We start from the raw sequence: 72,089 nt of genomic DNA, 5'->3' as shown, positions 1-72,089 counted from the left end.
TCCCACATTTGAGCTGCTAAAGGGCAAGTGTCCAAGAGATGATTAATGTCCTCTGAATGTAGATTGCAGTTAGAGCATCTGGATGGCCCGATAAATCCACGCTTTTGCAGGTTATCCCAAGTGAGGATCCTTTGTTTGCTTAGAAGCCAAAGGAAGGTAGAAACCTTAGGCCAAATGTTTGGTTGCCAGACTTGGTCCCAAAGTGGGTCTTTTATAATCTGCAGAGGTTGATAAAGGATTTGATAAGCCTCCTTGGTAGTGAACAGGCCCTTGGTAGTGTATCCCCATCTCAAATGATCTTTCTGATCTGATAGTTTGATTTTCCTGAGTTTGAGCTCGTTGTCAATCTCATCATAGGTTTCCTCCTGCCAGTTGGCTTGCCATGTATTCGCCGATCTCCAAAGCTGAAATCCGTGGGAAGAATGTTGTTGCCAGAATTGATGTACATAGATTTGCTCATTTTGCTGCATGGTTATTTGCCACTTGGGTTTGTGAAAAAGAGAGGCAAGTTTGGGAAGTTGTTGCCAGGAATCTTCCCAGAATCTTGCAGTGTTGCCTGAGTGGATTTCCCAAAAGCTGTGCACTTGAATGAAGGCGCTATGAATTTTGGCAGCGTTCCAGATTAGTGAGCCAGGAGTGGTAGATGAGAATCGGATTAGCTCCTCCACAGGACTGCCTGGAGCGTATTTGGCTTGCCATAGACGACCCCAGGGAGTAAGCAGTTTGGAGAGCCAATTCCACCATATACGCGCCCCCATGATGTTGTTGCTGTGGAGGGGGTCCCTTAGGCCTAATCCCCCAGCTGATTTCGGGAGACACACCTCCGACCATTTAACCAGGGCCCATTTTCTGTTGTGGCCTGAGGAGCCCCAAAGAAAATTTCTTTGAAGATTGCGAATGTTCTTGAGAACCCATTTCGGGGCAGCCAAGATTGAGAACAGGTACAGAGGCATGGCTTGGAGGACAGATTTGATGAGGATGATTCTGCTTGCAATGTTGAGAGAGCGGAAGGTCCAGGAGGAAAGCCTGGCTTCTAAGTTGTCAAGGAGGGTCCTCCAAGTGGCATGTTTGATGGCAGAGTCAAACAGGGGAGCCCCCAAGTATTTCGAAGGAAGCTTGGCTATCGAAAAGCCCATAATCCGGGCTATATTCCTTTGGGTGTGAATGGGAGTATGGAAGAAAAAGAGTTGAGATTTGGAGGCATTGATGGATGTGCCAGAGGCATCAGAGAAAAGATTTAGCAGGTGTTTGAAGGCAGAGGCTTCTTGAACTGAAGGATAGCCAAAAAGCATATTATCGTCAACAAACTGTTGGTGAGTAATGGGGGATTGGCCATGCAGTGAAATGCCCTTTAAAGAGTGTGAAGCAGTAGCAGAGTGAAGAAGGCGGCTTAATCCTTCAGCCATGAGAACAAAAATGAATGGGGAAAGAGGATCTCCTTGACAGATACCCCGAGAAGGATGAAAAGGAGGGGATGGGGATCCATTGAGCAGGATGGAGAAGCAGGGGGAAGAAATGAGATTCATGATCCATCGTGTCCAGGTGGCATTGAAGCCGAATGCTAATAAGATGTGTTTAATATAGGTCCAGCTGAGTTTGTCGAAAGCTTTGGAGAGATCTAGTTTGAGAATCATACCTGGTTTCTTCAATATCTTGAGTGAGTGGATCACTTCGTGGGAGAGAATGATACCATCCAGAATCTGGCGCCCTTCTACATATCCTGTCTGCTCTGGCGAGATAAGGAGAGGGAGAAGAGGTTTGAGTCTGTTCGCCACTACTTTAGATATAAGCTTGTAGATGACATTGCATAATGCAATTGGCCTAAATTTATCAGGAGTCTTGGAATCTTCCATTTTAGGAACGAGCGCTATGAAGGTCGTATTTAGGGAAGGTAGAACCTAGTGCATCAATCATGATTCATCCACGAGCTCCCAGACTTCTGTTTTGATATGTTCCCAAAAAGCATGAAAGAAGTTGGTTGTGAATCCGTCAGGACCGGGCACCTTTCCATCCTTGAGCTGGGCCATTGCGTCGTCCACTTCCTGCATGGAGATAGGCTGGAGAAGCCTATTGTTGTGATCCTCATTGATAAATTTAGGAATGTGCTGCACCTCCAGGCGCTCCCCTTGTTGATTGTTGATGAATGCGATGTTATTGTGCATTCTCCTTTGAATGGTTGACCTATGAAAGAATTTAGTATTTTTATCCCCATCCTTGAGTCATCTGATCCTGGATTTTTGTTGCCAGAGAGCCTCTTCTTGCTGCCTGCGCGTTTCAATCTGATTAAGGAGTACCTGCTCTTGTTGTGCGTAATCCTCCGTTCGACCCTCTGATATGATACATTGTTGTAGCGTGTTCATTTTCTACTCCAGTGCTTTCCTTTGGTCGAATATGTTGCCAAACTGAGTGCGATTCCAAGTTTTCAGCACTTGCTTAAGGTATTTTAACTTTTGTTGAAATTGAAACATCTTGGCTCCTACGGGGGGAGTGAAGGATTTCCAAGCAGCTATTACTACATCTTTGAAATTGGGATGAGAGAACCAGAAGGATTCAAATCAGAAAGGTCTATTGCTCTTTGACTCTGGACGCGACCACTGAAGCATTATAGGCCAGTGATCTGAGCCTGCTTGAGGCAAAATGGAAGCATGGAAATCTCCGCCCAGATGAATGGCGTTGTCCAACAGGAGGAAACGATCAAGTCTGGAAGCTATGTGCTGAGAACCTCTTCGTTTGTTGGTCCATGTGAACATACCGTTCGAGGTCTGATGATCCATGAGCTTATTCCTAGATATGAAGTCTTTAAAGCCTATGTTGTCCCCTTCCAGTCTTGCTCAACCTCCAGATTTTTCCTCCAGCGCTGTAATTATGTTGAAGTCACCACCACTTATCCATAGGGGATGGCTTCAGCCAGAGCTGAGAGCTGAGAGAGTGTTCAGCAAATCCAGCTTTTTTTGAAGATCTTGAGGAAAATACACATTAGTGAGAAGTCCATGGATACTGGTACCAATGAGGTGGAAATTGGTTTGAATGAAGAAGTGAGAGGCATGGAAATCTTGAAGGGAGAGAATTTGAGGGTTCCATAAGATTGCCAGCCCTCTAGAAGTGCCTGATGCATCCACAGAGACTGAGCGACAACCTGTCCAAACTTTGTTTAGAATTTTCTCCAATACAGTGCTATTGCTTTTGGTTTCTTGTAGAAAGACTAATGTAGGCCTTTCTTGCTGAATCATGTTTTTTAACATTCTATGTTTTGCAGGGCTATTAAGCCCTCGCACATTCCATGAGATTAGCTTCATGAGGAACCGTGGGGAAGAGCTTTAAAGAACTTGGTCAGCTTGGGGAATTCTCCAGAATCCACCAGCATTTCTCCAATAATGATAGTCCTTTGCAGATCTGTTTTGCGCCCTCGTTTTTTCGTGTCTTTCAAAAAAAATTTACCATCCCAAGGACTGCCTGCCTGAATGCCAAGATATTTGTTTTGTTGTGCTTTGATCAGAACTCCTTCAAGTCTGTCGATCTCCCTTGGGGGAATATCACTGAAATATTTCTGTCGACATGCTGCTTCTAGTTTGAGTAGATCCAGACCTCCTATATCTTCACTTCTGGGCCCTCCTCCATGAGTGATGGTTTGTCCTGTTCCTCCTCATCTGACCTTTGATTAATGTTCTGGGCTAGAGAAGCGTCAATCTCCATGGCGGAAGATGGTATGGTTGTTTCTGAAGCGAGATTTTTGTCAGTAGAGGTTGAGGCGGGAGTGCTGATTGGAGCAGACTTAGAGGGCGGAGCTGAGGGATTGGGGGGAGGCACAGGGGTGGAAGAGGAAGGATCTGAAGGCGGGATGAGAGCATGGTCCTCCATGAAGATTGGAGAGGACAAGATTCCAAAGCTATTCTGAGTTTCCGGTTTCTTGGGATCTGCTGGAGCAACTGGAGGTTTCTTGGTTTGCTTTCTGCGGCTAGGAACTTTCGTGAATCCTTCAACGTCTTTATTTGTTTCTGATGCGGATGCTTTCGACTGAAGATTCAGAGGGCAATCCCTGAAGAGATGGCCATGCTCATGGCACTTTCTGCAGCGAAAAGGAATGTGCTCGTAGTCTAATGTTTGTACCCATTCATAATCATCATGAAATAAACTTACCGAATCTGTGAGTTCTTTGGTTAGATGCATGTGTACACAGATCCTGGCATAGGATGTGTATCTTCGGTATTTGGTTTCCTCAGCGACTTTGATGAAGGCTCCTAGGTTGTTGCCAATGTCCTTTAAAGTCTCCTCATTCCAATATTCCACTGGAAGAGAATACAAGCGTATCCATACCGAAGCCCAGGTGAAGTCCTCTTTGTCTGGATCGAACCTCGCTTTCCATTGTCGGAGATATAGGCCTGCAGAGTTGAAGAAATACGGACCTCCTTCGAAGATGCGGGTTTTGTCTTCCAGGCAGTTGAAGATAGCAGTGAAAAAACCTTTGGGGCCTAGTTGCAGGGAGACTTGACCCTTAGGCTTCCATTTGGAGGCTATCCATCCATACAAGGCCTTTTCAGTTGGCCAGAATCCGAGGAACTTACCTATGAGTGCATGATCACTCATGTATTGGATTTGGGCATTGATACGATCACTGGGAAGATCTATTTTTATTCTCTCTGCAGACCTGGGGATGCATGTTGTAGAGAATGCTTTTGGCTGTGACGTCGAGCTGATCTGGTCTGTTCCTTTGTCTATGGCTGTCGTCTGACCTGCAGCAGCATTTCCATTGTTGTCCGTAACTGGATCTGAATGAGGGCCATCAGTTGGGTCAGGGCCTTGACCGACTGAAACTTCTGCGTTTACGGGCTTGTCAGGAGAGGGATCTGAAGAGGGAGGGGGGGCGGAGCCCACCCCTCCGGACAACAGGGCCATGGTGTGGAGATCAGCGGCGCCGAAGGCCAGAGAAGCCGAGGGTGCAAAGGAGAGGGACGGCAGGATTATTCGATAACCCTAGCAGAGGAAGCATCAGACTTGGCGTTCAAATATTTAAGCATTACTTGAATCTCCTCATATGTATTGGTAACTCCTCTTTGTGACACTTTTGGAGGATTTAGTATCCCTATCTTTGAAGTTGTCATCTCCACTCAACTAAATCCATAGATATTCATGGACATTAGAGCCTTTGTGTTTTCCACCACTCCTAGTATTAATATCCCTTCCGCCCTCGAATATAAACTAGATATGGGGCTTTTTCATAAGATTTTTATTCTTACCTTCAACCCCCAAATGTCCTCCACAAACATATTACATTCTCTTTCTTTTTTTGTTACAGTGAACAAGTTCTTAGTTCTCCTACTTAGGAATTTCCATCCTTTGTGAGTTTGTTCCATAACATGTTAAGTGGTCCCTAACTAGAGTGCAATGTGTTCTATACTTTCAATATATAATGCCTCATGCCCCATGTCTACATCTGGACTTCTATATTCTTTGTTGTCATTTCCCCATCTTCATCCTTGGGACTCTCCTCTCGATTTTTCCCAATATTATTTGTGTTTTTCTTCTTGTTCCTTATTTCTTAGTTTCCATATTGGATTTTTTCCACAACTTCATATTTTTTTCCTCTTTTTTGCCTCTTGCCTCTTACTTGCCTTTCCTAACATTCCTTCTTTTATTGCACTTGCATAAACAATTCTCTTTTTCTTTACTTCCAACGTTCTTTGTTTTGTTATATTTCCTCCAACTGATTTTGCTTTAGTCTCTCCCTATACTCCCTCTTTTTCTACACATTGCATGTTGTCCTTATCTAATTGGGTGTCATTTATAAATCTTATTACCTCAAAGGTTCCTCCCTTCTCTTCTCTAGGATAGTGTCAATCTTGTACCTTATTGGAGAATCCTCTACTATTTTATGTCCCACTTACTAATGCATTATCTTTCTTGTCTAGGGATAAATCAGTTAAAATTTCATGCCTTACTTCCTCACAATTTTTCTTCTTATAGTTTCCTTGGTCCTTTACATGTCCTTTTGGTTTCCTATACTTATGGGAACCTTCATATTTTTCATCTGTGCCTTCTCCAAAGTTTATTAAACTTGTGTGAACTTTTCCTTTCTATGCAAGCATCCCTACTCGACAAACATGGTTATTTCCTCCATTTATTTCTCAATCTCATTCAATTATCGCTTCTTTTAATCTCAAATGACTCTACCTCCACCACCTATCAACCATGTTCCATATCCACATTCCATTTGGATATCATCTCTTCTCTAGAATCCATATTCACCAAAACCACTTCATAAATTGGTAGACATAATTGTAGGCTTCAGGATATCTTGATCTCTCTCATATGTCTTAATTACTTTAAATTTAATTAGACTTTAACTCTTATTAACTCTCTCATATGTATTAACTCAAAGTTAATCTCTGTTATGTGTATTAACTTTTTTTTGTTGTAACTCCTTTCTCCTTACCTGTATTTAGTTTTTGGAGAACCATACATTGCGATGTATATATTCATGATGTTTGACACACTCAATTTTGTTTCTAACATTCCCTACATTATTATTTCTCTTTCATAAACTTTTTTTCCTTCTCTCTAGAGTCATATGTAGTCCATGCCTACATAGGGATTACATTTCTAATCATATAGGCTTTTCCTCATAAAATGAAATCAATCTCCATAGTGGATCATGATGGTCCATTTGTGAAATGAAAATGGGAGTAGGTCTCTACACTTCGTAATCCAAGGATTGCATATGGTCCTTCGTAATCCAAGATTTCCATTATATATTATATTTTTAATATTTAATTATTATATAATATTTTAGCTTCAATATTTAACATTTAACTCATAATATTAATTTCCCTAAGTTTTGTATTCATTTGCTTAAAATTTTAGTTATCCTAAATTTTGGTTTATTGATTTGTTAATATTGATAGTATGAATGTTTAATAGTAATCATATAAAAAAATCCCCTTGAATATTTATTTATTTTTATTAATATTTTATTATAGTAATTTAATTAATATTTTGACATATATCATTACCCCATATTATTGAATTTTTTATATTTATCCCTTAATGTTTATATCCTAGATTTTTATAGGATTCTTTTTGTATTTATTTAATAATACTATTTTTTTTATTATTGCAACTTTTTTTAACAAAACAATTAGATTTCTATTATAAAGGTTGGATTGTATGGGTAGAACTATTTACATTTAGGGCTACAAAACTTTCTTTTGTGATCTATGAGGCTTCAACATTCCAATATCCATACCAAAGTTTTTTTGCCTCTATGGGCTCTCTGCACTATAATTCTACAATGAAACCTTCCATACAATCTAAAAAACTACCCAAAAAACAAGACAAATCTGCAATACATTAAGACACAAAAATTTAAACAGACTTTGAGGCCCGAACTTTCCTAGCTTCTCATTTGTGTTCATCTTTGTCTGGCTTCTTGTTTTCCTCGGTGAGATGTTCTTGTCCTTTCTCCTCACTTGAATTCAACCTGCATTATCTTTAACATTTGTTGATTAATTTTTTTGCTTGTTGACTTGAATCTTGCCCACCACATCCAAGTTCTCTTGTTGTTCATCCTCCTTTATCTGATCTACCCAAGAGGTTGAAATTTTAGTCTTGCTTTATGAAGTGAGAGAGGAGGCACCAAATAGCCCTGAATTATCCTTAGCTTCCAAATTGGTATTATGAGGAGCATTTGAAGAGTTGTTAGTCTCGAGGTTGTCATCATTTTCATTTTGTATTTTGCCTCCTCTCGGCTTGTTGCTAAGGTTCCTTGCACTTGGAAGGGGGAATTAATGGGTGCTAATGTATCTTGCTCAGGCACATCTTTGTTCTTGACTAAAGGAAGATCTTCTTTAAAATTCGTGTAATGATTTGATTTGGCTCCTTCCCACCATCTTGGTTTGTGATAGATTTTTTGGCTTTAATCATCTCAAATTTGGGACAAGTTTTTAAAGAATGACTTGTCTCGTAACAAGCTCTACAACGAAAAGAGATATTTTCATAGTCCAACTTTTGGAACCATTGTTAATCTGCTCCTGTTAGATTAATTTTTGCAGGAAAGCCCTTACTAAAATCCATCTCCACATAAATGCAGACATATGTGGGTTTCAACTATTGTTTTGTATCATCGTTAGAAATATAAAAGCTACCTAAAGTGTTTCCAATAGATTTCAGAGACAAAAGATTCCACAAATGCAGAGGGAGATTAGGAAGCCTTACCCAGACAAGAGTGGTGGAAATAGAGGTCGAAAGGGGGTCCAAGGAGGGGGTCCAAGGTTGCATTAACAACCCTAAACTTCCTCAGAACCATAGACCATAATCTAATATCAACGCCCGATCTTCCACTTTGTCAAATACTAAAACGAAGAAGCCCATGGCCAAAGGGTAGATGTTCATCTCATCTAATATAAGCGGTTTCCAGTTCTTAGAAATCCAGGAGTGTAAATCTACTAAACGCAACTATAAGCCATTAATTCTACATATCAATCCACACTCTAAGAAAAACTTTGTGCCTTGGAAATATTTAGCCATCAGAGGAACCTTGAGCACAGGGGATTCCTGAACAGAGGCTCCAGGGAAAGGATGATCAATCGCTCATTTCACCACATCTCAAAAGGAAGGGTAAGGAAGGATTTTGACAAGAATCCATCGGGATAGAGGACGCAACGCTCTTCCCAACCATCCCTAAACTGAGAGGCAGGGTTGAGTCACCCACCAAGCTCACAGAGGGTGACATACTCGATATTCCAAATGAATTAATTATTGCATATTTAGCCCTTAATATTATTAACCATAAAATTTGACTTAGGATTTTTATTTATTTCCTAATGGATATTTCCTCTAACCTTTGACCTAACCATTTTTTTTTCTTTTTATTTTTTTATTTTTTATTGTGATTATTATTAATTGTTATTAAATTTTGATTTATTTATTTATATTTTAAATTTCCTAACGACTATTTTCTCTAACCTTTGACCTAATGTTTTAGCTTGTAGGAATTCTCTCCATTTTTATCCCCCCTTAATATTATTAACCTTAAATTTTAACTTAGGATATTTCTAGTTTATTTTATTTATTTCCTAACAACTATTTTTTCTAACCTTTGACCTAATCATTTTTTATTTTATGTTATTTTTATTTTCAGCAGATATTTTCTCTAACCTTTGACCTAATATTTGAGCTTGTAAGAATTCTCTTCCATTTTTCTCCCCCCCTATTGGATCACATTCTCTTCATCTAATCGTCATGATGATGAACCACATTAGTTGGTTCAAAACATGTCTACAACTTAAATGTTTTATGTGATGGATCCGGAAGACAAATCTATGAATAACTCTACTCACAAAAGCCTTCATTAAGATAATTTGATTTATTTTTTTATTAGCCCTGGTGAAAGGATCATGTAATAAAAGTTAATAAAGGCAAAATAAGACCATGGTTAAGGGACACTTATTCCAAGCTGAATGTTGGGCAAATATATCCTAGTGAGCATCACTCGATGTGTGTTTTGGCTAAGGAAATTGACAAAGAATAAGCAAAGGAATTAAAGGGAAAAAAAGACATTTTGGCATATTTATTTATGAAAATAAAGGAAATTAGGAGAAAAGGAAGGAAAAAGGTCACAGGTTGCAAGTAAGGAAGAAATTGATGGAGAAATTTGAAAATGAAGAAATTAGAGGCCTCATGCATAAAAAAGATTTTGAGGATCACTTCATGGCTTTTTTCAGTTTGGCTTATGTCAAGTTCAAGTTTGGAGCTCTCTCATTATTCTCTCTCTCTCTCTCATTCTCTTGATCACTTAAAGTTTTCTTGGAGCACTCTAGTTTGGAGCAAGGAAAGGAAAAAGCAAGCAAAGGGAAGGAAGGCAATCAAGGAACAATGAAAGGAAAGTAGGATCAAACAACTTCAGTAGGAATACTTGCAAGTAACCTTTTTCATGTGTGATTTCCTAGCTGGTTTGGACATGCATGGCTTTTCATGTTGGTGTATGGTTCTCTTGTTGTCGGTAGCATGGTCTTGCCGCATTATGACAGTGGTTTTCAGCCTAGCCTAGCCTTTTTTCGAATGTCATGGTATGTTGGGATGTTTATTTCGGTTTTGGAACTTTGGAATTGTCGGATGGATTTCAAAATCCGGGGCGGAGGTGGTCTCAAGGTTCATCCCCAAGGGCCTAGCAATCCCTTGATCAATTTTGGCGGGATACATGGTAAAGCATGAGGGAGCAGTCTCGATTTTGGGACTACTAATCCAGGTTTGGATTGTGGTAAAGCCTGAGACACAAGGAGATAGAAAATTCCTCAAGGATAGTGATGGATTCTGGATGGCATTCCAAGTTCTATTCAGTTGTGATCGAAGCACTGATTTTGGTGTGATCACGGTTGGATGAGGGTGGAGGTGTTTTAACCTATGGATTCCCTTGATTGTTCTTGGATTGGCTGTTCTATGAGATCACACATTCATGCTTGGAATATGGCACGGGGGTGACTAGCTGAAAGAGAGATTTGGTTCAGCGATGTCTATGGTCGGGTGGTATGTGGAATTCTCGAACCTGGTCGGATTTGCCTATGATTAATAAAAGCTAAGTTATCTTACTTTTGCACTAATTTATATATGGATTAAATGGTAGTCCTATCTTTGTTATTTACATGGTTTAATGTTGGTTATAAGCATGGTTATGTGACTGGTTTATATCATGGTTAATCATGTATTTACTTGTAACTGTTAAATGGATGGATGCAATACCTAATTGATGATTAGTAGCTCAATGGGGAAGGAGGTGATCCTTCTGATGATGTTTCATAACTTGTTTCAGTCACTTATGCTTTGCCTTGTAAACCAAACCTATAGGTTGCATTGATGCCAAGTGTTTGACAGAATGTCAGTCCTGGTTGGGGATGCTCAAGCCTAGTCCTAAGGGTGATTTTTATTGATCAACATTGTTATCATGTTTTTAATGATTTTTGAAAGTTACAACAAGTTCTGGGCAAAGGCCAAGATTCTGGGCTAGAAAAGTGGCTTAAATCCTAGCGTCGCTAGCACAGAAATGGAAATTTTGGACCACAGTCGCGAGAAGGCAGACCTGTGAGAGCGACTTTGAGTTGTTGGTCACTCCCTTGCCGATATCATGAGAGAAACTGAGGGCTGGGAGTTGCAGAATAGCAGTGGGACCTAGGGACAGGCTGTCTGAGTGGCTGACTTGTCTCTTGAGGGGTTTGTTGATGATGTTGGATGACTGTATGTGATGTTTCATTGGTTCCACTTCCCTAGGTGACATAGGAGGTCAAATCTGATTGTAGTGGCATCTCTTCTCATGTTTACCCCAGTTGGCATGGTACCTTTCAGTAAACTTGGGAGGGGGTGTTACAGATTGGTATCAGAGCATGGTTATGCTCTATTTGGGTCATATATGGTGCTAGAGATATGGTGAATGTGTTTGTCATGCATGCATGTTAGTTGTGTGTGTGGCTCTTACACTTGTGTTCCATGTGTTTGTTGCACTGCATCATATTGATCATGGTAGAAGTAAGGTTATCATGAGTAACTTGATGTCAATTTTATGGAATGCATTGTCATGAGTATATGATTGGTTATACAATTATATGTAGCTTGATTACATTCTTGTATGTTGGGTTGCATTCTTGGTTATTTGATTACATGCATCAGTCTTGTAGGTTGATTACAAGAATTGATCGCTTATGCTCGACTACATGTGGTTATGTGTATGTGTAGTTGATTAGGCATTGCTTATGCAGGTTGATAGTTGCATGAGGCAATGTGTATACTGGAGTATTGGTTGTTGTCATGCATGAGGTCATAGCATGCATTGTTGATATGGCCTTGCATTGATGACTGGACCCTAGTTAGTATGATGGTTATGCGTTGATGCACTTATTAATATATGTCTATATGTTATTATGGTTATGTTGTACATGCATCACGTTGATTTGATGATCTTGCAAACAAGGTATCCTCCCCGAGTATGTTAAGGTACGTTGATTTATGGTGATTTGGTTTAGCTGACATAGTATGCATTGCAGGAAAGAGATCAAATGGCTAGAAAGGTGGTAGACTACATAGAATCTCCCTATGAATCAGATGGGCAGTGTGGTGTGGGGCACTCTTCTGACTTGGCAGACACATTGAGAAGCCTAAAGGAAGAAATAAGGAGTTGCAAAGTAGACAATGACAAAATCATGCAAGCACAAGAGAAACAAGCAAAGGTGAATGCAATATTACTTTAGAGTTTGTCAGATTTGCAGCGACAGGGACCTCTTCGGATCAGCCATGGACATGAGGATATAACTAATGGGGCATATGGCAATAGGTCTCATAGTAGACATAGGTCAGATAGATCTAACACTGTCATAGATGGCAGGTTGTTGGACACTCCAGATAGGAGAGGTACTAGACACAAGTATTACTCTAGTTCTGGTTCTGACAGACATCACGATCATCATCATTATCATCTGTACAGGAGGAATGATAGGGGATACTTGCCGGATGAGTTCAAGAAGGAAAATACACCTACCTTTGATGGAGAGATGAAGAAATCACAAGATGCAGAGGCTTGGTTGCTTGGCATGCAAAAATTCTTTATATTTCACTATTACTCAGAAAACATGAAAGCAAGGATAGCCCCTTTCAGTCTCAAAGATAAAGCATATATTTGGTGGGAAGACATGAAGAATGTCAAGGACATACATGAGGATGAGTTGACTTGGCATGCGTTTGAAAGGATCTTCAAGAATAAGTACTTGTCTGAGAGGTATTATGATGATAGAGCTAAGGAGTTTTATGAGTTGCGGATGGGTTCTATGACAGATGAGGAGTATACTAGCAGATTTTTGGAGTTGTTGAGATATGTGCCTTACCTCAGAGAGGAAAAGGACAAGGTTCAGAGATTCATTAGTAGATTGCCAGTTGCATACAAAGACCGGATTGAGTTCGATGAACCTAGATCGTTGGAGGAGGCCATCTGAAAGTTGAAGCATTGTTATGAGCAGTCGAAGTGCAAAGTTGAGCCTAAACATGACTTGAAAAGAAATGACAAAGCTAAAGGAAAATGACCACCAAAGCGAGGAAGACCTCAAGATGCAAGTGAGAAAGATAATGCAGTTCCTTACAAGAGATTCAATGCTGCTGAGAAGGGACATGTAGAGTAGCAGGCTAGATGCAGTGGTAAGGAACCATTACAGTGTTGAATATGTGGTAAGGATCATCGTCAGAGGGATTGTCTGTAGTATTAGAGTTGTGGTAGAACCTAGATCTATAGTGCTTAGGATCCACATACAATTGGTGATGTTGGTCATATCATTCCTCAGATTTATGCAGTTGTGGAGATCAGGGAGTGAGATCATTAATCATCGATCATTGAGATGGATGGTAAGCTTTGTGATCAAGTTGTTTCTATTTTGATTGATCCTAGATCTAACTATAGTTATATTAATCATGACCTAGTGGATAAGTGTGGTTTGAGAAAAGAAGTGCATGTATAATCTTGGTTGGTATAGTTGGCTATTGGTACAAACAAGCGAGTTCACCATTGGGTAAGAGCTTGTGCGTTTGAGCTAAATGGTATTTCTACATTAGTGAGGATGGTTACCTCTATGTAGGTTAAGTGTAGTTGCAGAAAAGGTTGTGTGATGTTTGTAGTACACATTTCCAATGACAAGGGCAAGGAGGTTGGGGATGCTGATGTGTTGAGCAGGTACCCAGTATTGCAGCAGTTTCAGGATGTATTTCCTGAGCACATTTCAGAGTTGCCACCTCAGAGGGAGGTAGATTTTTCTATTGAGTTAGTGTTAGGGGCAACTCCAACATCAAAAGAACCTTGCAGGATGAGCACACTTGAGTTGGTAGAGTTGAAGTTGCAACTAAAGGAAATGTTGGACAAAGGATACATTAGACCTAGTGTATCACCTTGGGGCACACCAGTTGTTATCACGAAAACTAGTGTCCATTCAGAGCTGCTAGTCCCATTAAGACAGGTAGCTATCTTAGAAACAAACAGATTAAAGTTACTGGTGTTTTCCTTTATGAGAGATAGATGAGAGATAAGCAGAGAACACCAACCTCAGTCTTTCGCTAGTCTCCTTGCTTGTTTCCTCTCTCCTTTGATAGAGATTTCGCCACTCCTTTCTCACTTGTCCTGCTTCAAAGGACACCTGTAGAGACAAGGCAGCAAAATACCATCAAATCATAGAGATCTATAACCATAAATAATGTAGGATCAGATGTACATTAACCATATAAATGCATACATAAACAAGATTCAGAGATATACAAGCATATGGAGGAAAACTCAAATAGCTTTATTGATAAAAGTAGTAGAAGAGAGGATTACAACAAAGTTGTCTGATCCAGCATCATCCTCCCAGCATGAAAGCCCTCTTCACCTCATGAAAAGCTTAAATCACCCAACAATACAGTGTTGCACAGAGAAACCAACAACACTTCCTTACAAAATACAAAATTCCAGCCTTTGGGTCTCTAGGATGAGGGATCCATATATATATATATATATATATATATATATATATATATATATATATATATATATATATATATATATATATATATATATATATATATATATATATATATATATATATATATATATATATAATATATATATATATATATATATATATATATATATATATATATATGTTTGCAGGTGGGTGAGTCAACTTCTGGGATTTTGATTAGTGTCATCCCTCTGATAGTTCTTGGTTCCACTTGGATATTTCATGATCTCTTACTCATTCCTGGGCGAATTCAGAGAGGCAAGTGTCAAATGGGCGGTTTCTAGAAGACTCTCTGGGTTTCCACCTAGCCAACTGCCTTTGCCATTCGTCTACTCTCGCTCATCGCACCTACAAAAGGGCTTTTCAGTATGCATCGCACTTTTTGCATGTGGCAGGTGAGATGCATCGCACCCTTAGCACTGGGCAGTCTGTATGGTCCTGTTTTGACCAGTTCTGAGTAGTTTTTCAGGGAGAATTTCTGGGAGATGATGTAATTAGCTGACCTTGCTCCTCTAGGGTATGAAACAACACTTTTAGGGGCTTAGAAGCCCTTGGTTTATGGACATATGTGATTGGGGTTGCAGTGCCCAAATATGTCTATAACACCAGTGTTGTTCATAAAGAAGAAAAATGGCATTCTTAGATTTTGCATTGATTATAGGCAGTTGAACAAGGTAACGATCAAGAACATGTACCCTTTGCCAAGGATTGACAATTTGTTTGATCAGATAAAGGGAGCAACAATGTTCTCTAAGATCAACTTGAGATAGGGATACCATCAAGTACACATCAAGGAAGAAGATATCTTCAAGGCTGCATTCAGGACCAGGTATGGGCATTATGAGCTTGTTGTTGTTCCATTTAGCTTAATTAATGCTCCATCTGCGTTCATGTGTTTGATGAATAGTGTGTTGCATCCTTATTTGGACAAGTTTGTTATTGTATTCATTGATGACATACTGATATATTCTAAGAATGAGGAAGAACATGACGAACATTTAGCCGCAGTGCTGAGATTGCTAAGAGAGCATCAGTTGTATTCTAAACTTAGTAAGTAGAACTTCTTTCTGACTGAGGTACATTACTTGGGACATGTTGTCTCCAAGGAAGGCATAGCAGTAGATCCGGAAAAGATAAGGGTCGTCATGGAATGGGCATATCCTAAGAATGTAGATGAGGTGAGATCATTTATGGGATTGGCAGGGTACTACAAGAGGTTCATCATGAACTTCTCACGCATTACATATCCTATCACATCATTGTAGCGGAAAGGTAAGAAGTTTGAATGCACAGTGGAATGTGAAGATAGTTTTGAGTAGCTTAAGCAGTTGTTGACACATGCACAAGTGCTAAAGATTGTGGATCTAGACAAGGAGTTTGTTGTGTGTACAAATGCTTGCAAAAGGGGACTTGGTGTAGTTCTCATGCAAGAAGGGCAGGTAGTGTGCTATGAGTCATGGAAACTGAATGAACACAAGCAAAACTATTCAACACATGATCTTGAGATAGTAGCGATTATACATGCATTGAAGATGTGGAGACATTATCTTATGGGTAGGAGGTTCACATTGATGAGAGATCATAGTGGGATGAGGTATTTGTTTGACCAGCCGAATCTAAATGTCAGGTAAGCTAGATGGTTGGCCACCCTTAGTGAGTTTGAATTCGAGATCAGATACATCAAAGGGAAGGAGAACCGGGTTGCGGATGCTCTTAACAAGAAGGTACAAGTAAATCATATAGCATCTATAAGCTCTTATGGGACAGAGTTACAAGATAGGATTTTACAGGCAAGTCAACGGGATGAAAAATACATGGATATCATGCACAGGTTACAGCAGAGCACAGGCACATGTACATGCATAGGTGATCAGGATGTAGACCATCGTCTCACGACAAATGGCTTGGTGGGGTTTTGAGATAAGATCTATGTGTTGAATTGCAGTGAGCTCAAGAAGCTTATCTTGAGGGAGTTTCATGTGAAACCGTATTCGGGTCATCTAGGATATCAAAAGACATTGACAATGGTAAAGAATTTCTATTATTGGTCGAATCTAAAGAAAGAAGTGGCTGAGTTCGTGGCTAGATGCTTAGATTATCAGCAGGTAAAGGCGGAATGCAAGCATCCAGGTGGTCTACTACAACCTATTACAATTCCGGAATGGAAATGGGAGGTCATTTCCATGGATTTCATCATAGGTATTTCAAGGATAGTGAAGCAACATGATTCTATTATGGTCGTGGTCAACAAGTTGAGCAAGGTATCTCACTTCATTTTGGTAAAGACTACATATTCAGCTAGTGAGGTAGCACAGGTGTTCATCAAAGAGATAGTGAGACTACATGGTGTTCCAAAGAAGATTGTGTTGGACAGGGATGCAAAGTTCACTTCCAAGTTTTGGAAGGAGCTATTTGCAAGCTTGGGTACAGAGTTGGCCTTCAACACAGCTTATCATCTGCAAACAGATGGTCAGACAGAGAGGGTCAACAGGATCTTGGAAGATATGTTGAGGATGTATGTGATGCACCAGCAGAGGAAATGGGAAGAGTATCTACCATTGGTTGAGTTCGCATACAACAATGGTTATCAGGAGTCATTGAGGATGATTCCTTTCGAGGCATTGTATGGGCAGAGTTGTAACACTCCCATCAGCTGGAGTGATCCAGTGAATAAGGTACTTATTGGACCAGACATGTTGGCAGACATGGAGCAAGAAATGCAGGTTATAAAGAAGAATCTAAAGGCAACACATGATAGACAAAAAAGTTATGCATATCAGCACAGGGTGTTCAAAGAGTTTTAGGTTGGGGAGCATGTGTATTTGCACATCAAGCCCAAGAAAATCTCTTTGAGGATTGGTTCATGTGCCAATTTGGCACCACGGTATTGCGGGCCTTTTGAGATCCTTGAGAGGATTGGAACAATGGCATATCGACTTGCACTCCCTCCAACATTGAAAGTCCATGATGTTTTCCATGTTTCATTGCTTAAGAAGTATATAAAGGATGTTGATCATGTTATTGAATGGTCAGTATTGCAGGTGGAGGAAGAAGGAGAGTTCTAGCCGAAGCCTCAGTACATATTGCAGCGGAAGCATCTCATGCTCAAGAACAGAGCCATAGAGCAAGTTAAATTGTAGTGGAAGCACTTTGGGCCTAAAGAAGCTACTTGGGAGATGACAGATCAGATGTGGGCCCTATATCCTTCATTGTTTGTCGGTTGAGGCAAAGAAATTTTGGTTTTATGTTGGTTTATGTTTGGCATATGTTTATATATATATATATATGTATATATATATATATATATATATATATATATATATATATATATATATATATATATATATATATATATATATAGATATACATATATATATATATATATATATATATATATATATATATATATATATATGGATGTAAATACCGCCATGAGCTAAGTTATAAAGCTCCAATAAGCGGTATGGGTGTCACGTTATTATGGTTGTTATATTTTCATGTTGTCATGATGTTTTGCTTTTGAGCAGGTTCTTCATTGTAAGTATTACAACAAGCTAAGTTAAAAAGCTCCATAGGTAGTATGTTTGCTTTTCAATGGTATTGCTGAGGTCTTGGTGTGGTTTAACACCAAGGATGGTGTTCCCCAAAGGGGAGGGTTCTATAACAACCTTGGTGAAAAGATCATGTAATAAAAGTTAATAAAGGCAAAATAAGACTATGGTTAAGGGACACTTATTCCAAGCTGAATGTTGGGCAAATATATCCTAGTGGGCATCGTTGGATGTGTGTTTTGGCTTAAGGAAATTGGAAAAGGCTAAGTCAAAGGCATTAATGTGAAAATTTCTTAATCTAACACATCAGAAACCCCTACTACATTTTTTGGTTTACCATCTCCTACTTATTCTTTGCATTAACAACTTATTTAAATGCATAAATATCGAAGTAAACACAAATGCAAACTTCACAAATATACATATCAACAACTGAAATAAGTTGAGACAACACAAGGGATGCCGTTATTTTTGGACAATCGTCCCCGGAAAAACCTAATGTGGGAAAATCGATGCAACATATAGAGGGTTTTATTATTAAGCAGATTATGAATACAACTAGGGTGCCAGAAATGGCTCACCCTTCAGAGAATATCCTTGGCAGCAATACCTCTATCAGGAGAAAGATATTTCAGCAGATTAGCAACCGGATGAACAATCCCACAGTGACTCCGGTTGTTCCTTGTGTTGGACAATGAAAGCTGCTCCACACAATCCTCTGGAACTGCGTCACCCTCTCTAGTTCTGCATCAGTCAATCAACTCTCAGTCTATCCCATTGAATCACCTCAACACATCCTTTGAAGCTCACTGCGTATTTTGCGTCAACCTCTACGTCAGCTCTTTTGGTCCTCTGCGTTGGCTTCCTTAGCCTTTGCGTCAACCCTTGCTACCTTTGCGTCAGCCCTCCTAGGCTCTGCGTTGCCTCTTCCGACACTCTGTTGCCTCTCTGATATGTATTCTTTAGCCTTGGATTGAAATCCCTTGCTAAACTACCCCTCGTTGCAACTGATCACTCACTCGATTTCCTCAGCAAACCCTGCCCCAGAAAATCGAATTCTTGATCTCTCTTGGTATCTTGGTGGGTCTCCAACTGACCCTCAAGCCTCCTCTTATACTTTTCTTGTTGATGATTCAATGACCAAGATTAAGTCCCTAATCAATGGCTAAGATTAAATCTGCCTTGATCCTCATTATTTAGAACTTTCTCACCCATATTATAGTAATACACATTAATATTTTAATTTACCTAAGTTTAGACTTAGGGTCTCATCAAAAATATTAATTATTTTAATATCTCTCCATCCGGGTGGAATTTCCCCAAACGATTTCTGGGTCTTGGAGATGTCATGTGCCTTAGCCTCTCCACCAATTTTCATGGCTAGAGCACATCCAATGCTATCAAAAATCAACACTCCCTATTAGCGAGGAATGTGCTCTAATAATGCTTCACCATAGAAACATCACACTGATCCTCCACATTGGTACCTGTGTTGATGCTTGGCCTGCTTCCTCACATCCTCTGCACTGCTACTTCCTATACTGCTTCCCATGACACTACCACTGCCACTGCTACATTTGTACTGAAAATCCATCTCAACATGTTGCATCATGCTACCCATAGCACTGCCACTGCTAACTGCTACAACTTAGATACCGAGAAGTAAGTAACTGACTTCTCCCTACTATTGACATCCCAGTCAGTCTAGAAGCCTCGTGATGCTAAATCTACCTCTGCTGCTAACCCGTGCTCCCTTTGCTGCCATTGCGTTGCTGCAACCTCTTTTGTGCCTCTCACACTGCTGCAACCTCTACTGCACTGCTACATAACTCTGCACTCTAGCCCTGCTTTACTACTCCACCACACTTTGCTCCACCCGACATCTGTCATCTTGCTACTATCCTTAAGGGCTCCAGTAGCCGCATGTGATCCAAGATTTTGAGCACCTCAAGGATCCTGCCCCTGCATGTAGTCCTCCAGACTACAACTCGATGTCACCCCACCTCTTCTCTAGAGGTGCATGAGCACTCATGGCACAATCGTCATCAATCTCGACATCCTTCTTCACCTTTGTTGGAGTTGCCTTTGAGTTGGAAGCTTCTCCCTTGCCTTTCTTCCTGGGGCACTGAGATGCATAATGTCCCAGCTCCCCACAGTTGAAGCACTTGACCTTGGAGATGCCCTTATTCATCCTCTTCCCTTGTTGTCCCACAAATGCTAGAGCCGCATCCTCCTCCTCCTCTTTATTGACTCGAACTCCCTTACCACTATTCCCTGCTGTTAGGACTCAGAATTGACCAATTTTGACCTTATATTTTTGCCATAATATTATCCTTTTTCAGTCATAGGTTGAAAGCTTTGATTGTATAATGACTTAATCACCCCAAGGTACGAAGTAACTCTCCGCATATCTATATGTTTAATTGTTCATTGCATATTCATGAATATCTTTATATTTATCTTTGGAAAAGTTAATTAAGTTGCCAAGTAATCGCTGGACTATTTAAAGTCTGCAGGAATTATAATTTATAGTTGTTGTAACACCAGAAACAGCAACTACGCAGTTGCTGCAACACCGGAAGTAGCAACTACGCAGTTGCTACAGCCAGCAACGGCAACCATCTAAAGTAGGAGAATGCTATTTTTGCAACAACTAGAAATAACAAACGGAAACTATCTGGAGATTGCCAGAATTCCACGCTGACGCGGCATAATCAACAACTGTCCAAAAAGGGCAAAACACAGTTACAATTGCTAAAGTATCAGGAACAGCACGGGTTTACTAAATCAGCAACCATGGGGAAACGGCGAAGGATAATACGAGGATCCCAAGAGCACGGTCGAAGTTCGGTTACCAGCTGCGTAACAGAAATAAACTCAAGAAAGAATACACTGTTGCACTGTTATAACAACATTCTGTAACTCTTATTTTTGGCTAACTGAATGAACTGTGATAATCTATTGTAATAGATGTCTCCTCTATAAAGAGGAGACATCTACATTAGAGAAGGGGGGAGAGAAATAGTTTTGTAAGGGGAATTTTGAAAAGACAACAGCAAAGTCTGAACTTTTATTGTACTGAATCTTTTGGCAGATGAATAGAAGATTGTTCTGAGTACTTAATCTAGCAATTGTGTTCTGGGGAATCTTGTGAGAGGGACCGGGCCCACCTTCCTCACAAGATTCACCCATTTACTTTTCTGTCAAGTGTGTAAGTGTGTTTGGTGATTTCTTTATGCTGCTACTCTGTTTTGGATTCTGTAGCATTACCTCTGATAATTTCCTTTTTGCTGGCACTCTGTTTTGTTAATCGTTTGAAGCTGTACTTCACCGGTGAATTAGAATTTCAGTGTGTATTAGCAATCTGGTTACAGGGGCAGGTGCTGAACGTCCTTGCTTGGAGGATAGGGTCCTGATCCTCTGATAACAGAGCATCCACCACTCTTCTTTTCGGATTTGTTATCTTAAATTAACTGCTTTCATTTTATCTTTACAGTACACTGTTATGACATAACGTGAGAATTACGTATACTACAGCTTTTTAATGCTTTTAGAGTTAAGTACATACAGTACGCAGTAGCCTTTGAAATAAAAAGACTTTCCCAGGTTGACAATTTAATGTGGTACTTGATTGTTAATTAATAAACAATTCAACTAGCCAACATTTTGGCGCCATTGCCGGGGAAGGCAACTAGAGATTTCTAAAAAGCATTAATGATTTCTTTTTGAGAATAACAGGTGCATGAGAGGACGCAGGAAACCTAATTTCACAGGCGGCAAAGGCGGAGGAGGAAGAAAAACTTATATTGACGAAATCATCTCAAAGGCTGAAACATCACAGAGGACAAGTTCCCGGAGACCTCAGATCCAGTATTCCTCACAAACAGATCGACAGACGGAGGAAGTACTGGGACCTGAAAGGAAGCTGGAAGTACCAGAATACACTGAGGAACCGGTAGAAGAACCTGAAGATACAGAAGATAAAGCAAGTGATTCAGGAAAAAGACCAATGGAGGATAACAGAACAGAAGGAAGAGGGGAAAATTTGCTCTCTACCCTGGAATTCCCTATTGGGGAGCTCCCGAGAGGGGCAACTCCCATGAAAAACATTCCACTCTCAGCATTACCCAACTTTCATGGGTTATCCTCTGAAGACCCGGATGAATTCCTCTTTGAATTCGACATACTATGTAGGAGTTATGATTATGTGAGCCCTAATCAGAAACTAAAACTGTTTCCAGCAACACTGAAAGGGAATGCGTTAAGGTGGTTTATGAGCTTAGGAGCTCAGGAAATCACTACCTGGGATCAGATGAAAGAGAGCTTTCTAGCTAAGTATCAAGATTACTGTCGGACAAGAGAAAGGAAGGAAGAATTGTTTAAAATGGTTCAGAAGGAGGACGAGAATCTGGAAGATTTTGTGGAAAGATTGCAGTATAATCTGTAGCGGTCCAACCACCCTAATATGAGTAAAGATATTCTGAAAACTATATTGTTGAAAGGGGTACGAGATGACTGCTTGGACATGTTAAACATGCTGGGAAAAGGGGACATTTCCAAGGAACCATTTGATGAAATTATCAATCTCTGCATGAGATGTTCAAGAGGAGCAGTAAGCAGATCAAAAAGCAGGGACAACGTATATTCAAGAGTTCATAAGTCAACAAACGGAGGAGCAACAAGGGCTGAAATAGGTAATTTATTAGAAGAATTTAAAACTGAGATGTTAAGCTCCTTTGCTTCACAAATTGATGCTCTGTAGGTAAAGAAGAAACAAGCAGAAGCAGAAGCTGCCCTAGCTATTTTTTTGTTCCAAATGTAGAGAAAAACACCCACTCAGAGAATGCCCACTAGATAAGGTACCAATCTGCACGATCTGCGAAAAGGACCATGAGACCCAGCAATGCCCCTCTTTGCCTGGAATTAAAGCAGCATTGCAGTCAACTGAAGAAGAGGCTGAAGCAGTGTACCTGATGACACAGAGGAGGCAATGGCCACAAAGACAAGGTATGAATTCTAACACAGCATTTAATCGTTGGAATAATCATTCTCCTTTTCAAACAAATTACCCACCCATGAACCAAATGCAGTACCCACCCTTTAACACAATGAGTTTTCCACCTATGCAACAACCAAATATCCCTTTTCCTGATCCTACCATATGGAATCCTTGGGCTCCCCAGCAACCGTATTTCAATCAATGGAACCCAGGCTGGGCAGCCCAACAGATGCCATTTCCTCAACAACAACAGTCTCTTTCCTTACCATCTAATACTCCTCCAAATAACCAGGCAATTAGACCGCAACTGCCTGTGCAACCCAACCCCAACCCAAATAATAATAAAGCCTTGCAAGTAATTGATATTCAAAATCAGCCTGTCTTCCCCATGCAATGTAACGATATCCATCTTCGTTCAGGGAGAATTGTTGAACCCATCATTGATGACATCACTGACTCTGATAAAGAGGAAGTTAGAAAAGAAAAACCTGCTAACAATAATGCTGAAACAGTCGAATCAACATCTAACAACAATGATCAGACAGCAGATCCACCATTCCCTGAACGATTGGCTCTCACTAAAACACTGGAGCAACCTGCTTTTAACCTTTTAGGTGAACTACAGAATTTATACGTTAAAATCCCATTGTTGCAAGCGCTAAGAGATGTTCCCATTTATGCTAGGACTGTTAGAGATATCTGCATAAAAAAACCTGGAAGAAAAGCTAAGGACCCCCTCACAGTTCATGTGATGGGAGAACTGACTGCTTTAATGACAGAAAAAGATCCTCCTGTGAAATATGGTGACCCTGGTCACCCTACAGTAACAGTTCAGGTTGGAAAAACTCTTGTCTCTAAAGTTCTAGTAGACTTAGGAGCTGCAATAAATATTATGACATTGGAAACAGCACAATTGCTTCAGTTAAAAAACTTTATTAGGGAAACACCAACCATCCTAGAATTGGCTGATCGCTCTACAATTAAACCTGAAGGGGTCATTGAAGATTTAATAATTTCTGTAGAATCCTGGAATTACCCAGCCGACTTTGTGGTGTTACAAACTAAAACAAAGTTGGGGGGTCATCCGCTGATTCTAGGAAGACCTTGGCTGGCTACAGCAGATGCTTTCATTAGCTGTAGATCAGGATCAATGACCATCTCTAATGGACAGGAAACAAAACAGCTTACCCTTTATCCTCATGCTACACCCATGATTAATAATGACAGCTCTGTATGGGTAGATTATGAGGATGAAGAAACCCAACCTATATTGACTATCGGACAAGCCTTAACTTTCAAAGATTCTACCGAAGATGAATTGATCAGCAGCTTCATTTCTGAACCTTCTTCGGTTAACCCAGAAATGTACAGCCACTTTACTGCAATCTTGGAATCTGAAACTCAGCAGAACTTGGAAGATAAGAATTTATTTCAGACAGCAGTAGGCAGCCCCTCCAAAAGTACAACAATAGAAATTGAGCCTGGCAAAACATTAAATATAAATCCTAATTTAACTGACAATGAAAAACAACAATTAATAAAGTTACTCCAGGAAAATAAAGAAGCATTTGCATGGGACTATACAGACATGAAAGGGATCTCCCCTGAGCTATGCACTCACTGGATTTATATTAAAGAAGGATCCCGGCCAGTCTGTCAACCCCAGCGGCGAATGAATCCCAATCTAAGGGAAATTGTGAAGGAGGAACTTCAAAAACTCTTGAATGCAGGATTTATATACCCTATATCTGATAGTGAGTGGGTTTCCCCACTTGTAATTGTACCTAAGAAAAATGGTAAATGGAGAGTATGTGTGGATTACAGAGCACTGAATAAAGCCACTCAGAAAGACCATTTCCCTTTACCATTCATTGATCAGGTATTGGATAATTTGGCAGGTAAGAAATTCTTTTCATTCTTGGACGGGTTCAGTGGATATAATCAGATTAAGATTGCACCCCAAGACCAGGACAAGACCACGTTTACTAGCCCTTGGGGGACCTTTGCTTACAGGGTACTTCCATTTGGGCTATGTAATGCTCCAGCAACATTTCAAAGAGCAGTGATAGGGATTTTTTCTGATATGCTAAATGATTCATTAGAAATATTTATGGATGACTTTACTCCTTATGGAGTGACTTTTGAGGATGCACTGCAGAATCTTGAAAAAGTACTTAAGCGGTGTATAGAAGCACACCTTGCCCTAAGCACTGAAAAGTGCCATATGATGATGAATCAAGGTATTGTATTGGGTCACTTTGTCTCATTCCTAGGAATTCAAGTCGATCCAGCTAAAATACAGGTAATTCAGACTCTCCCTATCCCCAAAACACAAACTGATGTAAGAAGCTTTTTAGGACATGCTGGATACTATAGAAGATTTATTAAGAATTTTTCCAAAATAGCTTCTCCTTTATTTGTGTTATTAACAAAGAATGCTGAATTTAAGTGGACTGATGATTGTGAAAAAGCATTTAATGAACTTAAACATCAGTTGTCTGCAGCTCCCATTTTGAGAGGACCTGATTGGGCACTACCCTTTCATATATCCTCTGATGCCTCAGACACTGCAATTGGAGCTGTCTTGGGTCAGGAAGAAAATAGTCTTCCCTATGCCATTTATTTTATCAGTAAGAACATGACACCAGCTGAATTAAATTATACAGTCACTGAGAAGGAATTCCTAGCAGTTATTTATGCAATAAATAAATTTCGACATTATATTACTGGCTACACTACTTTTGTGCATACTGATCACTCGGCCATTAAATATTTGATGAATAAATCAGTTACAAATGCCCGAGTCACCAGATGGTTGTTATTATTGCAAGAATTTGACATCACAATTGTAGATAGGCCAGGAAAAGAAAATTTAGTTGCTAATTTCCTTTCTCGATTAAAAACTGATGAAAATGCTCCAGTAGATGATTCTTTTCTTGATGAATATTTATTCGCAGTATCTGCTCACTCACCTTGGTATGCAGACATTGCCAATTATCTAGTTGCAGGAAAATTACCATCACACCTATCACACAGGGAAAGAAGAAGGATCATCCAGCAAAGTGCTAGGTACAGCTGGATAAGCGGGTGTCTTTTCCATACAGGAATTGATCAGGAAATCCGAAGGTGCATTGGTGAAGATGAAATTTATGATGTACTAAAAGCTTGTCATGATGGCCCTTGTGGAGGACATTTTGCAGATAAAAGAACAGCACACAAGGTACTCAGAATGGGTTATTATTGGCCATCACTCTTTAAAGACGCTAGAAAATATGTCAAGGTCTGTGATAGTTGTCAAAGAATGGGCCAACCTAATCACAGGGATGAAATGCCTCTCAATCCCCAGGTAATTCTTGAACCTTTTGAGAAATGGGCATTAGATTTTATAGGTCCCATTAATCCTCCATCCAATCAAAGAGCGTACATATTAGTATGCACAGATTACATGACTAAATGGGTAGAAGCTAAGGCACTCCTGAAAGCTAATGAAGAAGCAGTACTAACATTTTTATTTGAAGAAATCTTTGTTAGATTTGGATTGCCTAGAGAATTAGTCACAGATGGAGGACCTCCTTTCAACTCTCATGGCTTCAAAAATACGCTTCAGAAATATCATATTAAGCACAAAATGACTACACCTTATCACCCCCAAGCAAATGGGCAGGTAGAAAGCACCAATAAAGTCATAGAAGCCATCTTAACAAAAACAATAAAGGAGAATAGAAGGGACTGGTTTCAAAGGTTGCCCGAGGCATTATGGGCCTATAGAACTACTTGGAGGAATACCACAGGTTTTTCACCCTATGAATTAGTTTTTGGAAAGAATGTTATTTTCCCTGTAGAGTTTGAGATCAAAACTTTAAGAACTGCTTTAGCTGTTAACCTTGATTTGACTGATGCACAGACAGCCAGGTTACAGCAACTTCAAGAATTGGATGAGAAAAGACTGGATGCCATCCATCAGACAACCATGATACAGCAACAAAGAAGCAGGTGGCATGACAGAACCATCAAGCAAAAGCAGTTTCAGAAAGGTAACTGGGCTCTACTTTATGATTCCCGTTTCGAGAATTTCCAAGGTAAGTTAAGAACAAGGTGGTTAGGGCCTTATGAAGTGGATGTTGTTTTTCCAAATGGGACAGTTAGACTTTTAACAATTGATGGAAGCAGAACACCGCTACTAGTGAATGGCTATCGACTTCGGTTATATCAGAGGCCTGTTTCTAAAGAAGATTTTAAAGCCACTTGCATGGCAATTAAACAGTATTCTTTTCCGGGGGAACTTGTTGTCCCTCAAAGCACTTAAATCTTTGTTTACTTATGCATTTTTTTAGATTAGATATTCTTTTTATTTAACTACTAATAATCCCTGCCAAGGGTTACCATATTATGTTTCAGTATTTTGCAGATTTGAGCTGTGGAAAATAGCTGAGAACGAAAGCTTTAAAGGAATCACTTTGCGGATTTGGAACTCCCGTTGCTGCAATTCCCGTTGCTGCAACACCAATTCCCGTTGCTGCAACACCGATTCCTGTTGCTCCTGTTGTTGCAACACCGATCCCCGTTGCTGCAACACCTTTTCACGTTACTACAACATCTTTTCCCAATGATGTAACATCATTTCCAGTGGCTGCAACACCAATCCCGTTGCTGCAACACCACTTCCTGATCCCGTAATACCTTTTTAGCAATTCTCTCATTTACAAAAACACCAGTTTTATCACCTCAGCCCCCAAGAAACGAATTTTTTATGAAATACACCATTTATTGTGATGATTATAATACTCCACTATCACTTCCCGTCATTATTATTAAGAATCGCCAGTATTCCCATGCTCCTAGACCCGCTGTAATCATTATGATCCAGCAAAAGATAAGACAAGACTTTTTGACGCAGCAACCAAAAAGGTAAAACATAAAGGTACGCATGATTATGTATGGACATTAAATAATAGTTAATGCGGAGAAGCTGATAGGACTACCAAATAATTGTACTTCCAATCATATCACTTACGCGTAGGGGGGGGGATTACCAAAGCGCTCTCATAATTACATACTACGCCAACTGCCGCCGTCCTTAACTCTCCCGGCAATATGTAAAAGTCACCTTATCACGGCATGTTACCATTTGCAACGGTTTACTCTGAACTGAATTCGGAAGCTCGGCTCTGAACTATGAAATTCACTGAAATAACAGCTATGGGAGGAAACCTTATTACACATGAACCTGTCACAACAGCACTTCTTGAGCTCTATCCCGAGGTTTATCAGATCTTTCTGTAAGCGGGATGGATAGATTATTTCAGGAGACTTCCAGACTTCGACGCGCAGCAAGTCCTCGAGTTTGCATGCAATTTAACAGAGGGATTTTCTGTCGTTCAAGGAGTTCGAATTCCAGTCACGGAGGAAGCCATAGCCCAAGTTACCGGGCTACCAGCTAATGGCATACGATGGTTCAGTAGGAAGCACTTGATCCTTAATGCGCAGCAGGACTTTCTTCGACCAGGCGAGCAGGTAGAACCCAAGGGCAGAGGCATAGCACTTCAGTCATTACCTCAACCGTGGCCGAAAGTTGCTGAATTTGTGAAGCAATATCTGACGTGCGAAGGCCGGTACCAGGTAATTTACCAGCATGATTTTGTCTTGTTGAATCATTTGAGGAATGGTCAGTTGATAAATATGCCATATTATTTATTGGGATGTCTCAAAAATATGTCACGTTATACTGTCAACGCAAAGCGTCCGCTTCTTTCCCTGAAACACCACCGTTTAGCCCAATTGCTGATAAATAGAGGCCTCGCCTTAAATAACCCTCCACCCCCCATTAATCCCCACCAAGAGGCAGAAATTCCACAGCCGGAACATGAAATTCCTCATCAAGAAGAGGAAATTCTTCACCAAGCTGAAGACGCACCTCAGCAAGATGAAGAAATTCCTCAGCAAACAGACGACATTCCAGAACAAATGTCTAAAGAAGTCCTCCAGCAAACACCCCCACAAGTTGCTGAAAATGAACAATCACCGGTAGAAATACCTGCAGAAACAATCCCATCCCCCAATAGAACCAATCCTTCCATTCCCATACTTGGTATTTCTACCGATGACTCTGAAGATAACATCCCTATTACTCTCCTCAAACGGAAAATACAGCAGAAAAAGGGAACCCCACCAAAAAGAAGAAGAACTAGGGCTTCGGCTAAAGCAGTTGCTATTTCTGCCACCATCCCTATCTTAAAGAAAGCCAGCCGGAAAAGAAAAATGTCTGAATTCCCTGCTTCTCTACCAAAGCAAAGGACTCGGTCGTCTGTAATAGCTGAAATTCCTAGCCATACCCTCCCTAGCTCACCACCCATCACCTTAAAAACTCGCACTCCCACCAGCCCTGGAAACTCCTCTCCCTCACCCTCGGAGGCTGAGATGCAGAGTGTTCACAGTTTCGTGACATCATATTTTAAGACAGCTGACACACAAGAACCAGCTGCCGACACCCAAGGTAATATTGGCCAAGAAGCTGCAACACAAGAAACAACCACTACCCCAGGTGACACACAAGAACCACCTGTCGAAGGTATAAGGGATCAAATCAATGATGAAGCACAACCTCTGCCTCCACTGGAACCTACTACTCCACAAGCTCAGCCTACCATAGCCGCTCTGCAGGAAGAGATTGAATTTCTGAAGTCCCAGATTCAGGATTACCAGGAGGAAATAATAAGGGTCAAGGAAGCCTATCAAAATGAATTTAACCTGCATATTTTAGCACGAGTAGCATCTGCAACAGAGAAGAGTAAGGACAATGAATATGTGTGTGCCAATTGTGGTGAGATATTTACTCAAGCAGGATACAAGGTAGTGGCAGAACCAATGAATGAAGTTCCTGCTGTTGTGGTGGAAACAAAAGAACCTGTTGTTACACAGATGGAAACACCACAACCCTCTGCTCAGACAGAAGAACCTGTTGTCACACAAGAACCAACAGGCTCTCTAGAAAAGGTGCAGGAACAGACAGAAGAACCTGTTGTCACACAAGAACCAACAGGCTCTCCAGAAAAGGTGCAGGAACAGACAAAAGAACCTGTTGTCACACAAGAACCAACAGGCTCTCCAGAAACGGTGCAGGAGCAAACAGAAGAACTTGCTGACACACAAGAACCAGTAAGTTCTCCAGAAACGACACCAGAGCAAACAGAAGAACTTGCTGACACACAAGAACCAGTAAGTTCTCCAGAAACTGCACGGGAGCAAATAGAGGAACTTGCTGAAACACAAGAACCAGCAAGTTCTCCAGAGACTATGCAGGAGGTAACAGAAAATAAAGAAGAGGAAAAGTCACCACGGCCTACCCAAATTGCCATGGAACGAGAGGAAGAAATGGTTACAGAAGAAAATGAGGAAGAAAACATGGACTCACCCAGGCCTATTCAAACTGCCATGGAACGAGAAGAAAAACAAGTTACAGCAGGAAATGACTCACCCCGGCCTACCCAAAAGGAAGAATTAGTTACAGGGGGAAATGAGGAAAAAGGCATAGACTCACCCCGGCCTACCCAAATCACCATAGAACAAGAAGAGGAAGCAAACACACAGGAATCAGCACAGAATATAGAACATGAAGAAGAAACAGTAGCTGGAAATGAAGAGGAAGACATTGGATCATTCCGGCCGACTCCAATTATCACAGGGCAGATTACCCTTGTTGATGCCTTTACACAAACAGAACTTCCCTCTGTTAGTGATGCATGCACAGAAACAGATAGTTTTCAGGAACTAAAAGGAAAATGGTGGAGAGAATATGAGTTGTCACAAGGCAAAGCATTCCAACAGCAAAAGGGGACCTGGTTCAATCATGCATATAAGAACTGGGAAGCACTTGAGCAGTGTAGAGCTCAGTACAAAGAAATTAAGGAGCTAAAAGCCAGATTGTCCCAGATGTTTGAGTTATTCCAAAGAATACTTGCCACAAGGAAACCCTCTTTTAATTATGCAACATTTTTTAGGGAAAGACTCACATTCTTACAGATAAAGGCTGTTAGAGAAGGTAGACCTCATCAGGTGGTTACATCAGAGCAATTTATGCAAACCTTTGCAGAGGCACCGAAAAATGATCAAAATTTGTTATGCGAGCTCTATCTCCATAATGAAGCCATGTCCGAAGAAAGAAACATGAATATGATACCTGTTGTTGGCGACATACAGCTGAGAGCCTTCATCTCCTTTTTAGCTAACCAACTTACATGGCAGAACGCCTTTACCTCAGCTCAACATAATGAACAGAATTTCCTTCTGTGGATTAGAGCTGAACCGCAGAACGCAACCACCTTCATTGCACAACATCTAAGAATGGTAAGTGATCCTGAAATGAAGGACCACGTCAGGCAACTACAAGTAGGGGTCCTGAGAGACTGTCAACATTATGTGAGAACTAAGGCACCCTTAGCTGTCAAGGCAAATAACTTGTTTTGGGAAAACTACCCCAAGGAGATGCAGGAATATCACCCTTATAATCCACCTAATTTACAGGTAGCACTCTCAAGGGTACCTTACTATGTTAGATGCATGCAACACTGTGCTGAAAATTGGATGGGTTACAGATTTAAATTTCCACTTCTATGGTTATCTGGTGAACAATACAAGGGCCAGTTTGGATTATCCAACAAGGAAGAAGCAGCAGCATGGAGGCAAATACAGACTGTCTGTGGGTTCAGGAAGAAGTTTGATGCCACTTCCTATAACTATTGTCTCAGTAATCTACACTGTTCATCCCAGTACTCCGACTCAGACTCAGAGTAAGCATTGCATAGGGACATGCAATCTCTTCAGTTGGGAGGGATGTTAGGACTCAGAATTGACCTTATATTTTTGCCATAATATTATCCTTTTTCAGTCATAGGTTGAAAGCTTTGATTGTATAATGACTTAATCACCCCAAGGTACGAAGTAACTCTCCGCATATCTATATGTTTAATTGTTCATTGCATATTCATGAATATCTTTATATTTATCTTTGGAAAAGTTAATTAAGTTGCCAAGTAATCGCTGGACTGTTTAAAGTCTGCAGGAATTATAATTTATAGTTGCTGTAACACCAAAAACAGCAACTACGCAGTTGCTGCAACACCGGAAGCAACAACTACGCAGTTGCTACAGCCAGCAACGACAACCATCTAAAGCAGGAGAATGCTATTTTTGCAACAACTGGAAATAACAAATGACAACTATCTGGAGATTGCCAGAATTCCACGTTGACGCGGCATAATCAGCAACTGTCCAAAAAAGGCAAAACACAGTTACAATTGCTGAAGTATCAGGAACAACACGGGTTTACTAAATCAACAACCATGGGGAAACAGCGAAGGATAATACGAGGATCCCAAGAGCACGGTCAAAGTTCGGTTACCAGATGCGTAACAGAAATAAACTCAAGAAAGAATACACTGTTGCACTGTTATAACAACATTCTGTAATTCTTATTTTTGGCTAACTGAATGAACTGTGATAATCTATTGTAATAGATGTCTCCTCTATAAAGAGGAGACATCTACATTAGAGAAGGGGGGAGAGAAATAGTTTTGTAAGGGGAATTTTGAAAAGACAACAGCAAAGTCTGAACTTTTATTGTACTGAATCTTTTGGCAGATGAATAGAAGATTGTTCTAAGTACTTAATCTAGCAATTGTGTTATGGGGAATCTTGTGAGAGGGACCGGGCCCACCTTCCTCACAAGATTCACCCATTTACTTTTCTGTCAAGTGTGTAAGTGTGTTTGGTGATTTCTTTATGCTGCTACTCTGTTTTGGATTCTATAGCATTACCTCTGATAATTTCCTTTTTGCTGGCACTCTGTTTTGTTAATCGTTTGAAGCTGTACTTCACCGGTGAATTAGAATTTCAGTGTGTATTAGCAATCTGGTTACAGGGGCAGGTGCTGAACGTCCTTGCTTGGAGGATAGGGTCTTGATCCTCTAATAACAGAGCATCCACCACTCTTCTTTTCGGATTTGTTATCTTAAATTAACTGCTTTCATTTTATCTTTACAGTACACTGTTATGACATAACGTGAGAATTACGTATACTACAGCTTTTTAATGCTTTTAGAGTTAAGTACATACAGTACGCAGTAGCCTTTGAAATAAAAAGACTTTCCCAGGTTGACAATTTAATGTGGTACTTGATTGTTAATAAACAATTCAACTAGCCAACACCTGCCTTGATTAACCTCCTAATCTCCTCCTGTCGTAGAGCTGCCCACATCTCTTCCCAACTGGGGAGAGTTGCTCTGCGGAAAATGCTTTGGACAAACGTCTCCCAGTCCTCAAAGACTGCATTCAGAGTAGTCCTAATCATAAACTATGGATCCGGTGTAGACCCCACGGAAGTAAGCTTACCGTGAATTCCTTGCAACCTGAGGAGGAAGTGATCTATCTCCTCTCCCTTTTGCATCTGATATGACCTCAGTTGATTCTCCAATAACATCTTCCGCTGCATGGAAGAGACCTGGTATAAGGTGGTCAACGTTTGCCACATCTCATTTGATGTGTTCTTCTCAGCAATATGTGGTATGGCATGATCCTTGACCCTGCCTAGGATCATGCATTTTGCCTTCGCCATGGCCTCCTCATACTTCTCATTTTCATTCAGGTCAACTGGGATAGCTATAGTTTTCAAGGCATAGTCCTTGATGCGATGTTTATCTAGGATTGCCAGGATCCTGGTCTTCTAGATGACAAACCCTATCCAATCTGTCTTGATCCCTCAATCCGTTCACTAGCATCTCTTCTCCTCTTCTAGACTCCCTCTGAGTCTCGACTTCCCTCCTGGAAATCGGCCAACTATTGAATCACTCCTCTCCAATCCCCCTTTGATGTTGTAACTCGAATATGGATTTCTTGGCTAGAAATCCATCGAGGTAGTGCTTCCTTCTACCTTGGGTACGTCTCCTTAGACAATGTTCTATACAAACATAAAAATCGTCCCACCATCTCCTCAAATCACAATTTGCACAACTCCCTTAGCCCCGACAATTGAAGAATCTGAGCCCTTCTGGCTTTATGCAATCACAATGAGAGCTGGATCAACTCCTCCTGGCCTCAGCGTTGATCCTTCCTGGCTAAGAAAGATGACCGGGCACTGCGTAGGCCTGGATTGGCCCCCCCTGCCTCTGCGTTGGCTTGGACTACTGACGCAGCTACTGCATGGGCTCCTCCCAGCTACTGCGTCTTCCCTTCCTGGCTCAAAATGGTGATGCAAGCTCTACGTGAGCCTCTGCATCACTCTTTTTGCACTGTGTCACTCCTCCTTTTGCCTCTTCAGCTCTGGAACAATGCTGTCTCTCGAGACAACTGCTTCTCTAGTGAAAATTCTCATATTTCTTCTGTTGGTGTCTTCGGTCCTCCTTCATCTGCAATCGCTCTGATACCATGTAAAAAAATTTGAATCTAACACATCAGAAACCCCTACTGCATTTTCTGGTTTACTATCTCCTACTTGTTCTTTGCATTAACAAGTTATTTAAATGCATAAATATCGAAGTAAACACAAATGCAACCTTCACAAATATACAGATCAACAACTGAAATAAACTGAGACAACAAAAGGGACACTGTTATTTTTGGACAATTGTACCCGGAAAAACCCAATGCGGGAAAATCGGTGCAACATATAGAGGATTTTATTATTAAGCAGATTCTAAATACAACTAGGGTGCCAGAAATGGCTCAACCTTCATGGAATATCCTTGGAAGCAATACCTCTATCAGGAGACATATATTCTGGCAGATCAACAACCGGATGAACAATCCCACAGTGAATCTGGTTGTTCCTTGTGCTGGAAAATGAAAGCTGCTCCGCGCACTCCCTTGGAACTGTGTCACCCTCTTTGGTTCTACGTTAGCCAATAAGCTCTCAGTCTGTCCCACTGAATCACCTCAGTGCAGCCTCTGAAGCTCAATGTGTCTTTTGCGTCAGCCTCTACAGCCTTTGCGTCAACTCTTTTGGCCCTTTGTGTCCTCTGCGTTGGCCTCCTTAGCCTCTGCGTCAACCCTCCTAGGCTCTACGCTGCCTCTTCCGGCACTTTGCTACCTCTCTGATATGTATTCTTTAGCCTCGGATCGAAATACCTTGTTGAACTACCCCTCGCTGCAACTGATCACTCACTCAATTTCCTCAGCAAACCCCGCCCCAGAAAATTAAGTTCTTGATCTCTCTTGGTATCTTGGTGTGTCTCCAACTGACCCTCAAGCCTCCTCTTATACTTTTCCTGTTGACGATTCAACAAACGAGATTAAGTCCCTAATCAACGGCTAAGATTAGATCTGGTTTGATCCTGGTTATTTAGAACTTTCTCACCTATATTATATTAATACACATTAATATTTAAATTTTCCTAAGTTTAGCCTTAGGGTCTCATTAAAAATATTAATTATTTTAATATCTCTCCATCTAGGTGGAATTTCCGAAAACGATTTCTGAGTCTTGGAGATCTCATGTGCCTTAGCCTCTCCACCAATTTTCATGGCTAGAGCACATCTGATGCTACCAAAAATCAACAATTAAAAGGAAAAAAGACATTTTTGACACATTTATTTATGAAAATAAAGGAAATTAGGAGAAAAGGAAGGCAAAGGGTCACAAGTTTCATGTGAGGAGGAAATTGATAGAAAATAACGGAAAATGAAGAAATTAGAGGCCTCGTGCATAAAAAGGCTTATGAGGATTAGGTCATGGCTTTTTTCAAGTTCAAGTTTGGAGCTCTCTCATTATTCTCTCTCTCTCTCTCTCTTGGCCACTTAGAGTTTTCTTGGAGCACTCTATTTTGGAGCAATGAAAGGAAAAATCAAGCAAAGGAAGGAAAACAAGCAAGGAACAAGGAAAGGAAAGCAGGATCAAGCAACTTCAGTAGGAATACTTGTAGGTAACCTTTTGCATGTGTGATTTCTTAGCTGGTTTGGACATGCATGGATTTGCATGTTGGTGTATGGTTCTCTTGCTATCGGTGGCATGGTCTTTCCAGGTTATGACAATGGTTTTCAGCCTAGCCTAGCCCTTTTTCGGATGTCATGATATGTTGGGATGTTTATTTTAGTTTTGGAACTTTGGAATTTCTAGATGGATTTCAGAATCTGGGGCGGAGGTGATCTCAAGGTTCATTCCCAAGGGCCTAGGAATCCCTTCACCGTTTTTGGCGGGATACACAGTAAAGCCCAAGGGAGCAGTCTCAGTTTAGGGCCTAGTGATTCAGGTTTGGATTGCGGTAAAGACTGAGAGACAAGGAGACAAAAAATTCCTCAAGGATAGTGATGGATTTCGGATGGCATTGCAAGTTATGTTCGGTTGTGATCGGAACACCAGTTTTGGTGTGATCATGGCTGGATGAGGGTGGAGGTGGTTTAACCTATGGATTCCTTTGATTGTTCTATGAGATCCCACATTCATTCTTGGAATATGGCACGAGGGTGACTGGCTGAAAGAGAGACTTGGTTCAACCATGTCTATGACCAGGTGGTATGTGGAAGTCCCGAACTTGGTCGGATTTGCCTATGATTAATAAAAGCTAAGTTCTCTTACTTTTGCACTGATTTATATATGGATTTAATGGTTGTCGTATCTATGTTATTTACATGGTTTAATGTCGGTTATAAGCATGGTTATGTGATTGGTTTATGTCATGGTTAATTCATGTATTTAATTGTAACTGCTAAATGGATGGATGTAAGACCTAATTGATGATCTAGTAGCTCAATGGAGAAGGAGGTGATCCTTTTGATGATGTTTCATAAGTTGTTTTAGTCATTTATGCTCTGTCTTGTATCCTAGACCTGTAGGTTGCATTAATGCCAAGTGTTTGACAAAATGTCAGTCCTGGTTGGGGATGCTCAGGCCTAGTCCTGAGGGTTATTTTTGATTGATCAACATTGTTATCACATTTTTAATTAATTCTGAAAGTTACAACAAGTTCTGGGCAGAGGCCAGGATTCTGGGCTAGAAAAGTGGCTTAAATCTCGGGGTTGCTGGCACAAAACTGGCAATTCTAGACCACAGTTGCTCAAAGGCAGGCCTGTGAGAGCGACTTTGAGTTGCTGGTCACTCCCTTGCCCATAGCATGAGAGCGATTGAGGGCTAAGAGCTGCATAATAGTAGTGGGACCTAGGGACAGGTTGTCTGAGTGGCTGACTTGTCTCTTGAGGGGTCTGTTGATGATGTTGGATGACTGTATGTGATGTTCCATCGATTCCACTTCCTTAAGGTGACATAGGAGGTCGAATATGATTGTAGTGGCATCTCTTCTCATGTTTACCCCGATTGGCATAGTACCTTTGGGTAGACCTGGGAGGGGGTGTTACAAATATTGATTGCAATTGTCATGTTAATTCATAATCATTGTGCTTGGAATCTTAATACTTCATTATTGCAAATACATGGTTTGTTATCATTGTGGCTGAGGAATGTAAGTAGATTAATACAACTTTGATATAATCAAATGACACTTAGTGTCATTTTTCTTTGATTGCCTCTATATACAAGTGCTCCTTTCTTTTATTGTTCATGATATGCCGATAACCATGGATTTTGTCACCATGTTCTTACATCATTACTACATTCATATTATTTTATATAATGTTCCAACTTCCTATACTTTTTGTTGAAATTTAATTTTGCATTACCTCAAAATTTCAAAATACAACATACCAATTAACGTAATTCATATTGTTATCGGTTTCAATCTGCCACGAGGGAAACCATATCTATTAACTAATAATTTAATAACAAGTGTCAAATTAAAGTGTTTAATACCTCAAACAACTAGAACTATTAGAGACCGAATTACATGCACCAGGCAACTATCTATCTAGTTGTTCCATCCCTTTGTGGATTTTGCTTCTAGTGTCCCTAGTTTTTCCCATTTGAAATACCCTTTATGAACAATTAAATGTGTTGGAAATAATACTGAGAGGGTGGGGGGGGGGGGGTGAATCAGTATTATCAAATCAATATAACTTTTTTATTTCCATATTAATATTCGTATACGCTACTTCGGTTAAGGCAAACTGCGTGTAATGCAACAAGCGTATATCCAATAAACTTATGATTCAGTTAGTTGATCCTTAATGAGTGCATCAGAACATTATAAATAGTAAATAGGAGCAGTAAAACAGAACAGATCATCACACATAAGCAACACACATGAACACCATGATATAAGGTGGAAACCCAATGTGGGTGAAAACCACCTGCTGCAATTCGTCTCTATCTTCTTTAATAAGAAACTTCTTTTTACAATGGTTATGTACTGGTGCAGTCTTATACCAGTACGCAGGCTTCTACCTGCAGAAGGCTACAACCTTCTCTCGTTCTCCAGACTCTCCTGGAAGGGAGCTACAACCCCCTTAGCTCTTGTACTAGCTGATGTACTAGTACGTAGGTGCTGACCTACAGAAGGCTACAACCTTCTCTTTTCTTCTAGGGACCACGTTTCATAAATTTTCATACTGGATCCATAAATACAAAACAATCACCACTACAATACAATCATCAACTTATACCTGCATCATCAATCTCTGAATCACCCAATACTGAATCACTGAAACCCTGTCATCAAAATACAGTTACCTGAACACAGACCAAAGCCCAAAACTCTACAACAACCACTAGAACCAACAACAACATGAAACATCAAATCTCATAATGTATACGCTACTTGACTGTGTAAAAACCGCGTGTACGCGCGCTTTCACCAGAGAGAACCCGCGTACAGATCTAAAGATAATCACTTATACCTTCGTTGCCATTTCCAACTTGATTCAGATCGAGCCAAGCATCACAAACCCATAACCAGCATACTAGATCTTCACACTTCATCAAACATTCATTACTTGCACTTCCACACCTTGGCCTAATGATCTTCTCCTTATATAGGTTTAGGCCTCTTTCAATACCATGGTCCAAAACCACTTAGAACCAATACCTTGGACCCAATACTTGGGGTCAACACTTCGGACCAAATACCATGGACCAAATACCACGGACCAAAACTTAGTTTTCCGACATGTACGCGCCTTTCCTTCTGTGAACCTGCGTGTGTACGTATACGCGCCTTTTGTTCTTCTCACCCGCGTGTATACACACTTTCATCAAGGTTAACCTACGTATATCTCTCTCTTGACTTGTTGTACTAAGATCTGTCCTCTGATTGAGTTGCCACCAAGGACAACACCTGTATCATACCTCTAAGCGAGTTGCCATCAAGGACAAGACCTGTATCATAATGCCAACAAAATGTTCCTCATTGTAGCTATCTTCATTGCAAATTTCTTTTTTTCCCTCAGAGTGCTCTTGTCATGGTCTCATTTTAGTGAGAGTCTCATCCCATCTGCAAGTAGAAATGCAATAGGATAGGCATTTCCTATTTATTTATTATCATATGTCTTCCCTCTCCATCATGTCTTGCTCCATATAGATGCATCCCTTGCTTCCTCCACCACACATCTATTCATTGTCAACTCAATAATGCCTATTAGTGTCCTATTTCGTGTTCGATTGGAAACCAAAAGAGATGTATGTCCTTCATCAAACTTGTTGCACCTGTCTTATTCTTCTCACTTAATCTTTTTTGACACTTGATCAAAGAAAATGAACATTATCCTTACATAATATTTGCTATATCTTGCTAGGGTTTTCCATGAGTCTTTAATTAACTGGTCTTAAGTTTCTTTTGTCTTTTTTCTACATTGGGATCCTTCTATCAATATTCAATTGCCAAGAACTTGATTTTGTTGACTCAATCAAACTTACCTCAATGACAATCTTTTTTGAATTTTGTGGAAAAACCTGTGAACAGTTTTGAAACCAACGTTTCGGACTAGCTTAGTGAGTCCATCATCAGGGCAATGAGATTTGTATTTGAGAAGAGAGAGCGTGAAGTTACAGAGCTTATTAATAGTTATTTGAAAAATAATTCTGATGACTTCATTTGTAGTCGGCTTACAAATGATAAATTAATTAATAATTATTTAATTTATTTATTTAAATAAGTATTTATTTTATTATGTATTATTTATTATATATTTATTTAGTTTTTAATTTTATATTATAATTGTTTATTTATATAAATATTTTCTTATTATTCTAATTTTATTAATTAATTAATTATTATTATTTATTTATATATATATATATATATATTTATTATTATTATTTTATTTATTTATTTTTAATTATTAATAATATTTATTTATTTGTTTATTTATTATTATTATTATTTTTTTTTTGTGAAATTTATATTACTTGTTTAAGATCCTCACAATACGTTAATTGTTTTATAGGAATGTATATAATTTTAAAGATTAGGTTTGCAATTTTATGTTAACTAATTTATTATGTGATTAAATTTTATTTGAAGGATTAGATAGGGAGTTAGCTATGATAGGTTATATTTATCAATTTAATTAATTAAATAATTTGGTTTATTTCTTAATGTTGATATTTGCTTATTTATTTATTTTTATTTTATTTAATTAATGAATGTGTGTAAATCTTTGTTTATTGCTTTTTTATTTTATTTAATAGGGGTTTCTAGGTGTTACTTAACTTTAGTCCGTCGTCTCTATTCATGTTATTGGAGGATTTTTCGATTTCAATTGCTTCCTTCACCCTTCTTTTTAAATAATGGTCTTCCTTGTGAATTAATTTTGCTTGTTCCTTGCAAATATAGTGTGAGGAGGAAATGCTTGTTCCTCCTCACTGTCTCGATCCTGAAAGGAAGATTTTGCATACTTACCCAAGGTACAACCTTTATATGTATCCACTTGCTCCAGTTTACCCTTGGGAAGTCCGGTAGAAATCTGTTGCATGATCTTCAAGGCCCCATGGTGCAAGTGGCCCAATCTTCTATGCCATAGCTCGCTAATATCTTGGCTTTGCACCAACTCTGCTTTGGAACTCAATGCAACATAGTCATCTACCTCTAGCTTGTAGAGATTCTTTACTCGAATCCCAATCCTCTTGGTCTGTCCCGTGCCGATGTGCCTCAGGAATGCCTTTCCTTTACTAAAGACTACATCATAGCCTTTGTCTTCCAACATAGCGACGGATACCAGGTTCTTCTTCAGTCCAGGCACATATTTTACATCAGTCAGGGTGAGAGGAGCTCCATGCTCCCTTTGAAACACAACTGTGCCTTCACCTGAAACATGGTACTTTCCATCATCGCCCATCTCTATGCGCATCTGGAGGTCCTTCTCCTCCAAGGTACTGAATAAACTCTTGTCGCTGATCATGTGGAATGAGGCTCCATTGTCTAGGTACCAAACACAACCCACCATCGATGAAACCATGCATGCGATGAGGGTGAAATCCAATTCGAACTATGAGGCCAGTGCCTCACCATTTGATCCTTTCAAGGATCCCTTCTTGGATTTCTTCTGTGGACAATTTGTTGCATAATGGCCCACCTCATGACAATGAAAGCATCGCACTTTCGATTTGTCAATCTTCTTCCCACCATGGGAAGAGCTCGATTTGGAATGGGAAGCCTTCCCTTTGCCTTTCCTTGCGTTACTCGCTAAGGCTAGATTTTCCTCATCATCATGCTTTGATGAAGATCCATCTCTGGTGCTTCTCTTGATCTCCTCCTGCATTAGATCCGACCACAGTCGTTCCCAATCTGGTAGTTTCTCTCTTCCATTTACTAAGTCTTGGTAGCTATGCCAGCTCTTAGGAAGACCGAGGAGAGCAAGACTCACCATGTCATCATTGGCTGTCGTGATTCCTACACTTCCAAGCTCATCCCTACAGGTGGTGAGCTTGTTCAGATATGTAGAGATCGTGTCACCCTTTTCACACTTGATTTTCCGAAGCTTGTCTTTCAGCGCCAGCTTCCTCTGATCATTGTTGTTCTGATATAGATCCTTCAATGTTTTCCACATTGAAAACAGTGTCTCCTTCCCATGGAGACTCAAGACAATGTGGTCTCGAACTCCCTCTAAAAGGATCCTCCTCACTCTAGCCACACATTTCTTCCATTCCGCCAATTCTTGGGCATTAGCTGCTGCTGGCTTGGGGACTTCTTGATCAATGAAGTCCTTCAAACCGTTGTCCTCTAATACCACTTCCATGCAATCCTTCCAGGCTATATAATTCGAGCTGCCATCCAGGGCATACTCGAGTCTCAAACCGTTGAACGCCATTGGTGAAATTTGAGATGTGATAAGAATTTGATTTCTATAATCAAGAACTTCAAACTTTGAACTTCTCCCTTCTTTGTATACTGTTCTCCACTTTGATCACCTTTGCTCTGATACCATGTAGAAATTCTCACTGTAGATCACCTAATAATGCAATATACTAAAGCAAAATACTTGATCTACTTCTACAAACAAACTTGCAGAAGCTTAATCGATTTTGAGCAAGATCAAATAGAACACATATAACAGATGAAGAAGAAACAATCACACATGAACACAGAAGAATACTCTGGGGAAAGCCTCAGCTAAAAACCCCGATCTCTGTATTATCATACAAGTGGAAATATCTCCGGATTACACAAAGCTTTAGCTCACAAGCTATCCAGCTCTCAGTACAATCCCTCAATGCTGCTCATAGACTGAATAGACACAACATATGCCTTCCTTCAGTCCTCCAAGCCTCCTATTTCCTTGCGCAGTTTCTCCTGGGTCCTCTGGCTGCCACCTGTGTGAATTTTCCTCTCACACAACTCACCAAACTCAGAAATAACTGCGCAATCTTCAAGGAATGAATTCCTTCTGCATGCAAGAGATATCCTCAATGGAATATTCTTACAACTGATAGTACACTATCCCATCCTCTGATCTCAACTGGGTCTCTGACTGAACTGACATGCATGAGTTATTTATGAGAGAATATTCAGTTATCTGAAGTGCACTAATCTAACTAACTGAACTCATTAACTAACTGAACTCACAATCAGTTCCACAAACTATTGGAACTAATCTAACTGGACTTAACTCAGTTAACTGAGCTAACTAATTACAACTCAAAGTACAACTCATCTTGATCTCCTTAATTAAGGGATAACTTCCTCAATCAAAGAGATAACTGTTGCATGTCTTCACATAGACTTCATGTTTGATTTTCTCCAACTAATTAACTCAAGATGAATTAATTAATTATTTTTCAAACAACTGCTAAGATCAAATTCGAATTTTAATTCTCAATTTTAGTTCAGGGACTAACTAAAATTGGAATGTATTCCAAAATGCTATTTATAAGAATGCTATTTTTAGCACTTCTATTTTTAGCATTTCTTGTTGCTATTTTCAACATTTTCTTTATCAGAACCCTTTCAACAATGTTTAAGATCATTAACCTTACTTACCATAATGTTTTTTTTCCAACTCCCTCTATTGACGATCCCACAAATTGGTGTCCAATGATTCCAAATGAATGTTTAGTCCTTTGCAATGGTTTTTGAGGTTTAATATCTCTAGTTTCCCCAAGGGTTATATTTCTTCAAAAGCAAGGTGTTGGCTACATAGTGGTTGTCCTTAAGGAACTCCAATTTGGTACACCATGTTATAATTCTCACGAACAATTTGGATACTTCAATAAATAATTTGGATTTTCACCTAGCCGCCATTTAGTTCCTTGATTCCTCAACAGGTTAGCATTTAATCCCTAGTAGCTCAACCAAGCACTTATTCAACACATGAAACTTTTAGGGCATATTTGATGACTATTTCGAAGCAAGTCATTATCCCATACAAGAGTTGTCATTGCTACTTGAACCTTATTGTTTTTGTATATCTTCACTTAGATCATAATAAAACAACACATGAACAAGAATCATACTTGCCTCACTTACCTTTGGGAGTATCTAAATACCTGTTAGAGATATCTTGTTCACTTTAAACTCAAACATAAAACTCACCAAACTCTCTAATTCTGATATGACATCTTGTGACACATGACATACCTATCAAACCTTCTCTCATTATCCTTTAGACATATGCCTCATGACTCATTTTAAATGTGTACAAGTCACAAGAACACAACAAAATTATCCATTAATACACTTTGCTTTATTTTTTATTTTTAATTAATTACTAATATTTACTAATAAATCTATTAGAAATATCTTCCAAAATGTTTTACAATAAATACTTTATCATTAAAATATATTTTACCATCATTATTCCATGACATGTCTATAATACCTCACATATATCAAAACTCAACACTGCACATATATTCTATAAATAAAAAACAATAATACAATGAAAACTTTATACTCACATTGTAACAAGACAAGGCTCAAAATTTCAATAAAATGCATCACTGTATATAATGAACATGAAAAAAATTATGACATGTCTATAATGCCTCGTAGATATCAAAACGAACATATTCCAGTAGCCCAGTACCTAACTTATTTACCCCACCTCAGGAAACCAAAAAAAGAACCATGATAGTCAGAATAACATGACATATGCATGTTTTACTTTCTTTTCCTATACAAATGTAACTGTCATTGCGCTTTTGAAGAATTGAATTCAAACTTTTAATTCAAAGTGAATGTTGACCACAACGAGCTAATGCAATTCTAAATTGTGAATGGGTTTGATTTTTCCTGTCATACAACTTACCTCTATCTTCAATGTTTTCGAATCAGAAGCTTATATATTTGTCTAACCCTGCATGCGATTCTTCATACGGTGGTTCTGTTAATTTTCGAGGAACGATTGACTATCGCAAGCATGAAGCAATTTTTCTTGTCTGCAAAGCTTGCTTTACCACGAAGCCTTTGAATTTCATGGTTCTATTCTTTTTGAGAATTCATCGTCAGCATAAAGGAATTTTAGTGTATTGAATTCATAGACGTAGCCGAGGGAGGGAAATCTTTAATAGATTTTGAGGTTTTTTTGGGATCGAAGAAGGTTGCATTCCCGTGGCGTTGGATCTGAATTTTAGTTAATTCCTTCATTTTTTTTACGGGTTTTGTGTCGCAACAATAATACTTACAAAGACAAGGTAGGAAGGAGGGAGACAAGGCAGGAAAGGAGGGAGAGACAGACACATCGGAGATCCAGCTGTGGTGCAGAAGCTGAATCCGCCATGAATTGGTTAAGGCAGCTGAGAAGTAGCTTTGGGATTCCATTCCTTTTACTTATTTATTTGATATACTGGACTCAGGTTTTCTCTTATATGCCCCTGCACATTTTCTTCATACTTACTTTCAGGTTTCTTGCACTGTAAATGCTTTCTATAAGCTGATGTTATGACAGTTTTTGAAGCAAATTGGAATTCTTCCACTTAGTTAAGTACCCATTGACCATTTGCGCTAAATTTGAATTCCCCTCCCTTTTTTCTTTACCGGAACAAGTATATCTGAAGAATTTGTAATTTCAAAATATCAGCTGCTATCCGATACAACTATTTCATAAATAGCATAATAGCACAAATAGAGCAGTTACAGCATGTTTTGACTTTGAATGCAGTTGGGGAAATATATTGTTCACCAAACCACTAAAACTAAAACCCTTTTATACTAAATTCAAATTTCTCAGTAACCGGGTCAAATATCTTTAATTGAATTTCTCACTAACCTGGTCGAACATCCTTAATTTCTCATGGATCAACCCGCTTTAACAGATTTTTTTTCCTGTAAATGGCCCTTTGTTAATTAAGTGGCTCTACTTTCAACATAGGTGCCAGGGGTATTTACTTTATCAAATTCACCCATAACTTGCACTTTGCTTCCTACCTGCAGAGATTATGCAAAGTTACCAAGACTTCAATCTGATGTGGCTCTGCTGTCACTGAGCTTGCTACCTTGAGAGATTATGCAAAGTTACCAGGACTTCAACCTGAAGTGGCTCTACTTTCAGATTAGGTGCCAGGGGTGTCTATTCTATCAAATTCACCCATTATTTGCATTAAGATTCATACCCCAAGAGATTATGCAAAGTTACCAGGATTCCAACCTGAAGTGGCTCTACTTTCAGATTAGGTGTCAGGGTTGTCTACTTTATCAAATCTACCTATCACTTTGTTGGACATTAGATAAATCAGCGCTCCTCGTGTGTTTCATGAGATGTGCTTAACCGCCTTTCATGGATCCATTAACTGTGGCAATGTGTCTGTTTACTAGCACCAGTGGGTTTTGGTGTAATGACAATTGTGATTCCAACAAGTAGTATCAGAGCCAAAGGTCTCAAGTTCGAATCACACCTGGCTCTTGCTGAGGGGAGATTGTTGAACATTGGATAAACCAGTGCTCCCTGTGTGTTTTGTGACATGTGCTTAACCACCTCTCGTAGATCATTAACTCTAGCGATGCTTCTGTTTACTAACACCTACAAGTTTTGGTGTAATGGCAATCGTGATTCCAACATTAACGCATCAACACATCTTGAGGGGTGTTGAACCTGGTTTTGTCCACTGAAAGAGCTATGATTTAACCATTCGATCACAAGCCAATTGACAAACTTCTTTTTATGTTTATGAGACTGATTTAAAATTGTTTTCTGGGCAGTTAAACCCCTCTTTTTGAGTGGAGAGGGTATCAAACTCAATCACAATCAGGCCACCTCTGGCAAAACGCCATGACTGAGGAATGTATATTACATCAAAGTCACCCAACGTTTGCACCGAGCCTCATCTGCTTGGAAGACGGTTTTAACACTAGGAGAGCTGGATCATAATCAGACATATAATATTGTTGAATAGTATCATGCAATTCTAATCTCTTTTACTGATTCATTTTATATTCTTGAAAAGAAGAGGGATAACAAGCAGAGATCTTTCGATGTTTCAACCATCAGATCTCTACTTTGGGTACAGCTGCCTATGACTTTGAGGCATATGCAATGAATTTATTTCCAATGTCATGGGAATTGAACTAGATGCCGTATGCCCTAAAAGCCATCGACTAGCATATGGAACATACAAAATCTAGATGAATTATTAACTCACTCTGATGAAATCTTAAAGAATTTGGACTTACTAGATAAGAATTCAGACTTGCATGGTTTCTTTTAACCTCTTAGTGAGACTATTCAAGCAAACACTACCACGTAGGAAAGTTTAAGTACCCGAAAGTTGTACAGGGCCCAAGGTCATGCTCCTATGGTTAGGTACGCCAAACCACCGCAATAGAACATTTATATTATGTACGCAAGTAGTGTGATATTTTTTCTTGTTTTGACTGTTTTCACCTGGACTTTACTGCAGAGGGTTTATCAGATATCTATTATGGATCTCCCTCCATTTTTTTTATGATATTATGCTTTTTATTTACCCATTTGTTCTTTCTTCCTCAGGGAGGAGTTGCCAAAGACATTCCTCATCTTGCTATTATTATATTCTGTATTCTCAAGCCCTGTTGACCTATTTTGATCGTTAGCGGTCGTTAATATAGTTTCTTTCCCTTTTCTTTATTTCTTTTCTTCTGTAGATTGGATGAATACTAATAGCCAATTTCTAAAGCTATTCATTACAGAAGTCCTTTTTATCTTCGCCAAAGGAAACTGGCTATTGTTACACGTTCTCTTTATTTTCGCCAAAACAAACTTTCTATTCATTACAGAGTCCTTCATATTTTTGCCAAACGAAACGTTCTTTAGATGCTCCAGTGACTTGTCAAATGCTTAAATACCTCGGGATGTAGGTCACTAATTAAATATACGGATGAAAAGGGATTACTATTTAGGATTATATGGAACTGGACTAGTTCTAAGATGTGGTCTTAATTCATAAGGTTTCTGTTGATTTTTTTCCTCTAATATGCTTTCATAAATGGCGCTGTTGGGCAATTTGATTTTATTTTCAGGGTTTTAGGTCCTTTGCTTGGTTGGCAGTTTCATACCACTTGAAGGACGAGCTTAAATTGAGCCCTTCTGCCTCTCAATTTCTGGTGTCAATTGCTTTTTTCCCATGGAGTGTGAAACCGATATATGGGTAGGCTTCTCTTTTGTCTCTCTTCTCACAATTTCTCAGTTAACCTGCCGTTTAAGACAATCACTAAGATATCTTACATCCAAGCTTGTAGCAATATTCTTCGGACTAAAAGCATATCTTTATACAGAATCTTGTCAGACTGTGTACCAATTCGAGGCAGAAGACGGCTTCCCTATTTGAACATAGCAAGCATTCTTTCGCTGGTTCCATGGCTTTTTCTTGGAGTTGTTGAACCAGCTAGAAATTCATATGTATTGCTTACAATATTCCTAACACTTCAAAACTTGGGTTCAGCAATGGCTGATGTTGTTGTTGATGCCATGGTTGCAGAGGCTGCAAAACAGGAGAGGTTGGTTTCTCGTTTTTCTGATTTATTCAAGCAAGCTGGACTAATATTTCAGGCAATCAACTAAGAAGATATTGTCTGTTAGCAGGGCAAGATTTGTTGGCGATTTGCAGTCACTGTCATGGTTGGCTATGGCAATCGGAGGCATATTCGGCAGTTTAGTTGGTGGCATTGCACTCTCTGATTTGAGGATCGATGTAGTATTTCTTATTTTTTCCATTTTCCCTACGATTCAACTTTTTGCCTGTGGTCTGGTTGACGAAAATCCTTCAAGCAGTTCTGGGACAATTGAGGTCAGTGTTAAGGTTAGTGATGAAAAACAAGGTGTTGAAACACTAATAGACAAACGAGAAGAACCGCAAGAAAATGTTGAGAAATGGGCATCTCAACCTTCTCAGCAGGTCATTACTGATGTGTCAGCAGAAGAGAATTTGCGAGATGATGAAGACTGGGTTAAAATTCAGAAAGAAAAGCCTGGTGATATTGTTGAAGAAAGTAACAAGGGGATGATAGATGGCATATCGATGAATGAAGAAGTACATGTCTCTGAGGATAAGCACTCCTTACTTAAGTTGCATACAGCGGAAGCGACTCGGAGGAGGAAAGACACCCGCATAAGTAAAGGGGATGAGAAATTCCCTGAGGTTCAGTCAGACATTATTGATTCTAAAGGATCTACAAGAAAAAGCTGGTTTGTTTCGGTGAAATCCACCATTAGAACTCTAATTGAGGCAGTGAGACAGCCAGTAATTTTGAGGTAATAATCAAGGAAACATGCATGCCATTCAAACTTGATCTCATTTCTTGTAATAATGATTTTTTTTAGGTTAGACAACTTTTATTTCTTTCTTTCCATGGCTGCTTAAAGTATTCTGACGATTATTTATATTGGCAAAATCAGGCCAATGCTATGGTTCTTTCTAGCTCAGGTTACAATTCCGAACATCTCAACTGTTCTGTTCTATTATCAGACAGATTTTCTCCATTTAGATGCCTCTTTTTTGGGAACTGCACGTGTGGTCAGCTGGGGTGGATTAATGCTAGGAACATTCATCTACAACCGTTTTCTGAAACGTGTGCAGTTGAGAAAGATATTCTTGTGAGTATTCCATACAGTAAACTACTCACACATTACTTATCTATCATACTCTCTAGATTTGTATTTATCTTGTGATCATGCAATGAAAAGTTATTATTTGTATTCTTGTCATCTTTTCTTGAACATCTCCTTTTAGGCAAGTGATAAGGTGTTTTATACCTCATCCAAATTTAGATTTAATTGGGGTTAGTTACATTTTTTTATGTGCAGATTATTATAGCAGCTTGCTTCATAAGTCCTATATTTCATATATTGTTTGGATGGATTAGAAATGGTATACTTAAGGAATGGATTGGGATTTATGCTTTTCAAGATCCTGCTAATGGTCATTTTACCCAAAGACTCTATCTAATTAATGTCGAGTACGTCTTTGACCTATGATTTTGAATCATCCTTGCATTTTTGTTTTCTTCCCTTGTAATAGCTTGGACTTCCACATCTGAAACACAAGCACAACATTGGTATGGTTATAGTGGTTAGAGTGCAGAGCATTCATACTTTGTATCTTAATGGAATGTGATGCTCAAACCTTTCATTGTTTGCATGGTGAACAGTCCCCTAAGTCACCTAACATGATGACATGGGACACTGTAATGTCCCTTACGGATTAATTGCCCAAGGGTGGATGAGATAGCCTATCCAACCCCATAGGCTATAGTCTTGATAAAGGGGGAAAATCCAATTCTTTCAATGTTGGGGCAAAAAAGCCCAAAATTAGGGGTTGCATTCACAACCTCTCACATTTGGGAGCCCATGAAGGAATCTATAAATAGAGGAGAGTTGGAATCAATTTGGCATCATCGATTTGGATTGGAATATCTCTGATTTTCTTGAGCCTGAGACTCTAAGGGTTTTAAGACCCCTTCTTCTTGATTAGTTTTGGTGGAGGTGATCCCACCCTAGCTAATCCTTCCGTCTAGTTCCAGTGGAGCTGATTCCACCCTACCTAGACACCATTTTTTCTACACTATTATAGCATATTCGCTTGGAGTATTTCGGTATGGTCTTGGCTAGCAAGAAAGGAGTCTTTCCTATTGATTCAACTGTTATGGCAAGCAAGGAACCTTTTGAAATCAGGGCTCTCTGTGATAACCTATCCATTTGAATCAACTAAAGACCTGAAACAATGAATTCTGGCTGATTATCAAAGGACGAGACCCTTAGTGGAGCAGCTAGCGAAGTTCAGGTCAAATTGCAGATTGTAGCTGCAGGGCCGAAGACCAGCCTGGTTGTAGGGCTGCAGATCAACCTGATTGCAGGGTGCATACCAGTCTGACTATAGGGCTTGAGGACAGACAACCGAAGCATTTCAGACTACAGAGGTTTTTCTTGGTCAGGAAAAAGTTTTTAGTTGCAGGACAATGATGTTGTAACTTGTTTCGTGGTATATTTCAATTGTACCAGTTGCTGGGCAATGTATTATCATATTCAAGCCCTAATTCTGACAGTGAGTCAATTCACAGGAGCACGCTTGTTGAAGGAACAAGGGCTTGATCCTTTGTACAATGAAGTCAGACCCTCCCTAAGCAACATGCACTATCATATTTGGATCGGGAAATTAGACAGTGAGTCACAATTAGTGTAGTAAACTGAATAGTGTTAGGAGTACAGTTGGAGTAGTTGTAATTGGGTATTGTTGTTTGAAGTATTGATGGACTGAATACTGGTATTGCAAAACTGGTGGACTATTGTTCTTGGGAAGTCAACCTTAATTCATTGTGCATTGAGAACTCATATTGTTACAAGAGATATTTATTGTTGTTGGATGTCTTTATGTTACTCAGTGATGCCTATTGTTAAATGAATAAATTGGCACTGTTGGCATATAATCTGTCTGATTGATTGAAGGAACCCTAGCTAGAATAGAAATCCCAAGGGTAACATTACCTTAGGACACTACAGGCACCTGATACGATGACACGGGACACAGAGGACACATTATATAAAGTCACTTGACAAGATGACAGGCTGCAATGGAACTCGTAGGACACATTATATATATATATATATATTATAAAAATATAACAAATTAGTGAATTCACACAAAAAATGAAATATAGACAAAGATTGAATTTAGAAACTAAAATATTTAGGTGATGATGATACAATATCAATTATACATACAACTAGTACTACATCAATGATGATAAATTGACAAACACACAAGAAATTGACAAGATTTTTTTTTACAACATTTGAAGCTACTGTTGTAGCCCTACTTCAATGGAATACTTGTAGACTATGATGAAATTGAAGGAGGGGGGAAATTATCAATGGGGGCATTTCTCCCCTTGGGGAGACTTTATCAATGGCGGCATTTCTCCCCTTGGGGGGACTTTATCAATGGGGGCATTCTTCCTCTTGCCCTTTTCCAACTGCCCTTGATTGAGCCATGATTCCTGTGATATGAAGTAAAAACAGATTGTTGTAAGAAAAACAAATTGCTGTAGGAAAAACAGATGTTGTAGCAAAAAAAAAAAAAGGATGACAAATCCACTTACCAACACTTCGAATCTCCTCGAAAATTGGTTACTCTACCTCGCTCTCCAAATCTTCCCACAACTCCAAAAACTCGACTAAATGAGTGAAAAATAAGGGCATAACCAAGCAGGCACATGTCCAAAAATCATGACACAACCTGACATCTGTCAGACACAAGTCAAACTTGCGTCTGACATGTGTCAGGCTTGTGTCGTGTCTGACAGAGCGAGGGTGGGGAGTGAGTGTGGGGGCGAGGGGCGTAGGGATGTGTCGGTAACTTAGACGACCCCACATCTTTAGGGAAAGTGATATGCTTGCCTGCAAACCTCCCAATGAAGATCATCTTGCGTATGTCAGCACCATGTCATAATCACTACCTTATTGAACAGGTACTTAGCTCTACGTTACTTACCGCCATTTTAGCCATGTGCACATGATTATTATCTTTAGTGCCCTGGAGTCCATTAACATAATAGATAATGTTGGAAATTGGGTAGCTTGAAAGGTATTTTCAAGTGGTGAAAACCCACCAAAAGTTAGTTGATTGGGCAATTTACCCAAAGTTGGGGTTTTTGACCTAAAGCAGTGGGTTGGGGACCTAAGTAATTAATTTCATATTCTAATTTATGGTTAAAGGGTTGAGTGGGAAAAACACTGAAAGACCAAGGGTTCCCCAAATAACCTAAAGGAAAACTATAAGTAGGAGGCCAAAAGGAAAGGCCTAGACACACAAGTGGAGAAGGACTTTCACTTGTGGTGAGAGGGAGGCTAAAGGACCTAACCGCAGATATGTCTAAGATAGTTCCAACAAGGAAGGTCAGGCCATGTTTGGTAGACCAAGGAAGGCCGAGTTCACGTCACAGTCCATGCAACCTTGAAGTGTGCCATAGATACTGCAAGAAGAAAGTCAGATTTGAGTGCTGGAAGGTTAGAACTGCAATAAGAAAGTTAGATCTGAGTGCTGGAAGGTTAGAACTGCAATAATAAAGTTAGATCTGAGTGCTGGAAGGTCAAATTTGTAAGAAGAAAGTCAAGTATGAGTGTTGAAGGTCAGATCTGCAAGAAGAAAGTCAGATCTGAGTGCTGGAAGGTTAGATTTGCAAGAAGAAAGTCAAATATGTGATTTGAAGAAGTAGAGCAGATCGAGAGTTTGTAGCAACATGTAGACAAAGGACAAAAGGAGTTGTTCTCTATCTGATCTTGGAGGCAAAGGACAACCAAAAGAGCAGTGGACAAGAGGATTAAAAGGATTGAGGATGAAGGACTACCTTCAACAAGTAAGTCAAGAATTGTCTCTGTATTTTGTCAGACAGATTATAAATCTAATGGAATAGATCTTGTTGATGTTGCCTCACTCTCACACCTGGTTAGTGGGGGGAAAATCCTTAATCCCACAAGGTGTGACTTGGTGGCAAACTAAGAGATGGGGCTGTCACCTATTCCCAACTCTCTTCATTAAAGCTCTCTCCTAGTTAAAGCTTAAGGGGGGTGGTCCCTAATGAAGGTTAGGTGAAGAAGTATGAGTTTCTAGGAGATCTTAAGTTGATGGGACCACTTCAAAATTATGAGCAAGCTTGGTGAATATAATGAGCAATGCAAGATACAGATTCAACAATCAACACAACATTCAATAGATAAACATGTAAACCAGTACCTTAATGATTGCTTCAAGAAATAGTAAAGACTTGCTCAAATATATACTCAAAATGAGATGACTAGTAGTTCTGCAAAAACAAATCAATGTTAGATGAAAAATACGAACTGCAAGATACAAATTGCATTGTAAAGAGATGCTCGAATAAAGATAAATTGCACTTTAAAGAGATGCTCAAATAAAGATACTATCATTCATGATCATAAGCATGTATAGTAGCAATCTAAAGGACAATGACTTGCAAATGAAATTAAGTGAAACAAAGTATTACTTGTAAATGAAAATGTTGTACTTGCTAAATGAGATACTCAACAACAAAAGATGACAACTTCAATAGATAGTTATAACTTATGCTATTCACCATGACAAATACATGAAATAAAATTGCAAGTAAATTGGAAAATGCCTTAAAGTAAATGAGTTAGAATGATATGCAACTTAGCTAAGGTGAGATGCAATTATCTTGGTAAATTTTAAAAACTAAATCCCTATTTTAGGTGAGAGATTCTCCCTTCAACCTCTTACCAAGGGGTAAAGATTGGAGTGACTGCAAGGAAGAGAGACTGCGGAAGCACTTGTCTTTGTTAACGATACCCTTCCCCTAATCCTTACAAGCCATGTGTGCCTTCGTTCCTACAAGGGAACAAAGCCACCTTCATAACTATAGGGTCACACACTTTACTTTACTCCGTACCAATTGGAAAAACTTTTAAGGAAAATCTCGCCCCTTTAATTCTTATACAACCAAGCTTATGCTTGGAGGTAAATTTTAAATGTGCAAGATCTAAAACTAAAATGCCTAAATGGGATGCCTAGATGTTATTAGTGCTTGCAAAGGAAAATATTTATACAAATGCCTCAAAGTAAGTGAATCAATTGCTCAAAATAAAATTGCACCAATGACTTCAATATTACTCACAAGCTTTGTAAAAGTAAATGGCATGTAAATATAAACTTCATAAATGACCCAAAATTTGCAACTTTGCTCCAAGTAGATGAAAAATGCTTTGAAAGATATACCAGTGAATAATTAAGACAATATTGAGCACAAGTTTGACATAAGTTAATGAAGCATATATCAATAAATCATGTGAGACAAAATGCTAAGTTAATGAAACTAGACCAAATAAAATGTAGCCAAAAGTGAAATGTGTTGAAGAATCTAAGGCAAAATGACATTAATGATTCTTCTGACAATGATAACTGCTTGAGATGCCTTTTTACTTGTTAGAATTATCTTCTTCTTCTTCTTATTATAGTGTGTTCTTCAATCATCAACTAGCTACCAAAACAAAGAGATCAACAAAATAAAAGTACACAAGATGTAGGCTCTAAGCCAGGGCAAAACTCTCCTCTTGAGATGAAAACCCTTCAATCTCTTTTTATAGATTCTTTTATTGACAAATACCAAGACCCTTGACAAAATATTTGACTCAATTCTTCTTCAAAACACTTGTCACTATCTCTTGCACTATTCGGCCTTCACTGTCTTCCTCCTGTGCACTGTATCACTTCAGTTCTTCTTCGCATTGTTATTATACTATCACTAGGAGAGTCTCGGTCTCCTTTTTCCTTTGTAACCCTAGACACAGTCCTCGGCCTTCAATGATCTCTTCTTTCGGTCCAAGATAGCCTCTCTGTCTTCGATCTTCTTCTATCACCATTCAACGCTTGATATAGCCCTTAACTGTAGCTGCCACTGTCTTAGAACAGACTTCGATCCTTCGCTTAGATGATAGACTTAGCCCGAGAACCCTTAAGACATTTATGCACCTATAGTCACCTTCCTTCTTCACTGTAATACCCTTATCTTCTTCGCTCTGAGATTCGTATTGTTTTCAGATCAAAGATGTCCGAATTGCTTGACGATTATGAGGTGAGGTCACTCTATATATATAGTGACTTATGCTTGTCATTTAGGCCGACATGAGATCCTAGAGATAAGCCGACATTACCTTAAGGAGAATATTGTCCTTCTTTTATACAATTGCAAGAGAGATAGTGACAATGTCTTGGAGTGTAACTTTGACATGTGTAACATGACTTCATGACTTCTTAATTATATTCATAACAAGACAACAAAACCTAAAGACATCAAGAAGAAGTCTTTGACCTATGAAAAACACTTCTTGCTCATGAAACCCATGATGCAAGGAATACAATAAATACATTTGTTTCTTCTTTACATGAAATCATAATTATAAGTCATTATGAAAACCGAACCTAGTTACACCTTTCTTCAACACTCCCTCTTAACTAGGGAGGTATTCATAAATGGTACATGGATATTCTCAATACTGAAGAGATCTCATAAGAAGAGTCGGACTAGTAACCCATCTGTATAACATCATTATAACCAACATTGTCACATAGCAAGGCCTTGACTAACAGCTCTATCTCTCAATAGATTAGAGCACACAATGTTGGTGAGACCAATGATTATAGACACCTTCATCATTGTCTCTCAAGGTACATACCCACCCGGGTGTTCACTGAGTATGACCTTCTAGGACTATTCTTATCTTAGGTTCCCAGCCCTCAAAGAATATCGGTCCTCTTGCCTACTCTTATCTTGGATGCCCTACACATCCTCAAAGAGCATCGGATGCCAGATGATTACCCAATCCTCCATTCTTTCTTCCAAGTGAAGACAAGAATGTTGTGTCTATATCTCCCTCTCAATTAGGGAGGATACATCCATCATGTGTCTACATTTCTCTTCATGGCCTTCACTAAGACTTACGGCTGTTAGTCCTGGTCTAGTGCATGACACATGAAATAGAAAAACACAACTGTCACTCCCTTTTAATCAGGGGTGACCCAATCCAAGCTCCCTCTTAATCAGGGACTTGTCTTTTCATCAACAACTCCTTCTTCGTGGGTCCTTCAGCTGCTTGATCAACTTCTTTCCTTGATGTCATGAAATTCAGTTGAGCTTCTTCCTTGTAGGGCATCAACCATCGATCACTTTCCTTCTTGGTTCATCATGTCATTCCTTTCTTCATGGAAAGTGGCCTTCTTCATATTTGGAACCTTTGTCATATGGCTACTTCTTCCTCATCATGTTTCTTTCAGGAGTTTCCATCCACCACATGAATGCTAGTTGTACTTGTACTTTCAATTCTTGTTCCAGTAGCCCTACATGAACTCATCCAGATATTATTCAAGAAATCATAACATTAAATCAAATTGTACCTTTCGAGATGGCTTTTCATCATGACATCTTCTTGTAGGTATCAGCATCCTGCATACATGTTGACACATCTTCCCAAAGATATCCATTGTTGAGGGTCTCCATCTTTTTCGGACTTTCATTAGAGTCTTCATATCTTTCTGGGAGATTTCCTAGTCAACTCTTCTAGATCTTTTGGATGTTGATTGCCTCCATCATGGTTGCATATCTCTCGATCTCTTCCTTCGTCACACATTCCATTCCGAGGGGTTTCTAATCAGAGTTTTGTAATTGTAGTCAACCACTTCATACTTCATATAAGGACATATTATGTTGATTTCATCTAGTATCACTTATGCCTTTTTGTATCCTTTTAGAGGAGGAGATCCTTTTCCATCTATCTTTTTCGGACTGTCATTAGAGTCTTCATATCTTTCTGGGATATTTCCTTGTCAACTCTTCTAGATCTTTTGGATGTTGATTGCCTCCATCATGATTGCATATCTCTCGATCTCTTCCTTTATCACACATTCCATTCCGAGGGGTTTCTAATCAGAGTTTTGTAATTGTAGTCAACCACTTCATACTTCATATAAGGACATATTATGTTGATTTCATCTAGTGTGACTTATGCCTTCTTGTATCCTTTTAGAGGAGGAGATCCTTTTCCCTTGATCATGCTTCTAAAGATAGAAGTAATGATCCATATTACCTGCACCCATATGACCTGTCAATTTAAAATTAAATACAAGCATACATACCTCATTTTACCTTTAGGTTATCCAGGCTTCTTTCAACAACTTCCTTGATTGAAAGATCTTCAACCCCTTGAATTGCTCTTACGTCATCATATCATCATCCATGAACTCCACAAGTTGGAGTTTCTATTGAAACACTTGCTTCATCCCTAGATTAGTGAATCTTCTAGTGAAGATTCCATCAGAGAATCTTGAGGATCTTAAAGATCCTTATTTGGCAGATGTTTCCCTTTTGTTGCATGATGAGCCTTCTTTAAATGTTTGAGTTCTGCAAAGTTATTGCCTTCAACTTGCCTTCTTCCATGGAAACCCTAAGTTGTTGAATGAGGTATCTTACTTATCCTATGAAATTAGTTACCCTCGTGATGATGTCACGAGTTCTTGTTTCTAATACTTCCATGATGTCACACCGCATCTTATTATATATTTGTAGACATACTTTATGCAGGATCTAGGAGCCCAAAAAGAAACTTATAGTGAGAGAGACTAACTTAAAGATTTCTACTCCCTCTTACCATGGAATTCATTCAACTCCTTCCATCCTAACCAGTAACATGAATTTTCTTTTTCTCCTATATTTGATATTGTCCTTTAAGGACCATCTTTTCTTCTTCCAGCTTCTTTTATGTCTCCAATGTTGTCTACGTGAGAGGACTTTAAGAGTTTTTTTCTCATGAATTCAAAGGAGACCTATTTCAATGACTTCACCTATCTATGAGGACTGAGACTATCCTCCTTATGCAAGGACCAGCATATCGATTTCCTTGTAAAACGAAGTCATTTAAACCAAAGATAGATCATAAACATGAAAGATACTTACTTGGCACATGAAGAGGAGATCCTTACCTTGATGCTTCTTTGAATGAGATTCTTGCTAGAGCATTATTGAAAACCTTTTACCAAGACTTCTTGCACTGTCCAATACCAAGCATGACAAAAACTGCTCCGGACTATATGTTATTATGATATTCGAAACTGCTTCATCATCTTAACTCCTAAGGTACTTTGACTCCTTATCAGGTCTTTATGATTATTGATATACTTGACATGGCACTATATTGCTAATACATAAGGAGACTATGGAGCATTAGCAACAGTGTGTAGATACTGATCATCTCTTTATGGCACTGAGACCTAGCACTACTTGCCCAGAATAGAGGAGCTAACATTGAGACACTTCTTTAGAGAGGGCCCAAGAATATTTATCCTAGTTATGCTTAACAACATTATCTCCAAATTGTGACTTTACCGAAGTAGAATGCAACACTTAGCATACTGTGATGTCACCAGGACTTCATGCTGCACAACCAAGATATATTGTGAGATATTTGTATTGAGGAGGTTCTGTGATCTTGACACCAAGAAGTGAGACTATAATGCCATCGATTTGAATTCTTCTTGAGGAGATCTGAGACTATCACTGATGTTGCAGTAGTGGCATCACCTAAATCATGTAGCATCACTGAGATCAAGTAGTAGTATGGAACATCACTGTGAACCCGAGACATAAAGCATCATTGAGATTATGTCTTATCACTGAGCACTGAGATCATGTAGCATTACTGTGTAGCATCATGAGCCATACATTACTGTAAGCACCGAGACTATGGAGTATATCTGAGAATTGTAGACCTGAGATTGCAGAGGTGATCCGAACTGCACTCCTGTAATAGACCCGAAATCACAGACCCGAGAATTACAGGACTGTAATTGCACCCGATGCAGAGGATGATCGATCTGAGGTTTTGTAATATCATGTTACTTCAACATTTGTGATATGACATAGATTGAGACAGTGAGAGGCACCATAGAATGGAACCTGAGACTGTTGTCTTGAGAACTGTAGGTATGTCAAGGTTGTATAATGAGACCAACTCCAGAATTCCTGAATTGATCATGTGTTAAGGTCTGAGGTAATACTTCACCAACAATGTAGATGAATCCAAGACTGAGAATAGCCTTTAACTGAATAAGTGTCACTTAAATTCCCTTGACTGAACCATAGCTCTGATACCATGTTGAAGAATCTAAGGCAAAATGACATTAATGATTCTTCTGACAATGATAACTGCTTGAGATGTCTTTTTACTTTTTAGAATTATCTTCTTCTTCTTATTATTATAGTGTGTTCTTCAATCATCAACCAACTACCAAAACAAGGAGATCAACAAAATAAAAGTACACAAGATGTAGGCTCCAAGCCAAGGAAAAACCTCTCCTCTTGAGAGGAAAACCCTTCAATCTCTTCTTATAGATTCTTTTATTGATGAATACCAAGACCCTTGACAAAATACTTGACTCAATTCTTCTTCAAGACACTTGTCACTATCTCTTGCACTCTTCGGCCTTCACTGTCTTCCTCCTCTGCACTATATCACTTATGTTCTTCTTCGCACTGTTATTACACTGTCACTAGGAGAGTCTCGGTCTCCATTTTCCTTCGCAACCCTAGACACAATCCTCGACCTTCACTAATCTCTTCTTTCGGTCCAAGATAGCCTCTTTGTCTTTGGTCTTCTTCTATCACCATTCAACGCTTGATATAGCCCTTAATTGTGGTTGCCATTGTCTTAGAACAGACTTCGATACTTCACTTAGATGACAGACTTAGCACGAGAACCCTTAAGACATTTACACACCTGTAGTTACCTTCCTTCTTCACTGTAATACCCTTATCTTCTTCGCTCTGAGATTCGTATTGTTTTCAGATCAGAGATGTCCGCTTGATAATTATGAGGTGAGGTCACTCAATATATATAGCGACTTATGCTTGTCATTTAGGCCGACATGAGATCCTGGAGATAAGCCGACATTACCTTAAGGAGAATACTATCCTTCTTTTAGCCCACTGCAAGAGAGATAGTGACAATGTCTTGGAGTGTATCTTTGACATATGTAACATGACTTCATGACTTCTTAATTATATTCATAATAAGACAACAAAACCTAAAGACATCAAGAAGAAGGATTTGACCTATGAAAAACACTTCTTGCTCATGAAACCCATGATGCAAGGAATACAATAAATACATTTGTTTCTTCTTTACATGAAATCATAATTATAAGTCATTATGAAAACCGAACCTAGTTACACCTTTTTGCAACAAAATGCTTGCTTCTAAGTAAGTGAAATGTTTGCTAGATTGTAAATTTCTTCAAAGTAAAGTGCTTCAAAATGTATGATGCATGATCAAAGAAACAAGTAAGCATGTAATGACATCACATAATGAGACAATGTACTCCAAAGAACAAATTGCTAAATTAAGCTTGCCACATAAACTTAAAAGTATTTGCTTGCTCCAAGAATGTGCATGAAATATAATAGGTTGCAATATACAAATACTTGAGAAATGTAAAGCAAGTTGAAATAAAATTAGATGTGGATGCTATGTGAGTTAGATTAATGAAAAAAAAACATGTAGATGAACTAAATGAGAGTACTAGAAAATAGAAATGCAAGTCAATCCACCTAAGAAAAGTCCTCCCTCTAAATGAGGAGGAGAGATTCCATGGGTAAATTCCCAAGCTCCCACAAGAAAATTGGAATTTTTATTAGATGTTACAATGAGGAGAAGGCCTTTAGAAGGCTGCCCAAAAATGAAGGAGAAGCTTTTACAAAGTAAGAACTATAGAAGCTAGAATCTCCTTGTGAAACTTGGCAACCACAATAGCCAATGGAAATTCCTCAAATCTGAAAATTACAAATAGACAAATCAACCTCAAAGGGCCCACGACCTAGCAATTTTTTGCAGCAGCCCTCAAGCAAACTCGACCCTATAGAAAGTGCTCACGACCTCCTTGAAATTTGATCCCCATGTGTGTCAAAGGTCCTGCAAACACTTGTTAGAAGTTTCAAGAAATTTCTCCTCAAAATATGTCACAAGATGAGTTAAGAAATGCTTCAACTATGGGCTGCAAAGCAAAATGAATGTTAGTGGAGAGAGCATGCAAATAAGACACATTATAATACACCCTAATATACAAGAAACTAAACCAAGTGATGGGAGTGAAACCCCATACTTGTCTAGTCTAGAAAATTGCTCTTAATTAGCTTATGTAATCTTTGGAAGCTCTAGATTTAGATCAAAGAAATATGAAATTTAAATTTATAAATGATTCAAGTAGAATATGGGAAAGAGAACTCCCCTCTTGCTTCTCTTTAGATGAAAGCCTTGAAGTTAAAATTGATGGGTCTTGAGCAATCTTGAATCCGAGAGTGAGTTGATCTATTTGAGACTTCTCCCACGCCCAAAAAGGATCCTACACACAATTCAAACAAAATTTTCTTACACACTTGGAGACAAATATTAGCTTACAAAAAGAAGTTAGAGCAACACAATGGGTGAAATAAACTCCAAAAATCAATTAACAATTTCACTCCTATAATATTACTCTAAATCAAAGATATGTGCAAGATAGCTTGCACATATCAATCCAAAATAAATGGAAAAACTAATACAATTCAAATGCATAAGAAATTGAAGCACAATAACAATAATAGGGAAATAAATCACTTCAAGATAGCCAAGATAACAACCCCCAATGATACCCCAAAGTCTTTGTTTTATTAGCAAAATGCAAGTGTACAAAATGACAGAGTTTTCTCAAGCCCAATAACTCATAACATGAATACATAGTGAGAGCCCAATGCTCATTTAAATAGAAATTTGGGAACAAATCCCAATGAGAGATCCAAGTGAAAAGTGGTGTTGGAGAATATCCCAAGGAGAGAAGTTGAATTCCAAGTGGACAGATGAGATGACATGTGTGGAGCTTCAACCAAATCGAACTCTTTGAGGTGGCCATCGAATTCTTCATCAAGCAAGTCAAATATTCAAGTGGAGAGCTAAGAGATGCCAAATGTGCAACAAGAGGGAGTTAACTCCCACCATCAAACCAAGAAGTGACACCTCTCATTGATGTTCCCAATGTACCATGAGTTGGACCTCCTTGAGGAAATGCGTAGGCCTCCCTGGGAAACTCATTAATCCTTGTAGATGCCAAGTGTAGAACTAGCGGAGTTAAGTTGGAGACAAGCCTCTAACAAAATCTCAATCAAATATCCATCAAAATATTCCCTCATGTGCATTTACTTCCAACCAATTCGATTTTCCCGGTCAACGAATCGAATTTCCCTTTTGTAGCAAATAAATCGATTTTCCCATGTGATAAATGCTTTTATGATGTCATGTGCCAAATCACCTTCCACTTGTCTTTTGACTTAACTCTTGACATTGGATAATTTCCAAGTCATTTTCTCACATGGAGTTATTTATTTATTTCCTTTTATTTAATTTTTGGGGTAATTTATTTCCACATTTTTCACTAAACTTAGGAAATGTGGGTTTCGAGGGTCTAGAACTTATTTTTTACTCCTTAAAGTGTCACGGTAAAAAATTGAGGGTGAAAGGTGTAATTTTGAGCACACATACCCCATACAACTTCTTGAGACATCACTTATTACATTTTACATTCAGAATTTATTCAAAATTTTGCCCTGCGAGAAATTAAAAAGATTAAAAAACTGACTCCTAGACCTATTCAAATTCCACGAAATTTTACAAGTGATCTATTATGGTAATATACAATGGCTCTAGACACTAGGAATCGCCAAAGGCCTCGTCATCAAGCCACATTGCGGCTTTGGGGTTATGCTTGGAGGAAAAAACTCAATTAATTATTATGTCCTCGAAAGTACCTAATAATTAACCAAGTAAAAAAACCTCCCAAAGTAAACTCACTTGATGACAATATCCCAAGTTACCTAGGCGTGTTACATGACGCAATTCATCACACTAACATCACTTTACATCATCTCTACAGGGCCTATGGAATCTGAGTACAACATGAGAAGAAGATAAGAAGAAGAAATAGAGTTAAAAAACTTTGATGATATAGTGAATTCTGATGGTACTTTAAGCCTATAACACATCCTCAGGCGTGGAGTCTTAATTTTTTTTTAGGTACACTTCAGTGGTCAACATCCGACTCCACATGGGGATGCATGCTAGATAAGAAGTGATAGTATGCAAGGACTTGAAACATGCATCTACCAACAAAAGACATATATCAACAACGCCCGTTCATAATATCATCATATGAAATCAAATATAAACATGAAGAAGTACATAAATGGAAATTTATTCTAAGAGCATAAATTTGAAACTACTTCTAATAGCGAAAAATGACAAAGATGAAAGTTACAAATACGATAGAGAGATGCCCCATGGCATCAAATATTCTCTTTGTATAATAGTTTGAGCAGTTGGCCGTTGACAAGTAGCTCAAGTGATTCTCCGTCTAAGATTCTCAGGTGGTAGAAATTTTGTCGAGTTGCTTTTCTGATGGTATAGGGTCTGTTACCGTTCAAACTAGCAAGGGACCTAAGGGGGTATCCCTAAAGGGAAAATGCTAGGCCAAGGGCACAAATGGAGGCTTAGCCCACTGTCACCTCAGCTAAGGCTCTCTTCTATTTACGGACTTTCATCGATGGGAGGAGACCTGGTATGTATGGAGTCACTAATGAAGGATAAGTTAATGGATATGAGTGACCCAAATAACCCTTTCCTAGAATTTGAAGGATAAAGATTGCTTGCTTTCTAAGCAAGGTACTATGTAATCTAGGGAAAGGAAAAGATGATTTGAGGGTTAGGTTTATGGGATAAGGCTTGTGAAGGAGTTCCCCAATCCCTAAAATCCTTGTTAGAATTGGTGTCCCAGATGATCCTTGAAGAATGGTCCTTTGAAGAAGTGTGACCATACGGGGCCAAGTGGACCCGGTCTAGGATATGAGGAAGGTATGAAGCAATCAATGATATTCTTACCCTAGACAAGGTGGGGGAAAGGATCAAGAAAATAATTTCACTTGAAGATGTGGTCTTGACCCTATGAGGCACTAGCCTTGGGGATGGAAGGGAAATTTTTGATCTCGAAGCTAGGGCTTGACTTTTCTTCCAACTCCACCGTCGGAATGGATTAAAAATTGGAGGAGGGCTAGAGGAAAGGCTAGCACAGGAGACCCTCGCAGATCAAACTTTTTTGATGGCTAGCTTGCCGGGAAATTTGTTAAACTCACATGGAATGCAAACAACTAATATGGAAGATAAGCATTAGATTACATAGATTATTGAGATGATATACATTTATAGTACATGGTGTGACCCTTGGATCCATATTCCAAGTGGTCTCTTGGACTTTGGTGGCTGTTCACATTCCACACCAACCCATAAAGGATGAGGTGTCCAACATTCCCCCCTTTAATCCGAAGGGGTATGTATGAGTCCAAGAAGAGCGCTGTAATACAAAATGTGCAAAAATGCATGGCAACATTAGGTTGAATGTGCTCTATGAAATGTTTGGTATAAGGGGATGGTTTAAGGATGACCACCAACACTATAACACTTAGTGCAGTTCTCGATACTCTTCCAAATCTGGCATGAAGTTGAGGTCTTCTGCTAGAGGAAGTGCTCCTCATGTTTTGAAGAGGGAAACCTTCAACCTTGAAAGGAAGGTCTCACCCCGCATAAAAAGGGAGAACCTCAATCTGAAAAGGGAGGTCTCAACCTATGATGGTTTAAGGATGACCACCAGCTTTGGAATGCTTAATGCAATTTTTGGAACTCTTCCAAAACTGGCAAGAAGCTGAAGTCTTCTGCTAGAGGAAGTGTCCCCAATTCTTTGAAGAGATGTCTCAACCCCGCATAGATGGTTTAAGGCTGATCATCAATCAAAGGCATGCTCAAGGCCATCTTTGTCTCTGACTACAACTCTGAATCTGGTATGGCAGGTTATGGCTCAGGCTCGCTTGATGTGGCTTTGAAGCTTGTAGATGACCATCACTTCCCCCCCATCAGATACAAGGTGAGATGATGGAGAAAACTCAACTGCAAGACCTTTTAATATTCTAGAAGAAATTCGGACATATGACTGAAACATCTTCTTGGCTGTTGAAGGCCATTGCCAAGAAGCGATCCATCCAAGTCTCAAGATGAATCTTTGTTCTTGCAAGAAGCTTGTTTTTGAAGTATCTATGTGAAGAATGAGTATGCTGACCACAATGCTTGCATGGATGAAGATCAAAACAATGATCTTTCACATGTCCAACTCTGTCACAGTGTTGGCATTTAAGAATCTGTTGTGGTTGCTGTGGAAGAGGACCAAAATTTGAAACCGTTGAAGGTGAACTGTCATGAAGAAATCTAGCACTCTGAAGCTGGATGGGCTTTGATTAATTTGGAATGTGAAAGGAAACCTCCTTATCATATCCAAGACCTGTTCTGTGCTTGTTATGGACAAGCTCTTCCCAAGGTCTGATGACCGACTTGGGAAGTGCAGGCTGAATTTCGGCTTCTGCATGCAATTCTGCTGATTCTTTGGCACTGGATTTGAATCAACTTGTTGCTTATGAGATTCTGTTTCAATGTTCTGAACAGAAACAGGTTTAGAATGATGACTCCACTTATGTATTTCTTCCTGCTGGAATTGAGATTCTAGTTGCAAAAACTCGATCTTTTCCTGTGCATTATGCAGGCAGGTCTGAATGTCACAGAGAGTGACTTTGTTGATGTTTACTTCCCATCAACAATGGAAGGTATCAAGGTATTTAATAAATCTAATACATCACTATTTAAAGCCATTTTCACTTACAACAAAAAAGTACTGAAGCAACTCTACTATTTTTAAGCTAGAGAAAAATGGAAATTAATAGAGTGGCTTTGATATAAGTCTCTAGACTATCAAAATATGCAACGATGAGGTGATGTCTCTATCTCTATAAAAAGACCAAACTGTCTTACAAATTGTCTGCAGTTGTCTTCAAGTTAACTCAATGCTGGAATAAAGCTTCAACACAAAGTGACACATATTTGTAAAAGGTCTTGCTTATCATAATACATCCTACCACATAAATATACCACCTCCAACCATATGCACTTTCATATCATTAAAAAGACTTTGATATTCAATGCACCACATAAACATTCAATGCACCATGGAAGATTCAAACTTCACTGTTAATATAGCTGGACTCCGGAAATTGTTACTTCTCTCCCCTTGCAAATAATAAATATTTTCAGAGGGTAGCAATGGGTCCAAAGAACAGTACAGACACTTACGAGGAAGTTTGCATGCAATGCCTGGAAGAGAACAAGAAGCAGATGGAGGAGCAAAATCTCATAGCACTCTCCAACAGTTTTTTAAGGCGTGTAATTTAGCACACTAGATAACCCCTCAGAGGAATGTTAAGTCACGAATGCCGAAGCTGGAGAAAGGTCATGTCTCAGCCGGAACTGTTGGACAATACAAAATATGCGCTTACGGACTAGAGAATTTGGCTAATTCACGTATCTTTTGTTGAAATGCCCAAATATTTTTGAGTATGCTATTTGTGCTGCGTACATGAATGCAATAGATTTTCCACGCACTCCAGCGGCTACAAAAATTCTCGAAAGACTCACAACGACTATTCCAAAGCCACGACCTGCGAGAGTTGGTGCTATCATGTATGCCTTAGATGCGATGTCTACCTCGTTGTTGAATGCAATTGTCACACCCGCTTTGAACTCCGGTAAACTTCTAAATACAATGGTTTTTCCAGTCTCTCAAAATAACTTCGCTTGATAATCTGCCCTATACATTATAGATGCAATTAGGCTTTGTATATGGTTGTCAGATTTAAGGTCCTGGTCGGACAATTGTTCTTAGTTGTAACATATAAGTGCATGAGGTAAAGATTTTTGCTTCATAAGTAATGATCTGCGTTTAATTGAATAACTATCATCTGCAATTAGCATTTGAGATTCCATTTCCTATAAAAATGTTGAGGCAAGCTCCACAATTAAGGTTTTAATGGCCGTGATCATGGAGCTAGTAGTGACATTCATTACTAAATGATATTGTGTCTAGCTACAAGGAGAAGAAGCCGATTGTGTGAGAGACCAACGGAGAGGCGAAGCTTAGCACTCCAAGACTAACACTTCTAATGTAAGATGCAGCTGTGGTAACCTGTTCATCTATTTTATTAGTCATTCATTCTTCAAATCCTCCTCTCCCTTGCTACAATCTCTAAATCGCACGGTCCTCGCTAGTTCCTACCCCAATGGAATTGAATACGAAACCTATTGATCCACGCAAACCCCCGAAGGTGAGTCCCAAATATCTTTGTATGATAAGGCAGAGAATATGAGGCAAGCGGGTAGGCAAGAGGTAGGCAGTCAGTCTCACTCCCTAGCCCGTTTCGTCTTAATACCAGGCTAAACAACTACTACTGCATGGGATTCAAACACCAGGCGGCCTGTGTATCGACCAAGCAATTAATCAAAATACAATAACTATTAACAACTAAGCGTGCATTGTCAAAATGCTATTCATTCAGATTCAGAAGAGGTCAGAATACATAGCACTGTTAGGACCAACCTATTTCATGATGAGGGAGCGTTAGTGTAGTAGAGTCTTAAAACAGTAACAAAGGGTGTTAAATGTGCAGAGAATATGGTAGACAATTACGATCATAATGGCAAGGCTGAAATTCAGAACATGCATACCTAGGTGGAGGCCACAAAACTAGTGGCCCAAATTGGAGCAGGGCCAAAATTTGCCAGCTCTGATACCATGTTAAACTCACATGGAATGCAAATAGCTAATGTGGAAGATAAGCATTAGATTACATATATTATTGAGATGATATACATTTATAGTACATGGTGTGACCCTTGGATTCATAGTCCAAGTGGTCTCTTGGACTTCGGTGGTTGTTCACATTCGACACCAACCCATAGAGGATTAGATGTCCAACAAAATTGATGCCCTAATCATCCCAATGTGGCTAGTTCTGGAAGGTTGTGAGAAAATGTGGATTTTAGTGACCACCCTTGGTAGATCAGTGACTTAATCTTTGGGAGAATGGAGTCTATGCTAAGTAAGAGTAGGATTTCTTGGTTCCCAGTCAAGGAGGCCTCAAGATCACTTCGTTTGCCTTCTAGGTCAAGAAGAAGCAACCTTTCAGCTTTTATACTTCAATGTACAAGAGAAATGGCTTGTGAAGGTCGGATTTTACCCCTAAGAGATTTCGCTCTTATTACATGGCCCATACATTGAACAAAATGCTATAATAGAGACAAATTCTACAATATTAAACAGTAAATGCATGCAACAATTATGCCCTAAAACAACAAAAATCCCAGTCCAACATATATGACAAAAGTAAACAAGAATAACATCAAAAGAATGTACTTACATGTAATAGAGTATATCCATCCATTCACAATTGACAATAAAGAAGCTCCAAGAGAAGATAGACCAATATCCATATATCAAAACTCATCCATAAATATGCAATTCATCTTTAGAAAAAAGTGCGAAAATCTCAAGAGAGATAAGAGATCCAAAACCAAAGTGATGATGAGAAATGAACTCATCCCACTCCTATATATACACAACTTAGGAGTTCGAATTAGCCTCCTTGGCCTACATAAGCCCCAAAAATAAAATAATGTGCTAATAATACAACTTTTGGTAACAAACCCACCAAACTAGTTCATAAATGAAAAAATAAGCCTCTCAAGAGGTCAAATAATAATCTATGCATGTCGTAGGGCCCTCTAAGAAGCCTAATGAGGTCTGTGGGTGCCACAATGAAGAATAGGACCCTCAAAAGTAGTGGACAAGGGGTTGGCCCCTTGTAATAACCTGTGTTGCTCCAAATGACACGTGGGCGCACACAAATGTCCTCATGGGTCTCCAAACAAATCGAAGATGCCTGTAGGTTGTCTGCAAGGGCTAGGATGATAATGTAGGCAATGCCACATCATCGTACAAGTCCTGGATCATCTGCCAAGTGTATGGTGTAGATCTGGGGCTAGTTGGGCATGATGGATCAGTGCATCCTCCTCGTCCAATAAGAGAACCACGAGTAATCTCTGAATGGCTGTGGGGATCCATGAATTGCAATTTTCTGCTGTGGAGGCCCATGGCTCTCAACGCTTACCCTATATGTGCCAATGTAGTCCTTTGGAAGATTAGGACCCCGCATAGGGAGACCAAACCTCAAACGGAAACCATCTGCAATCCTGCATAAGATCAAATGTGTCCCCTAGCCTTCTAGTACAACAAGTCATTAAAGAAATCGAGTAAATGAGCTTACCTAATCATGAACCACAGGTGGGGACTTCATAATGGCCTGCCCTTCCATAATGGGCTTCGGGATGTGCCAATGTCTCCTAAACTCCTAATGGGTTAACCAAGTATCCTATTAGGTGGTTTCTACTTCTAAAGGGGATAATATAGTCAAGGTACATCTGTCAAAAGGTGGTGGGATGTGATAAATAGGTGAATGAAGTAGGGGATGAAAAGGGGCAGCCTTGGGTCACATGCTGGGTACAAGAGTAGCTAATAAGAGGGAAACTACACTTGGGTTTATAATGTGTAGGAGGGAGCAATTGTGGTACATGAGGTGCCTCGACCTTGATTTTTCCACTCTTATTTATATGTCTTTTGCCGTTTTATGATTTTCTTTGATTGACTACTCGGGGCTAAAGGGGTTAGAGCATGATGTATAAGATATAACAATGAATTTCCCCCTTTAAGGTGGGACGGTTCATCGCCCGCTAGGGGTTGGGACAATCATGGGTTCCTATATGATGAAGAAGGCTCATAAAACCTATTGGAACCAGGGTGATGGCCATGATGATGGGTAGAGCTCATGTATTGGCTTTTGTCCACGTGCTAAATGTTTTTGTCTCGACCATCTTTTGAATTTTGTGGTACTTTTCCTGTTGAATGTGACCATATATGCTTTTAACTTTCTTTTCAGCTGCATCAACCTCTGGGCTTCATTCCAGGCCATGACCCAAGGTGTGGGCAAGGGGAAGGGGCAAGCTGACCCTATGTGGACTCGATGGAGGAATGTGGACCCAGGTGGGAGAAATGATGGATGGGGTAGTAATGAATGGAAAGAGGGTAATATGAGCGGATAAGGGAGTGGGACCACGCAACCAAAATCGGGGTTTCCCGTGAAATACCATCCCTGGAACCAAATGGTCAGTAAAAGAGATCCCACAAGACTAGAATCCAAGGTTAATTCCTAAAAGGGGTCTAGGGGACAGAAGCACAAACCTAGCCCATTCTTTCCGCCGAATCCTGCCATTAATCCATACTGAGAAGTGTCCATGATAAGCAAACTACAATACTCAGTGTCCAAATGACAAGGCATACCTTTAGATTCGGGAGGCCCACCTTCAAACATACGATCATGGCAGACGGGGAAGGGACCACATGGCTGGCTCAAGGGGTGGAGAAATGGCATAATGAGCTAGCTGATGGCTGCAAGGGGCCGTTGGCTGCTGGTTGAGGACCATCTTGGAGAAATTTTTTTCTCCTAGGGATATTACCCACAAAATGGTGGGTAACATCTGGCTCCAACTGGGACGTGATCTCTCAAAGAAGTGGGCGAAGCTACTCGAATGGGAGGTCACGAGAACTCCAACAATCTCTTGGTTACATAGACCTGTCACCTGCACATACAATAGATGGAAAAACACAGGGCAACATGCTTTCGTGACATCTCATGATTGCACATGCTAATATGTTAGGCCATAAAATCAACAGAAAAATAAAGATATGCAAATTTTAATCTAAGTGTAGCTAATCTACCATGAGAAATATCATATGACATTATTTCTAATGCAAAAATCAGCATGCAATGCATCCTACTCTACCATGCATATGATACAATGTCAAGCCTCAGGATAATACTCCTTTAGGAGTTGCCCATTCACAGGAAGGGGAATGGCTTCTCCGTTCAAAGTTTCTAAATGATATGAGTTCACTCCTGCCACATCACTTATCTTGAATGGACCTATCCAAAGGTTATCCCACTTCTTGTGCATACCAGGTTTTTCTCTTCTTTTATCCCACAAGAGCACTAGGTCACTAGGTTTGAAGGCTTTGTGTCGACTATATTTGAAGGCGACTTTCATTTTATCATGACTACGACCAATCTGGTCAAAAGCTTTCCTTCTATTTTTATCGCTTTCAATTAGTTGATCGATCCGGGATTGTATGGCGTTTTGTTGATCGGGAAAATCTTTCAGGCATTCGAGGATGGGCAACTGCATTTGAATAGGTAACTTGGCCTCAGAACCATAAACCAATTGGAATGGGCTAAAACCAGTGGAAGCCTTCACGGTTGTTCGGTCAGCCCATAAGGCGTACTTGATCTTGCTATCCCACCCTCTTTTATTATCACCAATGGTTCTTTTGATAATTTTTATGAGGTTCTTATTACTAGATTCAACCTACCCATTTCCTTGAGGGTAGTAGTTGGAGGAATGCGATAAGATTATGTCGTACTTGTTACACAGGGATGTCAGAGCCATGGAATCAAAAGCTTTGGCATTATCAGTGACAATCTTGGTGGGAACGCCAAATATGGTAATAATCTTATCCTCAAGGAAATCCATAACCACTTGGTCAATTGCCTTCTTGGTTGGTATCGCTTCAACCCACTTGGTGAAGTAGTCAGTTGCTGTGAGGATCCATCTATGCCCATTGCTAGAATTGTCCTTGAATTCACCAATAAAATCTAA

At 39.4% G+C, this 72,089-nt stretch overlaps 1 protein-coding gene across 1 annotated transcript; it reads left to right on the top strand.

Moving 5' to 3' along the window:
* The first annotated feature begins 44,584 nt into the window (after positions 1 to 44,584).
* On the top strand, positions 44,585 to 49,446 carry LOC149198728 (putative folate-biopterin transporter 4). Its single transcript, XM_089402138.1, has 5 exons — positions 44,585 to 45,231; positions 47,870 to 47,997; positions 48,125 to 48,346; positions 48,432 to 49,100; positions 49,245 to 49,446. Exons 1-5 carry the CDS (start codon positions 45,154 to 45,156, stop codon positions 49,444 to 49,446), a joined length of 1,299 nt encoding a protein of 432 aa, XP_089258264.1. The 5' UTR covers positions 44,585 to 45,153.
* Positions 49,447 to 72,089: the final 22,643 nt, after the last annotated feature.

The sequence above is a fragment of the Pinus tabuliformis genome, chromosome 2_1 (assembly GCF_031772625.1).
Source record: "Pinus tabuliformis cultivar Carrire ecotype Pingquan chromosome 2_1, CPIR1, whole genome shotgun sequence".
Lineage (NCBI taxonomy): Eukaryota > Viridiplantae > Streptophyta > Pinopsida > Pinales > Pinaceae > Pinus > Pinus tabuliformis.
Note: the sequence above shows the minus strand (reverse complement) of the source record. Positions and strands in the feature narration are given on the sequence as shown.

Excerpts from the sequence above, each read along its gene's own strand:
- LOC149198728 (XM_089402138.1), top strand. The coding sequence starts at position 45,154 with ATGAATTGGTTAAGGCAGCTGAGAAGTAGCTTTGGGATTCCATTCCTT. Across the intron at positions 45,232-47,869 it reads ATTTGATATACTGGACTCAG|GGTTTTAGGTCCTTTGCTTG; the intron begins GTTTTCTCTTAT and ends TTTTATTTTCAG. Across the intron at positions 48,347-48,431 it reads GAGGCTGCAAAACAGGAGAG|GGCAAGATTTGTTGGCGATT; the intron begins GTTGGTTTCTCG and ends GTCTGTTAGCAG.